The 71,076-nt window shown below is 43.2% G+C and overlaps 2 protein-coding genes across 14 annotated transcripts; one reads left to right on the top strand and one right to left on the bottom strand.

The window, feature by feature from the left end:
- The first annotated feature begins 1,538 nt into the window (after positions 1 to 1,538).
- HIKESHI (heat shock protein nuclear import factor hikeshi) lies at positions 1,539 to 15,616 on the top strand. 9 transcript variants are annotated; one of them, XM_087756285.1, is made up of 6 exons: positions 2,274 to 2,418; positions 2,870 to 2,978; positions 3,237 to 3,474; positions 9,501 to 9,652; positions 12,193 to 12,311; positions 15,379 to 15,616. In XM_087756285.1, exons 3-6 carry the CDS (start codon positions 3,324 to 3,326, stop codon positions 15,431 to 15,433), a joined length of 477 nt encoding a protein of 158 aa, XP_087612411.1. In that variant the 5' UTR covers positions 2,274 to 2,418; positions 2,870 to 2,978; positions 3,237 to 3,323; the 3' UTR covers positions 15,434 to 15,616. The 9 variants fall into 9 exon arrangements, with proteins under 9 accessions (XP_087612410.1, XP_087612407.1, XP_087612413.1 ...); XM_087756290.1 differs by having other exon boundaries at positions 2,298 to 2,422; positions 2,870 to 2,980; positions 3,294 to 3,474; XM_087756281.1 differs by lacking the exons at positions 2,274 to 2,418; positions 2,870 to 2,978 and adding an exon at positions 1,577 to 1,668.
- A 7,717-nt stretch (positions 15,617 to 23,333) lies between these two features.
- On the bottom strand, positions 23,334 to 43,529 carry EED (embryonic ectoderm development). 5 transcript variants are annotated; one of them, XM_087756278.1, is made up of 12 exons: positions 41,705 to 42,120; positions 40,397 to 40,549; positions 33,439 to 33,531; positions 32,471 to 32,536; positions 31,586 to 31,711; positions 31,387 to 31,468; positions 29,712 to 29,803; positions 28,645 to 28,778; positions 27,406 to 27,511; positions 26,459 to 26,617; positions 25,936 to 26,009; positions 23,334 to 23,512 (listed from the first exon to the last, which is right to left on the bottom strand). In XM_087756278.1, exons 1-12 carry the CDS (start codon positions 41,837 to 41,839, stop codon positions 23,470 to 23,472), a joined length of 1,263 nt encoding a protein of 420 aa, XP_087612404.1. In that variant the 5' UTR covers positions 41,840 to 42,120; the 3' UTR covers positions 23,334 to 23,469. The 5 variants fall into 5 exon arrangements, with proteins under 5 accessions (XP_087612404.1, XP_087612403.1, XP_009468693.2 ...); XM_087756277.1 differs by lacking the exons at positions 23,334 to 23,512; positions 41,705 to 42,120 and adding exons at positions 24,525 to 24,857; positions 43,399 to 43,529; XM_009470418.2 differs by lacking the exon at positions 23,334 to 23,512 and adding an exon at positions 24,525 to 24,857.
- Between the last annotated feature and the right edge of the window lie 27,547 nt (positions 43,530 to 71,076).

Genomic DNA, 71,076 nt, shown 5'->3' with positions numbered 1-71,076 from the left:
TTCAAAGCATTAAAGATGCTTTAGCCTCCTTCAGTTAAATCAAATTTGATTAGGTCTATCTTTAAAATTTGTGTGGTAAGTGGAATCAGCAGCAATGTGTGCTGAAACTGCCCCGTGCAAATCCCCTGTTTTCTGTTGCGTATTCCTTTAACCAGACATCAGCTCTTCGGTGGAAAAAGATGCATTCTGGTAATCTGTTGTATTGTAGTTGTTTGTGGCATGTCTTTAAAACATACCTAAAATTGGGGGAATGGGGAAATAAAGATTGGGATTTGGGATTTAGGGAATTGTGTGAGAAATGGTGCCAGGAAAATATACAGGTAGCAGGTAGTCAGTGGAAAAAATGAGATTCCCAGGATGGGAATTGAAACGGATGGCAGAAAGACAGAGGCTAAAAGGGATACAGAAAGGGATAGCCGTGAATAACTGAGACAGATGAGGAGCCCAGGAAGGGTCCTGGAAGCAGACTCTGGATGGGCAAGGAAACTGGAAATGGTTGTAGACAGAGGCTAAGCAGACACTGCGGGGTGACAGTCTTAGGAAAATAGGGGAGGACTGGACAGACAAACTGAAAGTGCGCTGAGACTTCTCAGGACTGCAGGTGGGTCTGGAAAGGAAACCTGGGGCAGAGACAGAAGAGGGGACTGAGCCCAAGGGGAGTGAGCAGATGTTTCCACCCTCTGTAAGAGTCTTCCTTGTAATCCGGCACAGAGCACAAGCTCTGACGCTTATCACCTCTTAGCTGCACAAATGTCTGTGAAACGCAAACGTACGTTTCCAGTCCCCTTCCACTGCCACATGGCACTGAAGTTTAAAGTCTCCCATTGCTGTCATGACCTTTCCCTTGTTTTGCAAAAGGTGGAATATGTTGAGAGGCATTAGCAGAAAGAAAGGGACGATGGCATAGCAAAGACTGTCTTTGGGTTTGCCCTTGGAAAACTAGACGTGTTTCTGTTTGTGCCTCTGCGTTCGTATGCAACGTTGTCCTGGTTTCGGCTGGGATAGAGTTAATTTTCTTCCTAGTAGCTGGTATAGTGCTGTGTTTTGGATTTAGGATGAGAACAATGTTGATAACACACTGATGTTTTAGTTGTTGCTGAGTAGTGCTTACACCAGTCAAGGACTTTCCAGCTTCCCATGCTCTGCCCGGTGCACAAGAAGCTGGGAGGGGGCACAGCCAGGGGGGCTGACCCAGACTGGCCAAAGGGCTATGCCATGCCATATGACGTCATCCCCAGTATATAAACTGGGGGAGTTGGCCAGGGTCAGCGATCGGTGCTTGGGGACAGGTTGGGCATCGGTTGGCAGGTGGTGAGCAATTGCATCGTGCATCACTTGTTTTGGATATTCTTTTATCATCATCATAATCATTATTATTGTTACTATTACTATTATTATTGTTATTATTATTATTTCCTCTTCCTCTGCTGTCCTATTTAACTGTCACAGGTTTTACTTTTTTTTTCCAATTCTCTCCCCTGTCCCCCTGGGAGCAGGGAAGGTGAGCGAGCGGCTGTGCGGTGCTTGGTTAAACCCCAAGAGATGTTAACCAGGCCATTCGAGTGTCTTGCAGGCATCTCTGGAAGGGTTGATGTGGGCTTGGAAATCTCACTGGTGGAAGCTGAAGTCAAGGAGGGTTGTGCTCTGAGCACCACGTGCAGTCTAATGGTAGGTATGCTGAAATGGCGCTGACGATCAGTTTACGCAGTAAATATACATGATGTGCGCACTTCTTCCGTGTAAACTTGCAGAATCTGAACTGTGCCTGTGAGGACAAATACGGTGTCTCGGTAATGCAGCATCATATGCTGTCACAGCAGCTGTCTCTCGGTATACTTGCGTGTATGTCAGCGTGTTTAATCGGGTAGTTTTTCTGATTAACTTGTCCATTTTTTCTCTTTTTTATTTTTGAATGCAGATTTTATTTGTTCCTAATTGCTTTGGCCAGTTTAATCCGGATTTAAACACTTCGGATCTAGCCTTTTACTTCCATAGCAAGATTGACTTGAATTTCTAGGTACAGAAGATACAAAATTCCCTCTGCTCCTCAGCACTCAGAGCAAATCAGTCACGTTTTAATCCAGAAAAAAGAACAAGGGGTGGCAGCGTCGGTGGGACCCAGGGCTGCGTGAAGAGAGGGCTCCCTTCCCTTCCCGCGCGAACTACATCTCCCGTCAGGCCCCGCTCCGCCCCGCACGGCGCCGCTTGCTGCGCGACGCGCCTTGCACCACGGGAGTTGTAGTCCTCTTGCGCCTCTCCGCCCCCGCTGGCCGCGCTCCGGAAGTGACTCGGCGGCTCGGAGGTGAATGGGGGCGCGTTGATTTCCGGGAGACGGCGCTCATGGAGGCTCCGGAGCCGCGAAGCGTCTGAGGGGGTTTCGGCGGCCGCCGCCATGTTCGGCTGCCTGGTGGCGGGCAGGCTGGTGAGCGCTGCCCGGGCGGCGGGCGGGGCCCTCAACCCGCTGGGGGCCGGGGTGGAGCTGCCGCAGGGCCGCCCCGCGGGGCTCGCCGTGCCCTTCGCTGGGCTGCGCCCGGGGCTGGCGCCAGGCAGGGGGGACCCTGCCGTCCCCGTCACGCCTGCCCGGCGCCTCGGCTGGCTCCTGCCCCGCGTCCCCCAGGCAGCTGCGTCGTAGAGGCAGTCCCCGTCCCCGGGGGCCCGCCGGGAGGCTGTCGCCATCCCCTCTGTTCGTGGGGAGGCTCGGGCTCCTCAGAGACGAGCTGGGAGCGTCAAAGAAGCTTTTTAAGGCTAGATCGTGCGTTGGCCGCAAGGATGTGGCGTCTCGGGTGAAGAGGAGGGTATCTTTTGCTCTGGCATTTAGCCGTCCTTCTACTGCCTGTCTCAAGGTCTATTGTATTTCCTATGTGAACAGGTTTCCATGATCCTGGGGTTGTGCCAGCCAGGTGGTCAACAGCCACTGCTTATAGACTTGGCAACCTCTTCTGCACTCTATTTTCCTCCTACGCACAAGGGGAGCGAAGGTATTCTGATCCTGTAGTCCCGGGTGGGATATGCGTTCAGTGCAGGTAGAACAAGAGTGTTGTGCCTTTTTAGTAATATTTTTTTGCAGTTGTTCTTCTGCTGTGTTTGACTTTTATCTGGCTATTTGCTGTTTAGGTTAGTACGTTCCTCGCGTTTTGTTATGTTCCACTTTAGGTGTATTTCTGTGAAAGGAAATTCACAGTTACAGTCAAAGATGAAAAACATAGTAATACTAATAAAGGTTTTGTTCTCTTTAGGTACAAGCAGCTCCCCAGCAAGTGGCTGAAGACAAATTTGTATTTGATTTACCGGACTATGAAAACATCAACCATGTAGTGGTCTTCATGCTGGGAACGATACCATTTCCAGAAGGAATGGGAGGATCTGTCTATTTTTGTTATCCGGACCAGAGTGGGATGGCAGTGTGGCAGCTGCTGGGGTTTGTCACTAATGAGAAGCCAAGTGCCATCTTCAAAATTTCTGGTCTGAAATCTGGTAAGACTGGTAAAACATAGCAGTCAGTGAAACGGATGTGTCCCTGCATGCGTAAGGGGATAGGTGTTTGAAGGAGTTTTTGAAGAAAAAGCTGCTTGAAAAGGCAGACCTCTGTGTGTTTTCAGGTAGTCCCTAGTAGATGTGGTGCTAGAAGCAGTCTGTCAGCTTTATGGAAGTCTGTCTGTACATTAATGTTCCTAGAGAAATTTCTCTCGTCTTCTCTTGTATGTGGTGTTGATCTAGTTGATCTGGCAATTCCTTTCAGCAGGCTTGGCGTGTGTTCCAGTGCTTCTGCATAGAGAACCTGAGGAGGAATAATCCAGTAACTTCCATAGCGTGGGTTTTAGGCACTTGTCTAGGCATGCCCACAGCATCTTCTTTCAGCTTCCACTGTTAAGCAGTTGTATTCTTTGCAGCTCAGAGGCAGGTTTTGTAGTGAGTAAAGTCTGACACAGTGATTTCGGACAGCTAGCTGCTTCCAGTTCAGTTGTGGTTGCACTATATAGTTGTCCGGTAGAGGGTATAGTCGTTGGAAAGCAGCTTTCCGCATGTTTTAGTGTTTTTGATATAGACCCGAGTCAGAGAAGTCTGACTCATATGGGAGCCAGAGAATTCTGGTGCTACCTGAAGTAGGTGTGGGTCTGTTTTCCTAAATATATGGGGATTTTGCCATGCATGTTATAAAAATGATGAAGCACCCCAATGGCACACTTTTGTCTTATTAAAGGGACAGATAGGTCAGTCAAGTAGCTTAAAGTGTTATGGTGATAAACTAATACACATCTTTTATAGGCTTCAGTGTAGTCTGCAGCCTTAACTTGAATCTGTACTTAGGTAAGTGTTGAGGTTGCTGTGATAAAATATATTAATTCATAACGTGGCATGCTTTCTTTTGAATCAGTCCTGGATAGCAGTATGACATGAGATAAGGGCTCTCAAGGTGCAGAGCAAAATGAATTCTGATCATATATGTTCCTCAAAAATTTGGGCTTTCCTCAGAAGAGAGAACAGCCACAGGAAGGCTGGGGGGGTGTGTTTTTGTCTGTTCCACAGCTGTGTTGTTAGTGAAACAGTAAAGTGTTTTGGCAGTTCTTTTGCGAGCTTTTGCGGTATGTTTCTTATGCTTGAAAGACTTACTGTGTTATGCATGCTTTCAGACAGCTTTGTAGGAAAACACGTTTTCAGATGCTTTTTGCGTGATTAGCCATAATTTCCAAGGGCTGCTCTCAAGGAAGAACTGTGACATGGTTGAATGCATTTGCAATGACGTAAGGCAAGAGAGCCCCGCCGTTCGTTCCCATTGTTGTCTACAGCTTATCTCTAACTGTGGAGTCAGTATGAGCTACGCAGCCTCAGTTTGCACAACCATAAACAATTGTATGATGGAGAAGACTATGAGGCTGTAGAAAGGGAGACCAGAGAGCGATTAGAGAGAGCTGTAATTCTAGCTGGAATCAGAGAGACATTGCTGACTGTTGAAATCTGTGTTTTGGGTTTAATCCTTTCTTGAGAGGAACAAAACTGTGTCCCTGTTTGCCAGCTCCCTGTGAAGCAGTGGTTGTAGCAGAGTTTCTTGCTGGGTGGTGAAGAGAGCCAGCATGTTTCTTATGTGGACGTGAGTGGCCAGCTGAAGTAGCATGGTGTTTTATTACACAGACTTTGGGAAAGGTTAAATGTATCATTTGTAGCTCTTACCTTACATTTGTGTTTAGTGTCTGAAATGCCCTGGAACTGTGCAGGTTTTGCAATGTGTGTAACTTGCCCACGTTGCACATTGTTGTAAAGACTGGTTTGGCTGTTAAATACAGTATCTGGGGATGTAGTATTAGACTTCTGGACTACAAGGGTCACGTAAAATGGCATTGCCCCAGGTTTTTTTGTTTGCTTCTCTCCTTCTTGTCCCGTTCTCGCTTAGGAAAGCCGATGCAGGTGAACATTGCAATGTTTCCAAGCGGGATACCCGAACGTTGTCGCAATACATCAACTGAAGGGTAAATTTCTTTTGTGCAATACAGTCTTCAACGTGACAGTGATTTGTGGAGTAGAGACTAAATTATGAACCTGGACACTTTTTTTCCTTGACTACAGGTGCTATTTAAACTCAGGTAACCTTCTTGGAATAAGACATTTCCAGATTGGGTCTTGAAGGTGTCTCACAGGAATGTCATAGTACCCTCTAAAAGATTCCTTTAGAGCTCCTCTATAATCAGGAAAAGTTTGTTGAATTGTATTTCTTAGTAGTCTTGCTACAAACTTTAGATATCTAAAAGCAGGCTTTTCTGTTGTTCTTCTTGCTAACTTTTAACCATTCTTAAAAGCTATGCTGTGAGGCTAGAAATGTAAGTGCTCGTGTGGTTTGTGGGTTTTTTTGTGTTTGTTTTTTTTTGTTGTTGTTGTTATTTTGACTCCTTGGTTTAGTGAATGAAGTCTTGCATCTACTGATACTGATTATAAGTCTAGGAGTCAAAGGCCCGAAGTGTCCAGCGTTATTACGTGGGATTTTTTGAGGATTAACTATCACGTAAGATGGTGACTGGCTTTGCAATAAGCATTAAATCTGAATTTTTTTTTTTTTCTCTTCAGGTACAGTTTTCATGTTTGCTGGAAATAAGCCTATTAAATCAACTCCCTCCCCCCAAAAAACTGGTGCAGCTTGAGGCCATTTCCTCTCATCCTGTCACTCGTTACTAGGGAGGAGAGACCAACCCCCACCTTGCTACAACCTCCTTTCAGGTAGTTGTAGAGAGCAATAAGGTCTCCCCTCAGCCTCATCTTCTCCAGACTAAACAAGCCCAGCTCCCTCAGCCACTCCTCATAAGACTTGTGCTCCAGACCCTTCGCCAGCTTTGTTGCCCTCCTCTGGACATGCTCCAGCACCTCGATGTCCTTCTTGTGACATTGTGAGGGGCCCAAAACTGAACACAGTACTCGAGGTGCGGCCTCACCAGTGCCGAGTACAGGGGCACTATCACCTCCCTGGTCCTGCTGGCCACACTATTCCTGATACAAGCCAGGATGCCATTGGCCCTCTTGGCCACCTGAGCACACTGCTGGCTCATGTTCAGGAGGCTGTCAACCAACGCCCCCAGGTCCTTTTCCTCCAGGCAGCTCTCCAGCCACTCCTCCCCCAGCCTGTAGCGTTGCATGGGGTTGTTGTGACCCAAGTGCAGGACCCGGCACTGAGCCTTGTTGAATCTCATGCAGTTGGCCCTGGCCCGTCCATCCAGCCTGTCCTCGTGACTGATGACAAGGAATTGTGGTCAGTTCTCGTGGTGTGACTGAAGAGTTCAAGTTTTTTGGTTGGGCTCCTGATGCCCTTCCAGAGCACGACTGCTCTTGGAAGGCAGGACATAGGTTCTGCTGGTTTTTGCCACGGGTGTTGTGTTTAGCTTGCTTTGGAAAACGTTGTGGATAAAATGTTTTGCTGGCCTTCCTTTTCAAAGCAGGAAGGTATGCTGCAGGGAAGCAGTTGGGGCCTAGAGAATCGAGCTTTAGAAGAATGCCGTTGCTGGCAGTGGTCACTGTTACTGCCTTGTCCGTACTTTCAGATCTGGAGAAGAAGAATCATAGAATTGTTTAGGTTGGAAAAGACCTTTAAGATCATCCGTGGCTGGTAACACTAGTGCATGCAATTCTATATTCTTCTCTGACTCTGTGTTGTTTTACTGATTGAGAGTAGATGAATTTAATGTGGTTCTGCATAAAGAAGGGGCTTAGAAATACTCCTTGCCTTGGAATTTTAAGGTTTTTATTTTTCAGTTGTGCCTGAAGGTGTGGTAGAAATAGAAAACAAACCTTGAGCTGGGATTTTGCACCCTTACTGGAAGGATGTTGACAAGTGGGATAAAAGTTACAGGATAGCCTTTCCCATTACAGACTTTTTCTGCTGTGCAGCATGAAACGATGGGTGTGATGCTGTTTTCCACTTACAAGTATACCCTCTGATACTGTGTCTGCATTTGAGGCCTACACATGGGTAAGGTTTTTGACATGGTTGGGCTGAAAGGTAATGAGGGCTCACTGTCTTGAATCAAACGTTCAATGAAGGGAAAGAAAGGGGTGGAAAAAATATTGCAGTTGCTCTGCTATGAGATATACGTTGGAGAGTGTAGGGTCTGAATGCAAAAAACTGAGCTTGTCTTTCAGTACCGATTAACATACTGTATTTGGTGTATTTGTAAGGTTTGGAAAGTTAATTGCAAGAGCCAAGCATTGAAAACGTGCAGTGTATTTCGGTTGGTGCAAGGATGGCAGGGGATGCTTTTCTCTCACCCTTTTAGGCAGACATCTTTCCAAGAGAGTGGTTCCATGGGAGTGCATGCAAAGTGACAGAATGGATGTATTTTATTATTTAGATCATGAGCATCTTTCTAAAGTAGTGATATATTCTGATGGATCTTGAGGATGTTATATTTTTATTGTAAATGTCAGCTTCTCAGGTGAAGGTGTTACAAGATGTAAAACTTCTACCAGCTCTGTTGCTATTGGGATTTTTAATAGTGAGCTTGTGTGATATTTGGTTTCTAATAGCCTTTCTCTTTCTTTCTTAACACTTTAATGAATTTTACCTTTATCAAGCAAGCATCTATCTACAGTAAAGGTTGAGATCATACAGCAATGGCATTTCTCAAAAACGCTTCTAAACACCACTTCAGGAGATGAACTTTCTTCTTATTGGCCTTGTGTTAGAGTAACATTTTAATAGCAAGTGCTTTACTCATAAATGTAGCACTATATTGCAGTTATAGGACCTGGAGTGAGGAGTGACACCTGGCTTCAGTTGAAAAGGGTACCGAGTTTTTGAATGTGCTTTCCATAGGGGTTGGATGTTGGCTTCCGTATGGTGATGCCTTGTGTCTCTGCAGAAGAATGGGCAAGTTTCTGAGATCTTCAGTCTTTGAGCTTCAGTCTGACTTCTCAAACTTGTGCTGGTTTTGCTGGCTGAGTTTTTAACCATGGAACTAAGTCAGATGGTGCTTTAGATTTCAGTTAGCCTTTCTTGCAGCTCAAGATAGTGTTGACTGGTCTGTAGGACAGCTCTTAATTAGCTTTGCTTTCTCCTGCTAGTAAGAGGCCAGAGAGTGCTACTGAAACATCACTTCTGTGTTAAGAGGGTACTCGTCTATTGTGTTCACCCAAACTTAGGTGGAGTATTAGTATTTGTTTACTAATAGCATTGTGGTCCCCCAGACCTTCTCCCTGTATTTTCCTTTGCAGATGCTGACAAAGAGGAGTGCACGATTTAAGTGACTCTAGGTGCCTGTCATGGTTTGCAGAGACCCTAGCTGAAGCTGGGACTGAAAGTACTGGTTAATACTCAGTTGAGAAAGGTCAGCAGTGATGGCAGGGGGCTGGGATGATGCCTGTATGAGTGGTATGCAAGTGGGGGGTGTTTTTCTGCCCAGTTGATTGTTTCCTTTTGTGCCTCTTGCAAAGTCAGAGGCCTTTCTGTTCCGTGGCTGTTCCTTTGACCTTTGCTGCTGTTGGTGGTTTTGAGCAGTTCAAATGAGACGTGGGGCTGCCCAGCCTCCACAGGGAGAGCTTCTTGTAGTAGTGTTCTCTGTTTTTCAGTGCACAAACAGGTTCACGAGCACCTGGTTTGAATGAGTGGATCAAACAACTGTGCAGCAGTGCTGCATGTTTCCTATCTATCTGCAGTGGTTCCAATGTGAATTAAAGGGTTGCTTCCCACAAAGGAAGGTTCTGCTCTCTTTCACGGACAGATTGTATTTCCTGTTGAATCCATTTACTCCATAGGGAGCTTTAAAATGATATTTTTCCTTTTTTCAACATTTCCTTAAGATCTGCTGTGTTTTCTAAATGTACCTATTACACTGTTCCATCTGTTGTGCTTGTGCGTACTTGTACCTGTGCTTGGACTGTGTGATTTTTCTGTATTTCTGAGGTAGGGAGATCTCTCTGGTGGGAGCTGAGGAATACCTTCTACAGAAGAAACACAGCAATTTAAGTAACACAGTCTTTACATGAGTGCCAAATCTAACGTGTGCTGTTTGTGGTGCTTTCAGGGAAGGGAAGTCAACATCCCTTTGGTGCCATGATCCTCCCTCAGACACCAGCGGTGGCCCAGATTGGCATCTCAGTGGAACTGCTGGAGAACCTGGCCCAGCAGACTCCTGTTGCAAGTGCTGCTGTGTCATCAGTAGATTCGTTCACGGAGGTAGCTTGGACATTCTGTTTTCAGAAATTCTGTGTATTGTAAAAGTCTTAAAAATTGAGCCTCTGAAGAACTAATTAAAAAAAAAAAAAAAGCTACTATGGGTGGCTCTAGGATTGTAACCAACCTAATCGTTGTCAAATCATTTGACTGGATGCTTGATATTTTGAAATGACTTTTTCTTACACTGGAAAACTCTGTCTCTTGTAAAGGATTGGATTTTGCGTGCTCAGTGGAATCAGGCCAATAGACTCACTTGTGTCAAAATACTTATGATAGCTCCTTATAGGAGCAGCTATGACTAAATGCATGTAAGAGACAGTGGATATTTAGTGACCTGTAGGTGCTGGAACTCCAGTGCATAGATTTGCAAGGATGGTCAAAAATTACTCAAAAGTCAAGGCAGACATGGGCATGGATGCAGATAGATATCCAGCTGTGCCACTGACCCTTGAGAAATCCTTCTGATGTAGTTCTGCAGAACTACAGAATCATGCCCTCTTCCACAGAAAGATGTGGGGTTTTAATTTTTTTTCCAATTCTTTCCCTGTGGACCAGGCCTTGGGCTGCAACATTTGCCATTTTTTACGCAGCCTGTTAGTTTGAACCTCTGGCAATCCTCCACCAGCACTGGCAGTTAGTTGACTGCAATTGCTGTTAGTTGACAGCAATTCAAGGCAAGCTAGATCTGCATGGCAGGTCTTGATTTCCCTAAGACTGATGGCTCTGGCATTGTCTTCTACCATTTCAGAAGTTGGTGAAGCTTTTCTTGAGGCTTTTTTTTTTCTTGCTCGCTTTCCTTACAGACACTTGCTGAAGTAGACTGGTAATTGAACAGTAATCCCGATAATGAAGCTGATGTCCTTTGGCAGCTTATACACATAATAGCTCCAAATAGGTACGGTCTCTTGGAGAAAGGTATCATGACTAGGAGCTGACTGACAGCTATTTTTGTGTAGTACGGTTAATTGAGCTTTTCTGGAGTTGTTAGGGGCAAATGACATCTAAATAATACTTCTGATGCCGCCAATTTTTATAATAGCAGTAGCTAAGTCATGAGGCAGTAATGTGCCACTTGAGGTCATTTGCAAGGTGGCTGGTAGATTTTTCTGGCAATAGAATTTAAAGAAAAAAAAAAAACCACCTCGTGATTGTGTAACTTTTTTACAAATGTTAGGTGGGTTTTTCTATTAAAAAAGAGTAGCATCTTAACGGAAATTGTATATTGCTTTCCAGGAATGCAGTTGAGCCAAAGGCTGAAGTAATAGTTACTCCTATAGAGAAAATGTATAAAGTCATAGTTGAAGGAAACCTTTGAGGGAGTAGATAGCAGAGGAAGGGGATGTGACTGGGAGCATGTTTGTGAATGACTAAGAGATTTTACTTAATACTTGACATCATCTCTTTGGAACTGCCACATTATAGCAATAAAAGTATTTTTTTTAAAGGCAAAATCATCTGTTGCTACTCTAAGTTAAGGGGTTGCTCTCCCACTACATTTTTAGTAAATTTTATGAAGCTTTATGATTGTAGAAATACTTTTTCTATATATATAGTTATATTATTAAAAAGTTATACGGAAAAAAAGTGGGACAAAACCGGAGAGTTCTGCATGTGAATGGGGTGAGACTGAGGGTAGGCTCCTGGGTTCTAGGACATCAGGTCTTCCACTCCTTTTGTCAGAGCAGGTTAGCAGGTTGGAGGGAAGCACAAGAGTGTGCATTTATTGCCCCAGGCTCTGTTTTCTTCCATTATTTCACTGTCTATGAAAATAGTTTGTTCTCCCACCAAAACAACACGTACTTTTTTTTTTTTTTAACAATAAAAAGAACAGGGGAGAGAAGGAGGTACCGCAGGCTTATGTAGTGTAGACTGGCTGGGAATGTCCTACAGCTTCATCCTCTGCACACAGGGCTCCCTACTTCTTGGCCTCTTTTTCACTCTTTTACTTACTTGTTCCTACAGTTTAGGAGTTTCCTATGCATCTTTTTCATGTTTTCCCCAGCAAGATCCTGTGGCAGAGGATGCCAGGATAGCAGCCCTTCTGTGCTGAAAGCTGAGGGAAGTTTCCCAGTCGCTGGAGTCTGACGACGAGTTGTAACATAACGAGGCAGACTGCCAACTTTTCAGCTGGTTTAACAACTAGGGTTTTGCTGTGAGCTGGAATGGCAGCTTTGACCTGGTCTACGGTTCTTCTGATGGTTTAATTTGGGGGAGAGGGACAGCTCTTGTCACTGCGGCACTTCTTTGTCACAAGAAGAAAATGTTCTTCCCAAAGCTGTTTATCCGGTTGGATGAAATTGGGCAGGGAGAGGGCAAGTGAAGATTCTGAAAATGATTTGTGGATGCTGGATGGATCCGAGGGCAAAACTGAGTTAGGATCTTTTGATCAATTTAAAATGGACATCGCTGGACCTACTATATCCACTTTCCCATTGTGTTTTAATGCTAATTTTACTTCACATAGGACTTGTACATCTGTTAAACTTTTGCACAAAAATTCACATTATAAAAACCGTACTTACGTCTCTTTTTTATTCCAGTTCACTCAGAAGATGTTGGATAACTTCTATAACTTTGCTTCCTCGTTTGCTGTTACTCAGGCGCAGATGACCCCAAATCCTTCTGAAGCTTTCATTCCTGCAAACGTAGTTCTGAAATGGTAATGGCAATGATCTCTAGTAACAACTGTTCTTTTTTCTAGGCATTAAACCAGTTGATTTCTAAGTACTGAACCACTGTCATGCTACTTGGTGAGATGATGCAAAAATGTTTAAAAGTGTTTGTTATTTATCTCAAGTATAGAGAGGTTCTATCCACTGCTTTTATATTTATTTGTCAGCATCTTCATATCAGTTTTTTGTTAGAAAAGTGCCATAGAGCCTACGAAATTTTTTTGCTTCTAGAAATGTCGCCCTTGACATATGTGGATTTGCACTGTGTTGCTGATGATGCGAATGCTCTGGAGTCACGGGAAGAGAGAACACACTGATACTTGTCAGTTTGTGCTTATTTGCTATGCTTGGTCTCTTCCTAGGTGTAGTTGCAGCATAGTTACATTGCTTAAGAATATGGGAGAGGTGGGGAAATAGTGTTCTTAGTTGACCTGGTTCAGTCACCCAGACCGTTGAGCACAAATGCAGAAGTCTCTCCGAGAGTTGCTTTCCAGAGACTGCTTTAAGAAATAACTGTCTCTGGGGATAGCCCATGTAGTCTGGAGATAAATTGTGAACTGCGGGCAGTCATTTAATCGTAGAATCGTAGAACAGTTTGGGTTGGAAGGGACCTTTAAAGGTCATCTAGTCCAACCCCCTTCAATGAGCAGGGACATCTTCAGTTAGATCAGGTTGTTCAGACCCCTGTCCAATGCAGGTTGAGTTGTTGTTTCCAGGGATGGGACATCTACCACCTCTCTGGGCACCCTGTTTGTGTTTCACCACCCTCACTGTAAAAAATTTCTTCCTTCTATCTAGTCTAAATCTACCCTCCTTTAGTTTAAAACCATGACCCCTTGTCCTATCACTACAGGCCCTACTAAAAAGTCTGTCCTCATCTTTCTTATAAGCCCCCTTTAAGTATTCAAAGGCCGCAATAAGGTGTCCCCGCAGCCTTCTCTTCTCCAGGCTGAACAGCCCCAGCTCTTTCAGCCTTTCCTCATAGCAGAGGTGCTCCATCCCTCTGATCATTTTTGTGGCCTCCTCTGGACCCCCTCCAACAGGTCCATGTCCTTCCTGTGCTGAGGACCCCAGAGCCGGACGCAGGGCTCCAGGGGGGGCCTCACCAGAGCGGAGCAGAGGGGCAGAATCCCCTCCCTCGCCCTGCCGGCCACGCTGTGGGTGATGCTGCCCAGGATGCAGTTGGCCTTCTGAGCTGCAAGCGCACGTTGTTGGCTTGTGCCCAGGTTTTCATCCACCAGTGCCCCCAAGTCCTTCTCCTCAGGGCTGCTCTCAATCCCTTCATCCCCCAGCCTGTATTGATACTGGGGATTGCCCCAAACCCGGTGAAGGACCTTGCACTTGGCCTCATTGAACCTCATGAGGTTCACATGGGCCCACTTCTTGAGCTTGTCCAGGTCCCTCTGGATGGCATCCCGTCCCTCAGGCGTGTCAACCGCACCACTCAGCTTGGTGTCATCTGCAAACTTGCTGAGGGTGCAGATTAGATGAGATGAGATTAGATTTTAGGATGTCTGAATAGTTGTATCCTACAGTTGATCCATTTAGCCCTGATTAGCCTCTACAGTATTAACCTAAACCCTTTTTAAAACAGTATTTTGGGCTCTCTGAATACAGTTTTATCAGTACAGATCTCATGAATATGCAAGCAGTTAATGTAAGCAATATATTTTCTTTTGGGAGTGTAATTTGATGCAGATCTATTTAGAAGGTAACAGTATGCACTCCATGAACGTATGTGGGTAAGGTCTGTGAGAGAGATCGAAGGGAAGACAGGCTGAGGCAGCAGGGTGACGGCTGGTCATTGCCTGGACGATGCTGAATTTGCTTTTGGCTGTTGCTCAAAACAGTATAGCGAAGTGAGGCCTGACTCTAATAAACTGACCGTGTACAGAAATCTGTTAATGTGATTACAGCCACTGGAAACCCAACATTTTTTGGCTCTGTTCATGTGTTTGTGAATTGCTATCATGTGTTTAATTATAGCTTGTAATATGTAGAGTATCTTAGGTCTCTGGGCCGCAATGGAAATTCAATAGTTTGGCTTAGAAATTCATTCATAAATAAGCCTTTCTCTAGTTCGAGTGCGTTTAAAACCCTTTAGCGTCTTTTCTCACTTGAGTTGGGTTAGGAGCTACGAGATGTAGGCAAACCTTTTTTTTTTTGTTTTCTTTGTGTCATTGGCAGTACCTTTTGATACCTTTACAGCTTGCGTTTGTGAGGATTGAAAGGGGTTTTTAGGCTTTTGTAGCTCAAAGCCTGTATTTTTTATTTTATTTTTTTAGAAAGTCATGGAAATTGTATACATTCCTTATTTCTTCACTGTAGGTCAATAATGAATTCTGATGCTTGCTTTGTTTGTGGTTTGCTTGTTTCTGTGAGTATGGAAAGTGAAATTAGGCCAGCATGTGTGCGTACTTGATTCCATTATGTGTTAAGAGAGTTACTTTTCCTCATTAGATTTTTACTAAAACATGACTGTATATAATACATGTGGAAGTTAGCATTATTTGGGGAGGGTGGAAGAATAATGGGGCCTACTCTGTCTCAGGGTTTTTGTTGAACTGGATTCAGAAGCAGTGGTGTTCCCGTGTTTTTCCCAGTATTACGGCGTATCCCTAAATGGCACGAGGTTTTCTTGGTTTGTTTTTGCTGGGGTTTCTCCTGTGAGACACCTGGCCTGATTACTGGGATGATGGGCAGCCTCAGACTCGCACTTCTACCTGCCCCAACTCTGATTTCCTAGCCCAAAAAATGTTCTGGACGAAATAGCCACTTTTAATTCACTTACAATTTTACCAGGCTTGAATGAGCAGCCTCTGGGATACCACTTGAATGACAAACATATTGTTGAAATACACACCTCACTGTGAATATTCTTCATACGGAATCAGAAAGGAGAATTTTGGATTTACTCACTTCTGGCGTGGAGCAGATGTAATTTATCATGCTCTCTGCATAGACTAAATTATTTACATCATTTGTTTTAAGCCATTTTATTTGTTTTTGGTTTTTGATTTTTGGTTTTGTTTTTGTTGTTTTTTTTTTTCCTAGGTATGAGAACTTCCAGAGACGTCTGACACAGAACCCTCTCTTCTGGAAAACATAAGCTTAAATTGTGTCATTCGAAGTGCTTCTAACCAGTGTTACCTGAAAGGTGCAGCAAGTAACTCCACTGAAGAATTTGGGGGAGGAAAAAAAAAAACACAAAAACGATTAGTCTGAATAGACAAACTTGTAACTTTTGTATTACTCTTGAAAAATTATTTAAAATTAAAATCTGTGAAAACTACTTGCCTATGCATTTTTTTTAATTGAAGTACTTGGCTGCAACAAGAACTCAGTGTTGCATGTGTGGAAATATTCTTTTGAAACTGCATTGAAAGTGGAAGAAATTACCAGATGAAAAATGGCAGCACTGTTTCATACTTGTGTGATGCTTTGGGGTGTTTAGTTGTAAACAAAATACATGTCGTTTTTCCTTCTTTTCCTCATTCTGAAGCGTGAAGCGGGAACTGAGAATATGCTGGTGGTTTCCCTGCTGGTACTTATACACTGTCAGCTCTTTCACTTTGAGGACAACTGTGTTCCCCTGCAGGATTTCACGCTGAATCCTACATTCTACAGAACTATACATGATAGAGGATGGGATCCATACAGGTCGTGTGTGTGAAATTCCCATGCCTTTTGTGAGAATGAAGTGAAGAAATTGTATATCTAAAATGCCCTCTTGGGGAGTATGGGAGAAGTTCTTGGCAAACAGGAGGCCTGTTTGTAGGATGCGTCCCGAGCCTAACGCTGCACGGCAGCTCCGTTCCTGACCCCGGTGATGGAGCTCCCTCTTTACAGATGCTGTGATGTCAGGCAGGGAGGCTACGTACCCCAGTGAAGGGGAGCGTAAGATTAAAATTCAAAATGCTCTCAGCATATTGGAGAGCAAAAGGTCTCCAGGTATGCTTGGGGTAAGGGATTGCTTCTATTGCTTCAATTGCTTCTATTGGATCTTTCTGTAACGGGTATGAGTTTTACTCTCTTTTTATATTGTGTTCGTCAGGTCCATGTGCTTGTGAAATACTTAAGGCTGCTGTACCTGGATAACTGTTAAGCCGGTACGGGACAGAAATGCGCAGGGCTGGGAGATCATTTGGATCATTGCCTGTAGTAGGAGGGCTCTTCCTTTCTGCCGGTGGAGCTAAGCAGTGCTGATAGGAAGGCTGAAGACAAAGAAAGGTGGGCGAGAAATAAAACCCTTTGCCCCCTCCAAAGAAGAGACTGATCCTCTGGGCTGCTGTATTTCTGTGCTCTCCCAGGAGATGGAGAAGCTCGCTGTGGAGGGGCATTTAGGAACAGTCCTGGCAGCTGCTGCCCGGTGGAAGAAGAAAGCGATAGCAGATTGGGCAGAATACGAGGCTCAGAGGGCAAAGAGTGCACACGGGACCCAGGTACTGCAAACATTGGAAAACATTCTGAAAAAATAGCCTTTTTTCTCCCCCCAGGGGGAAGCCGAGTTTTGAAGCTATCGAAGCCACCGTGTAAGTCGTGGTTTAGTGCTTAGGAGGTGACTTCTGTCTGTCAGGCGTGGCAGCTCGTGATCAGGAGGGAAAAGCTCTCAATCCAAGCGGGAGGCCAGGGAGAGCAGCTCGCTGTGCTAACATGCACCGACGTTCTCTTCCGACTCGGTCCTCCTTGGCCCGAGGGGTTGGCTCTTGACGAGGAGTGCGATTTCTGCTAGTGAGGTGGCTTCTGCCAGTTGTGTCCAGACATCTTGTAGGGGGACCACTCCAGTTGACCTTCCTGCTCGCTAGAGCTAGATTAGCTTGATCAGAAATACTATTTTGAAGAATATACCCTGGTTTTGTAAATTACTTTCCATAACTAAGAATTAGGACTCACTCCCAAGACAACTGGCATGAAAACAAAAATTTTTATCAGCTTCAGGAGCCAAGGAACAAAGCCTTTACGGATTCCTTTATCAAGTAAAGTCAGCCTTAGGAACACATCCCTTTGGTGCCTTTGAGACTGCTCAATGACATTTTCTGCGGTCACACCTCAGCCTAAAATGGACTCTCTCTCTCCTTGCGTAATAGCTGAGGACCCCACCAGGGAGACCCACAAGAAAAGGCACGAGCTCAACCACAAGAGGAGAAAAACAGGAGAAGACAGATGAGACCCAGGAAAGCTGTGCAAGAACTGCTTCTGAGAAGTAAAATTAATTACATGCCAGGTAACTTATGGTCCGAGTTGTTTCCCAGAAGCCATGTAACAGGCCCAAACCCTCAGATACTTGGTCTCCTGCTCAACCAAGGAATTAATTTCCTTAAAGACACATTTGTAGGCTGTTTGTGGAGAAGCAACACTGAGGGCAGTTAGCAGAGGCCCAGGCTGAACTCCCTCGTCGGCAGGGGTCACGAGGATCATTCTATGTCACCTGTCAAATCCTGCTGTAGGATATGGTAGCTTTGTTACGCAGATGGCAGATGCCTCACATAGCTGCCGATGTCAGAAGTGGTATCAGAAGAAGACAGAGGGACCAAATGGAAGCCAGAGTAAAAGCATTGTTAAGGTGTGGCACAGCACTGAAGGCTGCTGGCGGTTATGGCTCAGGTTCTCACGCTTCTAAGGAAGCGTCTGCCTGGTGTGGAAGTAAAATAATTAACACTTCATAGGCCTTTGCGAGGCCTCGGCAGTTAAGAAATACGTGTCAGCATGACCTAACGTGTCAGCATGACCTAACAGCCTCCCTGGGTCAGCACGATTTAATTAACAAAGGAGTGAATTATTTGTAAAAAAAGAGGTGCTGTCTAGAGCTTCCTTGTCTCACTGTCTGGAGCAGCCCTGTATGAAGTAATCCACACGTTACTGCTTTTTGTTGCAATTTTCTGTAGTCCTGCTTCTCTGACTTGGTTGGTGAAGAATGAGCCGTATAACCTAAAGGTATATCAACGCTGTAAGGAGCCCCGTTGGGCAGAGTTCGTACCAGCAGAGGCTGTCACTGCTGCTCTGTCATCTCTCCTGTAGCTGTAGTACAAACTGCTTCTGTTCTGACCTGGTCAAAACTGCGTTCTGGTTATTCCATGATGCTGGTGGGATTGTTGTTGGTTGGGCTTCAGGAAGACAGACCAGACCGTGTGGGTGGGATGGCCAAGTCTCTCCAGCACGAGCTTTGTGACTGCTCTTGCCTTGGCTCCAGTCTTCAAGGCTGTAAATGAATATACGTCATCACATGCATTTGGAATAATTCAGCAGTGCGCGTTAAGAACTTCTCCCAGTGCCGTAGCCGCTGTGGGTTCAGCAGGCGTTGTCTCTGAGCTTAGTGAATGTGGTAGATGCTTGAAACCATCACTGTAAATTACTTTCCTCTTCTTTCCAACCTGCTGTGACTGAGCTCACAGAACAAAAACTTGCAGAAGGAAGGCTCCATCCCTCTTCAAATTGTATCATCAGAGAGGTGTCTTTCAAAACCACGACGACGGTAAGAATTCATTTATTTCTGTGGGTTATTTGAACTGCCAAGCTGTGCTTCTCAAGCATAAGTGGTTTTTCTTTTTTCCTTTCTGCCTCACTGAACTTCTGTTCCACATGGTTTTGTCCTGAGAGATACCAAAACAGTCATAGAACCACAGAATGCTCTGGGATGGAAGGGACCTTTAAAGGCCATCCAGTCCATCCCCCCTGCAATGGGCAGGGACATCTACAACCAGATCAGGTTGCTCAGAGCCCCATCCAGCCTTGAATGTTTCCAGGGATGGGGCATCTACAACCTCTCTGGGCAACCTGTGCCAGTGTTTCACCACCCTCATTGTAAAAAATGTCTTCCTTATATCTAGTCTGAATCTCCCCTCTTTGTTTAAAACCATTACCCCTTGTCCCATCACTATTGGCCCTGCTAAAAAGTCTGTCCCCATCTTTCTTGTGAGCCCCCTTTAAGTACTGGACGGCCGCAATAAAGTCTCCCAATACAGTCCGTACTATTTCTTTGTGATGAGAAGGAAAACAAAAGCCTGATCACTATTGTTCAAAGTAGAAGCCTAAAACTGAGCTATTCAATCCACCTTTTACACCATCTGGACTTCAGAAGTGAGGTTTGCAAATTTGTGGTTAGCTCTTACATTTGTCTGTTTTGTCCCAAGAGTCAGGAACTCTTGTGGGTGGCTCTGAAACAAAGTGGGAGTCCAGTCCCACTGCAGGAGAAAAGCCGTCAGCACAGTAACATACCACAACTTTCAGCACTGACACTGCTCTTCGAAGAACTCAGAGCTCCCATCAACCGGGTTACTGGGCTGCGGGTGACCCACATGCCCAGTCTAAACTGGGTTTCTGAGGAGAAGGTGTTTGTCCGCTCATCTGCAGAGTTCATGCCAAACTTAGGACATCCACATGTACGTGCTTTCAGAAGTAAGGAGAATGAACAGGAGAACAGAAACTATTCCAAAAGATTGATTTTTTTTTTTTTTTTTTTTGGTGAAGGATAACAAAGATGTATTGGCCTGCTTGCTAGAACAGAGAAGTATTTCCTTGTTGAGGAACGGAATAAACCACTTAAATATAAATAACAAATGCTGATGTTTCAGGATGAATAGTGGTTTAGTGTCTTTTCTCTGCATGTTTCCGATGAAAGGCAGTTCCCAGGGAAGGGATTAGACTTTGTACTATGTCTTCATCATCGAACAGCCAAACGCTTGTTCAGCATACCTGTCTGTGTAGATCTGTATCTCCTAACACGACTTTTTCCCCTCAACACAGTGGTTTAAAATGAGAGAACAGGATTATATAGAAGTAGTTCAGGAATAAGCCTGAGGACAAACAGAAAGACACCATGCACACATCAATCTATCCTGCCTTTTACATATAGATTGTTTAGGGTTTTTTTTACCCATACAATAAAAAAAATCCTTCCCCCAGGTACTTCCAGAGATGCAATGCCTGCAATAATAATAACCTATATGTAATACAAATTATTTTGTAAAGGTCCTTCTACATTTAGAGTATTCTTCCTTCGTGCTGTTGCCAGTTTCTTGCTACTAAGAGGTTAGGTCCCTTGAATGGAAAACCCCTTAAAACTAAAAAAAGGCTGTCTACTGAGCACTAGGCTTTGAAGCTGAACATGCCCTGCCATGGCAGAGTCGTAACCATGACAGCAATAGACTTATTTCCCTCCATTCTGGGCCATTTTCCCAATCATTTTTTCTTCCCAAGTCAACATGAACTTGTAGCCAGAGTTGGGAAAGTTTCTTTTCAGGAGGGTCTGCCCTCACCTCAGCACTACACCCAGAGGCAAATTCAAAAAATACAAGGAGCAGCAAGTGCATATACTGCTGCTGGTTTATGCTGAAACAGATGCAAAATCCATGAAAAGCAGGCAAAATTCTAATTATGCAGGGGGGCTTTTTGTAGTTTTGTTTGTTTGTTTGTTTTTGAAAAGAGTTAGGCTAATGAAATGAAACAAGTATTTTTCTGGCACACAGATCCTCTCCTGTGCTGACAGCTAAGCATTCTCAGCTGAGCCTGAAGCCTTCCCTGCAGCACTTGTAGAGGAAGTGCATTTCTTGACTTTCAGCCAAGGAACCAGAGCTCCCCGACATAATCAGCGGTGAAGAAAACCCAGAGAGAGCATGAAACACCAAAGAAAAGAGGCACTCCTACATGTACTAGGAAGGGCAAATTTAATCCACATTTGCATGAAATTCTTTGGCTTAAAATTAGAAGCCTCAAGAAGAACCTGATCTTAAAGCACATTGTGGTAACTTTTTTTTTTTTTTAATTCAGTCACCACCAGATGGAGTAAAACCTCAGCAAACAGGACCTTGATCTCTGGGGAGGAGAGACCCTTCTAACTGAACCACTGATTTAACAATCGGGAACCTGTTTTCCACTTCCAGCTGTGCTACAGACTTTCCTGCTGACTCTGGGGAAAGCCTCTGCCTAAAAATGAGGATTGTAGTCCAAGCCAATCATTTAGCCAATTTCTACGTCTCTGAAAGTCGGTGGAGAAAGACAAGGACTTCCAAGTACCTCTGCTCCCCAGCTTATTTTTTTAAGAAGGGATGAAAGATGAATTTCTTCAGGGACATACTCTGTGCAATAGCTGAAGCGAACGGCGGCTTTCAAACTTTACTGTACTCTTCGTGCAGAGTTCATACAGAGCAGAGAGCTGCAACGCTTGCCGCCTCCTGGAACAGTTTCCTGGCTGTCCTACAACATTCAATCAGGAGAACTGGAGCCAGGCAGAGCCGGACTTTGCCTCTCCCTCATCTGCCTTTTGCTGAGATGGGAAACAGAAGGAACCGATTACAGAATTTGTCAAAGAACAGAACTACAGGTGGCTTGCAGACAATGGGGAAGAACACAGACAGGTTAATGTCTTTCAGGATATTTTTGGTAGGTTTCTCCGATACTGGGGTCAAACCACACTTCTTTTGCTGAAGAACTTAGGCACTGGAGCTCTCAAGATATGTTACACAAAAGTATATATTAAAAAGGTAAATGGTTTTGGAGAATATTAAACTCTTCTTTAAATCCTTTTCCAATGATTGTAACTCTACTAGCTCTGTATCTTCCAGAAGATGCACAACAGAAATAACTCAATTTTTTTTTCCCCTTCTTTAGTCTAGAACTAGGCAACTCTAGGAAGAAAACACCCCAATCAAATAAATACACAACTTTTAGGTTCACTTGAGCTTTATGGGTCTGAATGTGGAAAAGGAGTTTGTTCCCCTGTGGTCTATATTCAACATATTATTTACTCCAAGACTGACTTGATTTTATATCCTAAAAGCAGATGGAGTTGAGCGCATAAAGGAGAATTTCTTCTTTTCCATGGCTTGCTCCAGCTCTACTTTTGCAAGTTCACATTCTCTAGTCCTTCCCTTCATTAACACATTCAAATAATTTCAGCTCCACCTAGGTTTCTCAGGGCAAACCTCCTGGAACATTTGTCTTCAGCATATTCATAAGTTAATACAGAAGTTAAAGCTGACCCTAATTGTGTTAAGCCTTTCTCTCGTCAAGCACCACCCTTCCTTTCCTTCCTCTCAGAAACAGAGCAGCTCATTCGTCAGAACATACCACTTACACACCAAAAAACCCCAACCAATCATGGCTGAAGAATCCCTACTGCTTTTGTATCCCATTTCACTCTCAACCCTGGACGTGGGAAAACACAGAAGACCTAGTCCAATGGCATGCTACTGTAAAGCACTTGCAAAGCCTGAATGGTACCAGCCTCCAACCCGAGTGTTCTCGATACAGTTTAGCTCATCTGATCAAAGCAGTTTCCTTGAAGGCTGTAGGAAGCCTGAGCACTCCCACTGCCTGCCTGGACTTCTCTCCCAACCACATCCCCACCCCCACCATTTTTCAGACTGCCAGCCCCACATACTTTCCACAGAATGAACGACGAGGGATACAGGCCATTGCTGGTTCATACCGTGCCAGCAGTTCTGTAGATGCAGAACTAGAGGTTAAAAACTGCCTCCAAGCTCCATTCTCATCTTCCTCTCCCTCTTCAGCTAATTTGCTTTCAACTCTGCAGGTACTTCAGCCTCCTCCCTCCAGCACTCAGGCTCCTAGCACCTGGTTCTGATGACTCTGTGGTTTTACACTTGGCTTCCTGATGATGTCCCCACAACCAGTCAGCCAAGGGCACCCCACCAGAGAATGAGCATACTGGCCACTTGGCTTGACCAAGAAAGAGAAAGTTCAGAATCCAGCTGAATTCAACACTAGTTTTGGGCAGACCTGTGCTACAATGGTATAGAATCATAGAATCATAGAATCGTTAAGGTTGGAAAAGACCCTTAAGATCATCGAGTCCAACCGTTAACCTATCACTGCCAAGCCCACCACTAAACCATGTCCTCGAGCACCACGTCTACCCGTCTTTTAAATACCTCCAGGGATGGGGACTCAACCACTTCCCTGAGCAGCCTGGTACTACCACACCTCCCCAGTAGTAAGGACAAGGATTTAAAAAACAAAAAAAAGGGGGGGGGGGGGGAGGGAGAACAAAATCATATATTATAGAGTAACACTTGTAAACTACTTGCCAGCTCTGGATTTCATTTTTTGCAGGCTCCCAAGGACACAAATCAAAACTGGCTTAGTCACATTACTTCAAACTGAACAGGTAGTTTATCTAAACAGCATTTACAAGCATCCCAAACTGCACCAAACAGGAAAAAGCAATATCCTGAAAGATAAAAGTCAGATATGCACTTAAGAAGTCAGTAGCAGACAGGACTACTTAACTTAATCTACTGATCAAAAAAGCATTATTATGTTGCCAATAATAGTGCACTTGTATTTATACAATATCCTGATATGTTCTTTTCAAGTAACATGGTGAAGGATCAGAAGAGCACAGTAGGAAAAAAGGTATGTAAATGGTTCAGCTTCAGTAAATGTTATTAACCTTCTTCCTTATTCAGGTACACACAGCTATTGTGCAATGTCTTGGACCACTTCCAGAATACAAACCCTAACATTTCAACTATACACTGACGAGAGATACACAAGTGTTTTGAACACAGATTATCACTGTTAATGATGTCTGCCATCTTATCCATTTTCCCCCCTTTCATTTTTATTAATCGTACGTATTTTAAACCTACCTGAAATAGTATTGATTTTAGAATTCATTATTCCTAGGGCAACTAAAACACTCATGAGGCTATTTGGGGATACTGACAATAGAGACAATTAAAATATATTTCCAGTAACTAACTTTGATTTAAGATAATCGCAGTAACTAAACAGCCAGAATCCAAACAGTAGAGCAATGTGATCCACAAAAAAAAAAAAAAGCCAGTAAAGTTTTCCCCCCCAGTCATTAACAGAAATGGTGAAATTTAAGATTATTAGATCCCAATTTAAGATTATTTAAATCCCAACTTAAGATTATTAAAACTTAATCAATTTCAATATGCAACTAACTCAAGGAACGAGTTCAAAATATTTCTAGCAGTGATTTAACATTTACTTATACTATATTCTTAAATGTAGTATTTCCTTTGTGGGGTCCCTGGATAATATCCAATAGTTTCATTAAGTTTCCAGTCAAAAAGGCACAAATACAGCTGCAAGCATACACATATCAAATATCTCGCAAGTTACCGTATATTTACGTGATAGCTGTACGCAAAGCAATTTCATAGGCTATAAGTGAAAACTCATTGTGGGAAATAATTAAAATGGACAATTCAGAAAACTTTACAAAAATACTTCTTTTTATTAAAAGCAGCAATTTCAAGCAGAACAATACACAGAATGTAAACATCACTAAGTTCAGCTCCAGCCTGCTGAACCTTCGAGAAAGTCTACACTAAATGCATCTACTGTACTAGCGAGTTAACAGACTATATTATAATTTGAAAATATATTTTCTACTTTGAATTAAGAAAAAGTAAATTTATCGTAGTCTGTCCCAGCGCCAGATACTGGCATCATCACACACAGCTATAAGGATACTACTATCCCTGCTAAAACTGGTTTGTCGAATGGCAGCAACACATTTAGGATGAGTAAGAGTCGTACACCTATAAATAAAAGAAAATTATTCAGCTGCAATGTTAAATCTGAACTTCCTACTACATTATGGAGTGCTCTTTCACCAACCTCTTACTTATGTGACCTAGGAGGAACTGAAGGGCAACAGGATTATGCCCTTCATGGTGTATTTTGTATTCCAAATGTGGACTTGGGAAAGCAGTAATTTCCTGTTCACCCACTGCCATTTCTTATCCACCCAATTTTCGTTGAAGCACTGACTGAAAGCTTATTGAATGACATTATTTAGGACTTCACCATCAATGTTCTTTCCCAGTGGTTAGGAATAAAATATCATAATTGGGTGATTAAAGACTGCAGCATTTTCAGGAACTTCATATGTTTATGTATATATTTATACACACACACGTATTTATATAGATTATATTTTATATATATTTAATTTATTATATAGTGTATATACAAATATAATGCATGTTATTTATATACCTAGTGTATACACGTTTTAGACACATAATGTATATATTATGTATATATTTTTATATTTTTTATTTATTTATATGTATTTGTATGGTGTTATATATATGTGTGTGTGTGTGTGTGTGTGTGTGTGTATATATATATATATATGAAAAGATATGATGTAAAATTTTTCTGGCCACACAGGTGAGAACTGGAAAGCCATACTGGTTTCTCCACATTATGCTCACAGTTAACCTTTATACTCTCATTACTCTAGTCCTTTCACCTATTTCTCCTTTGCCATGTGCTACACCCACCTAGCACATCTTCTCTTCATTGCTTTGTAAATTTCCACCTAATTAGCTTGTAAGCTCTTTGAGGAACAAATTGTCTTTTACTGTATCTATGTATGGTGCCCAGCACAATCTGATTGGGGCCTCTTGGCAGCACTGTAATATAAATAATAAATCAGTATAATATAATAAATGTTAACCTTCAGGGGCTCAGAATATTTATTTACCTAGTAGTTAAAGTGGAAAGTGACTACTACTGTTAAAGAATTTCTATAGTTATCAGTAAAGGAAAACGGAAAGTACCCCAACTCCCTGTCTTAACAAAAAGAAATTCAAAATAATAAGTACTTACTTGGCTTTATGAGGATCCTCTATTTCTAAATCCCAAACATAAAGTTTGCCAACCTGATTGCCCAGAGCAAGCATCTTTAAAGTAAAGCAGAGGATAGAAAAGTTTTAAAATACTGCCTTGAAGTATGGAAGTCAGAATTTTATAAAGGCTCTATAGCTGATAAATTGTGTGTGAATGTTTGAACATGAATGACTTAATGAGTTTGTTGGAAGGGCTAGAAATGCTATAAAATTTGCCTCCTTTCTCCAACTTTATTATCCACCTCTGCAGATGGGGGAGGAAGATATCAGTAAACATATCTTCAGTGAAGAATAAATACATCTTTGGTTGCACTTTTTCCATCAGGCAGGACCCAGAATGAAAAATCTGGAGCTCCTCCAGTTTCATATAAAGCCCCTTGCTGTAAATCATTCTGCTTCTCAAACATCACATCACATGAACCAAGACTTCCCACGTCCATAAATATGGAATCAATGAAAAGCTATGCACCTTCAAATACAGCAAAGTCAAAGCTCACACATACCTTTTGCCAGAAATCCATTGAAAACCTCATGTACCATATATCACACTGGCTGTAATCAAATCTCCCAAGTATGGTCACGTTTGACTCACTGGGCTTGATTTTATCTATGTCATCTTCCATTTTGCCAGGTTTCCAGCACACAATGGCATTTTCACAAGACTGGGGGCAAACAGTGAAAAAAGAATCACTTGTATTTACAATTTATACTGCACATTTGGTCTAACAGTAATCATAACCAAGCATTTCATCTCACAGCTTCCCCAACTACATTAAAAATAACCATAAAACTGAAAATCTCACCTCTGTCCTTAGATCACAGCCACATCACCAACAATACGTCAGCGCCCATCGCTGGGAGCCTGCTGCCCTCACAGCTTTGCCAGGTAACAGGACGGCAGGAGCCCTCCCTCACCCACTTCAGAGGGAGTCAACCCAATGCGCTCCAACACACTTTCATGAGCGGTTTAAATTAACCTAGACTTGAGGATTCTTCACCCAACCCCTTCAACCACAGGACCATGCATGCAACAACTTCTGGCAAAGAGCCAGTAAGACCGCCTAGTTTAATATCTGCAAGTAAATGTTACCGGTGGACACAACAAACACAAATCAAAGTTAGTCCGTTATGGGAACCCTCACTTCTTCCTTTAACGGCAAGACCCCTCAGCAGTATCTATGTATTCTCTTTCTGTATTCTCTACCTATCTGGTTAATTGTATCCCTGTACTTTTAGCAGAGGTACAGCTGTAGTAATAATTTTACTTTTTAAGTACAAGCTGCTTATCCACACATCCTGGCAGCTGACAAAATTCCCAATACACTGCATAAAATCATTTGACCTAGCATATTACGTTAACCTAAACCCAAATTCTAGTAAAACTTCTACTGTTTAAGATCCTCAAAACAAGCAAATATGAGTAATATAGCAGAAAAAGCTTCCACTTTACCTTGGAAAGAATTAGATCTCCCAACCATCGTACACAGTCAACATAGTTTCTATGTATGTCTCTTGTAGAAAAGTCGGGAAAGTGAATTTTCTGGGAAATAAAAGGCCTATGGAGAAAATTGCCAAGAGAAACACAGAAGCACAAGTCAAATTTTTAATGGCCAGTTTTAAGATCTCAATGTTAAAAGGACAAGCCTGTCTTTTTTGTTGTTTTAACAGTTTTGTGACAAAGTCGATTTTGTGTGTTGTTTTGTTGTTTGGTTGGTTGTTTTTGCTTTTTAAATAATGGGAACAGTCCCTGTTTTCATCCTCATTCCTAATGAAAGAACATTTCCCACTGTACAAGCCTGTGCAGACAGTGCTAAACAAAACCACTCCTTCAGATGCTGAATACAGCTTCCATTGCCAAATACTTCAAGAACTAATTAAAGCTCAGTTTTCCTGATGCGGCTTTTGCAACGTCTACATTGTTAAATAGAAAAGCACACTAGAACAAAAAAAAAAAAAATGTAATTTTTAAAAAAGCACGCTAAAAAAGCATCATTTAATACTTGGTAACATTACCAAAAAAAGCGAGAGTATTTTCACAGCTAGTCTCATTGCTGAACATGTTCACTGTGTTTTAGACTCTTAATTCTCTCAATGGTTTAACTGGAAGCTAAGATTAAACAGTTGATGAACTTCATAAAGGAGGATTTATCTATCATGTATCTAATTGCTATGTTTACTTGACAATTTACTCATATCTGAGGTCAGATCACAGAAAGATTAAAGTTCAGGTTATTACTACATAAAGAGTTTTGTCCTTGCTCCAAAGTCAGATAACAGATACAATAATGAGTAATAACTACCCAATCTAAACCTATTTGCTATATTTAATTACACGGATTTGATTCCTGCCTAGAAATTTTGAGGTGAGAGAAAGCCACTGACATCTTGAAACACAGTGAAATACAAGCTTTAATTAAGAATGATAAAGATGATAATTCCAGACATTTTCTACTCAAGCAGATAAGAAATAATTAAGATATTTAAAAATAAAACTGTCAGGACTTTAAATCTGAATTCAATAAAATTTTACTGAAGCAAACATCAATAAGACACATCTTCTGGAGCAATTTAGTATCCAGCACAATCCCCAGGTCACTCACTAGCCCCAAGAGCTCCCAGTCTGGGTAGGAATTAACCTGGACCATATTCATGGTTTGCAAAGACAGCCAAGAAGATGAAGACTACATACCTGTTGGTTTTGTTTGGGTTGTACTCATAAGACTCTTTGATGGCGTTTATCATTCTCTTGGAATTAATTCTCCAGAGCTTGAGAGAGTGATCCATCCCACAGGACATGATTTTTTCACCAAGAAGATCATAATCCTATGTATATGAAATAATTTTGAGGACCCCCAGCCTAAGCTGCCTTATATCAGCTCAGATTTTATTCCATCATTTCCATCAAAACAGCATTTTTGACATAGTGAATGCAATAGAACTGTGTATTTCAAATTGAAAAATAGTAATAACTTAATCCTGCTCACTGCAAAGAAGCACAGTATCTTAATAATTATATTTACTTTCTCTCAAGACAGAGAGGCATATTCAACAGCACTGACAGACCATGAATCTACTGGTAGTGCTCCCCCCTCAGTAAATTCCCTAGGTTTCATTTTATGGACCAACTCTGGCAGAAGTCCAGGGCTACGACATGGGTGATGACTATTTAGAACCACAAGAGAATAATACAGTGTCGGGTTTCATATAGACCCTCACCTTTCAGGTCACACAACAGGAATGAAAACAGTTCTTAAGAGCAGCGTATTAAAAGTCAACTATTCTAGTTGATTTTTGCTGGCTACCAGTGTCTGTTCACAGCCACTGAAAAGCAGCATAACTCACCTGAAAGAACTTCTTTCCTTCACTACCATGTTTCTCAAGGCTTATTTGTTCCTGCTGCTTCGGATTGGTAAGTCCTCAAGAACTTCAAAAGTGGGACCATCATGAAAACTTGTTACTCTTTCTAGCCCCACTGAGCTCTATTTTGTTTACCTCTAGGCTGCACTGTGAGAAAACTAGCTACTGAAAGACACGGGAAGTGAACACCTGCCCTGTATATTGAAAGGTGGCCAGATCGGTCAAACCACCTTAGATTTAAACTTGTCTATCCCCTCAAAACAGTATTTATGCACTTCAGTTTTTTTTTTTTTAAGTAGGTATAATATCAAAACAGTGCACAAGAGGATAAAGAGTTGCATATTGTAAGCTTACTACCCTTTGTAAATCTAAATCACTGCCCCACAGTCTTCCACTTACTGCACTTAACACCTCATCCCTGTGCCCTTCTACTCCTCCAAATATTGCAACCAGCGTGTCTGTCTGGATGTTCCACAGTCTCAATGCATGATCTATAAAGAACAAATAAAATTACATGCTGCTTTTTATATGTACATATGAATAATATATTTCAGCTTAACTACTTTCAATAACAGGTGTTCATGTAAACATCAAAAAGGCACTTAATTCTTCACTTGCAAGAAACAACGGAACTGCATTAACTACAATTGCCATTACAACTAAACTATCGTTAGAGTAATTCTGTAATTGAGAAAGTGTACCCACCCCCCTCCCCTCGGGACAGCTTCTAACGAGAATATACTTGGATCTTTAGATCATCCGAAAAGCAAAGGGGCTGATCTTGGACAAGTACGGTTTTATTCAATCTTATCTCAAAAATAATTGTATGTATCAAAAAACACTAGAATTCCTTTCAGCCATTCTTACATCAGCATTCAGAGAAGGTTTGATTTTCCATTTTTTTAATCTTTAAAATATTATTCTTTACGAACCACAGACTGTAGCGATGGCAGAAACTGTTTCTACAAACAATACGTACTCCAAAGTCAATCGGACTAATCCACTTGTTTAAAGAAAGTTTTAACAATTTCTTATTAAGAACCTCTACTGTACCTCCCATTTGGAAATGGGAACCTCTACTGTACCTCCCATTTGGATTCCACAAGTACACTGCACTGAATTACAGCAACATCAACTGGAAGGCTACACAGTCCCGAATAAATTTCCTCTTTTTCTACTCATCTCTCAGCCAAGCAGTTCTGAGACTCCAATATTCTCCTGCCTCATGCCCTCTCGGAGATAGTACCCAGTCCAGAGATCACACATAAAAACTTGTAGTACTATGGCTGGTGTCAAAGTGTTATTTAAAAGAGAACCTAAAAAATATACAGAAATCTAAGAAATTCAACATTACAGATCCACAGCACAAACTTGACAGTTGCAAGAATTGAGAGAGGTTCCCAATTCCTATTCTTGTGTAGCTTCATCAGTAATATCAAATATGCTAAAGTCAAAAGTCCCCTTATGTGAACGTTTCCAACTCTAGCATTCCTGAAGCCTTGCTCTTGCAGCAGATCAAGTATTCCCTTACTTAACAAAACAGTCAAGATTAGGAAGTTGTGACTGTTTAGACGTTCTGGACAAGGCCGTAAGACACCATACAAAAAACCTGCTTCTCCCTTCACTAATATGCTTTTTACACAAAGTCCAATTAAAAGTCAGAGCTGCTCCTGAGCGACAGAAAATCGAAGTTTTCCCCATGAACACGGTGGTGGATACTGTCTGCGACTTTAAGACATCCCCACTAGATGGCAACATGATTCAACAACTGAAAAAAAATTAACTCAACTGGTAGAAAGGAAAGAGCAACCCCAGTGCTCACGTTTCTTCTTTCCTAAAAGCAGTACTGCTCACAATCCCTTTGCACCACAGGTAGAGTTATGTTTATTGTAGGCCATGGATTTAATATGTACAAGATATATAGCCATAAAAGAGCAAGATTTGCTCTCAACTTTCAAGGTAAACTTGTTCCGTGCCATTCATAAAGTCATGGAGGTTTTGGCCATTTTCAAGACCAAAATCCAATCCAAAGTACTCTGATTTATACAAAAACAAAAGAGGTTTTTTTCCTCACCTTTGCTTACAGATAAAAGGAGATTTGGATCTCTTGGATGGAATTTCAGTTCATTGATTGCATTTCCATGGCCCACGTAGTGCTGGGATAGAATTCAGAGACCAAGTTATCATTTCCCTCATGTTTACATGTATTTAGAAGACATAAGTTTCATGCCTTACTGAAATGCAAGCTGTATCTCAAAGTTCTGAGCACTCACCTTTATGCACTGCATTGTAATAGGATTAATTATCCTAATAATACCCCTGGACCCTGCCACAGCCAGAAGAGGATGGCTTGTATTGCTATCGTATGTCCACGCACAGGTATAGAAATTTTCATCTGCCTACAACATCTTATGTTAAGGAACACAGAAGAAACAGGAGATTTTTTTTTTTTTTTTTAAAGCAAAAGAACTTTTTTTTTTTAAACTGTGATTTTTTTAAGTAAACTTGTTGCTATTTTATACAAGTACCCAGGAGCTTCCGCTGGACCCAATAAGAAGAAGATACATATTTGGTTATACATCTACAAATGCAATCAACATTTTGCATAGATGCCAGTTTCCTCACTTCTGTTCCATAACATACAAGGAACACCTTCTCTCTCTTGGCATCACTTTTCAACATCTTTCTCCAAAACATCCGAAGACTGGGAATAAAATGAGGATGAATCAAGATTTGAGTTCACAAATGATTGACTTGTGTACCGCAAATGATCAACACAAGTTATTACCACTTAGGAGCATGAAACATAATTCTTAGGCTTTAAACCCAGTTCCAATTCACAGGGAAGTGAGACCGCTATAAAGCAGCGAATGTGAAACATTACACAAATATTAGTGTTGGGAAGATTAAACTGATGGAGAATCAGTTTTCATATATTGTATACAGCATGTTCCACAAGTCTGCATTTTTAATATTTTTTCAACAGGAGGGACTCTAGCATGTGGGAAAGAGGTAAGACTCGGACCTAACATAAGGAATGTGCCACATGAGCAAAGTATTAAAACACAGACAAAACCTTCATACGCTTTTTCCTACAAAGCCTCTTCATTTTTGATAAAGAAGCAGCAAACAGGTGGCTTTTTAACTTAAAAGGATACATCAGCATCCACATACGACTGCAACAGACGGATTTCTCCTTGGGAATGACATTCATATAAAGTAACCTGGAGGAAAAAAAAAAGTGGGAGAGATTGCTGCTTACTTGTGGTATTTCAAAAGGAAATCACATGCACCTGTGTATTGACTTCCTGATGGGGAGAACTAGTGTGCCTTTATGGTTTAGATCTCATCCATCATCTGTTTCCAACAGGTAGAAACAGCTTGATAAAAGAATCCTCACAGCAGTCTCAGTAAAGCACCACTGCAGGACTTGTCAGCAGTCCTTCCCAGATATTAAAATCTACTATTTGAATTGTCTTAGTAAGATTAAACTCTATTTGGAATTAGTTACTGCAGCTCTCTCTAACACGACTTGGTCTTTTAATGAGCCATTGGTACCTTGTTTAATCTTAGTTTGGCACTTTTGGTAACTGCCAGGTGGAACAAACTTGGAAATAAAAGGCTTCTTGTTTATTCACAACACTTGCATAGAATGCACTTCAGGAGATATTTTCAAGACTGAAATGACACAGATCCTTGTTCAGAAGAAGCCTATAAATTCACTCCACACAGGCCATTAATTTAGCTACTGAGCTGCCTGGCATCATTGCAGACACTTCTCATCCCATTTTAGAGCATATGACCTTTTGGAAACAATATCCACAAAGAGTAATTTTAGTGCAAAGATATATTTATGCACCTCTCTTCCTTATCCCATGTTTATATTACTGAAGGATTTTTTTTCTTTACTAGACAGGCTAATTCCCAAATAGCTAACACATGACTTCATAAAACAATCCACAGGATGCAAGTCTCCCAGATAACAGATGCTACATACCTCAGAAATAAAGCTTTTTATATGAAGTATCCTGTGTCCATACTAAACACAGGTAAAGGGACTGGTTGAAAAAAAAGAACGCAAGCAGAACCACACAGACGGGCTTAGGATTAAAAACAAGTTACTCACTCTGTTGCTGCCTACAGTGGCAAAAACAAGAGGATCACCTTCTTTACTGTGCCAGTTAAACTGGACTCCAAACAAAGGCTGACCATGGTCCTCCTGTAAACGTAAAGTAAGATTAGAGACAAAAAAAATAAAACCCACAGACATATTATTTCTGTGAAATTCAGCTGTGGTGGTAAACAGTTTAATTGATATGTTTTCCTCCTCAAACTACTGGGTTCACATCCAGTATAATTTCAGAGAGTGAACAGTTAAAAAAAACCCAGTTTTGTAACATCACATTTTAACTTGGCTGTCTTAAGGGAAGTTAAAGGAATATTCCACCCCCTCCCCTCTTTCTCCTCCTGCCCCAAGCTTTTAATAAGTGAAGGGGAAGAAACGTTGTCTCACAGTTACGGCTAGAAGCTGGCAGAACTCCTGAGTTGTATTTGCAGCTCTACTACTTTGTTTCACAATTTTCAACAAGGCAACCTCTACATCTAAGGCCACATCTATACACATTTTATACTGTTATAATTACTTCCACAGAACAATTTACAACTTCACAGAGAAAAATCATTAGGACAGAGAAGAATTATACTGGTATAGGGGTGGAGAAGGGCCACATTCAACTATTACAGCACAGTTAGGTCTTGCAACTCTTATCACAGACACGACAAACACGACAAACTCACTCCAGCTTGTCACAATGCTGCTGCAAAGTTCACGTCTACAAAGTGTTTTCAGATCGCCTTCACACAGTTACCAAAGAAATGCCAAGTATTATTTTTATACAGCTTACATCAGTTTAATAGAGAAAAAAAAGCAGATATGTTTATGAATTGTGATGAATATGGTGGTGCTTGTTAATAATTGATAACAGTATTTTGGCCTGTCCCAACAGGATGTTTTCAGTAAGAATAATGTTCATTAAAGTGCCTCCCCACAGGGGACTGTCTGGGACAGTGCAGGCAGGAAGGAAGTGTCTCATGACGGCTGTTAAGCAGCCTTCAAATGGCAGTGCTTCAGAGACAACACGAGAAATATTAGCCCTGGCAGCTTGGGCCTGTCCAAGAACCAAAGAATAAATCTGAGGAGGGGGTGTAGGTGGGGAACCCAACACCACTCACAAAAAGAAAAGTAAGGAAGTCTGGAAGAATTTAAAATAGCATTATTTACTGAGAAAGGCAGTATCTGTTCTTAACAGACATAGCTGTAAGAGCTAGAAAGAGAAGGGAGAAAATCTTTCAGAGATTAAATCCATGATATCCATGATATTCAAAAAGTCATGGCAGTCAGGTGAAGTCCCTAAGGACTGGAAAAAGGGAAACATCGCACCCATTTTTACAGAGGGTAAAAAGGAGGACCCCAGGAACTACCAACCTGTCAGCCTCACCTCTGTGCCTGGGAAGGTCATGGAACAGATCATCCTGGAATCTGTGCTAAGGCACATGGAGGACAGGGAGGTGATTTGTGACAGCCAGCATGGCTTCCCTGAAGGCAAGTTTTGCCTGACCAACCTAGTGGCCTTCTGTGATGGAGTAACTACATCAGCGGACGAGGGAAGAGCTATAGATGTCATCTGTCTGGACTTCTGTAAGGCCTTTGACACAGTCCCCCACAACATCCTTCTCTTTAAATTGGAAAGATACAGATTTGATGGGTGGGCTGTTTGGTGGATAGCTAACCGGCTGGATGGTGGCATCCAGAGGGTAGTGGTCAACGGCTCAATGTCCAGATGGAGATCGGTGACAAGTGGTGTCGCTCAGGGGTCCGTACTGGAGCCAGGGCTGTTCAATATCTTCATCAATGACATAGACAGCGGGATCAAGTGCACCCTCAGCAAGTTTGCAGATGACACCAAGCTCAGTGGTGTGGTTGACACGTCTGAGGGATGGGATGCCATTCAGAGGGACCTGGACAAGCTGGAGAAGTGGGCCCACGTGAATCTCATGAGATTCAACAAAGCCAAGTGCAAGGTCCTGCACCTGGGTCAGGGCAATCCCCGCTATCAGTACAGGCTGGGGGATGAAGGGATTGAGAGCAGCCCTGCCGAGAAGGACTTGGGGGCACTGATAGATGTAAAGCTGGACACGAGCTGGCAATGTGTGCTTGCAGTCCAGAAAGCCAACCGTATCCTGGGCTGCATTAAAAGCAGCGTGGCCAGCAGGGTGAGGGAGGGGATTCTGCCCCTCTGCTCCGCTCTGGTGAGGCCCCCCCTGGAGCCCTGCGTCCAGCTCTGGGGTCCTCAGCACAGGAAGGACATGGACCTGCTGGAGTGGGGCCAGAGGAGGGGCACAGAAATGATCAGAGGGATGGAACACCTCTGCTATGAGGAAAGGCTGAGAGAGCTGGGGTTGTTCAGCCTGGAGAAGAGAAGGCTGTGGGGAGACCTTATTGTGGCCTTCCAGTACTTAAAGAGGGCTTACAAGAAAGATGGGGAGAGCGTTTTTAGCAAGGCCTGCTGCGACAGAACAAAGGGTAATGGTTTTAAACTAAAGGAGTGTAGATTTAGACTGGACATAAGAAAAAAATTTTTCACAATGAGGGTGGTGAAACACTGGCACAGGTTGCCCAGAGAGGTGGTAGATGCCCCATCCCTGGAAACATTCAAGGCCAGGCTGGATGGGGCTCTGAGCAACCTGATCTAGTTGTAGATGTCCCTGCCCATTGCAGGGGGGATGGACTGGATGACCTTTAAAGGTCCCTTCCATCCCAAACCATTCTATGATTCTATGAAGGCCCTCCTGCAATTCTTAGAGAGGTAACAACTTTCAAAGCTGAATACAGAGAAAAAAGAATTGTTCAAAGTTTAACTCCAAGTATTACCCATCATAACATGAAAGAACAGACTAGTGGCTTTATGTGATGAGGGAGATGGGATATTAGCAAAGGGAAAAGTAGCAAGGTTATTAGTGACCCCACGACAGAAGGAAAAAGCAGGTATTCGGCATCTGTAAAGCATTACAGTTTAATTAGAGAGGAAGAATGAGGAAAACTGTATGCCATAAAACCGTACACACAAGGCCATGATTTTTAGTGTCCAACAAAGTTATGAATTTTACTTTCAAGGCTTATTTTTTGAGTGTATTTAAGTCTTCCTTGAAGAGAATGGCTGAGAGGTCAAATAAACAATATTAAAAAAAAAAATCCACTAATAATTAGTTGGTTTTGAATTTGTGTGAAAGAGTCCATGCTGGTGAATACTGAGGGCTTTTGACATGCTGCATGAAGATAACACAAGTAAAATGCATGGATTCTCACTGCTTTATTACAGAGATATATTAGCAGGTTTTGCGCTTGTTTTTCTGGAATTACCTTGTTCTCTGTCATGTGCACTGTTTCTGATAAATTTAGTGAAATGGGAAAAGTGAAGAGGAAGATGTTTTTCCCCTTCAAGATAGGATTTTTTTTTTCCAGCATAAGTGATGATAAGTTCATGATTTTCTAGGTAGGACCCAGACCAGGGTGATATGAAATAAGTAGAGATAGAACAGAGGGCTATACTGTTTCTATATTTCTATATTTGAGTGCATACCTAAAGTATTTAGTAAGCTTTTTCAAAGACAACCTACTTCCCTGGAAAACTTACTCTGCGAGACAAATGTCTTTAGATTACTTATATCATCCGCGCTACATTCCTCACATCGAGTGCTACAACTTCCAAGAGCCTGACTGTACAGGTTGCAGTTTTTCTGGTGTTTAATGGATGCAGGAGTCGGGCAGAGGCTCTTGTGAGAAGTTACTAGGGTATCTGAAGAAGTTATGCTCACCTCATTTAAACTACCATCATCCCCACTGGTCAGGGACAGCACATAGCTATTTTGATAATACCTGCTGCTCCAATTTTTGTCCTAAGTGCTAAACAATGAAGCAGGTTTTTAAAAACATTACACTTTTAGGTGCTTCACATTATGGTTATCCTGAGATGCCAAGTATGTCACGCCAATCTGACCACTGGCTGTGCAGACAGTGACCCAGATGCTGGTCCAAAAGTAGAATTGTGAAATGCAGTCTTGACCCTAGTACGAATAAAGGGCACAAAACCCAAAGTACTCAGGTTCTTCAGGCACCAGAGGAGAAAATAGACCTACAATTGCTACAAAAGCAAATAAATAAATAATCAATGGTTAGTTCTGCCCTTACTCACTCAACACCAACTCAGGTTCAGTCAGACAATAAGACTAGACCTGGATTTAGATTGAAGGCAGTCAAGTAAATACTATGCCAACACAAAAAAAAAACATCACCTGGAACTATATGAACACATTTTAACACACTGTCACCCACACTGCGAGCGAGGAACCAACTGACCACATATGCATTTCCAGTTCCCTGAAGTGGAAGCAAGCCATCATTGGCAGTGGTTTTAGTTACCTCTCCTTTACTCATCAACAAGCTAGAATCTTGCATGTGGCTGGTTACTGATTCCCAGCTCAGGGGACAGCAAGTAGAAGCCGAGAGACAACACTGGATGGCTGGCAACCACTGAGCCACACCCTGACACCCTGAGCAAGAGCAAAGGGTAGGGCAAATAATAGCATTGTTTTAAAGGGAACACATCAAAGCAGAATACACACAGTTCTTTGCTGGAAGATCTATAAGCAAAACACGTATGGATGTATGTGAGGATGTGCATATGTTAGCTGTATATGCTCATTTATAAACTACATTTCCATTCAGCCCACAGAGAGCAAAGACTTCTCAGCACACCTTACAGTAACCTAGTACCACAAAAACAAAAAAAACAAAGGTAGTTTTTTATTTCCTGTCATTTTCCAAGTTATATTTTTGTTTTCCTGATGCTTAAATTTCACCCAAAATAACTTCCACAGTAGTGTTTAAAAAGCATACTTAGCAAGCACTGAGTTTTTCAGGCTGAATCATAACCATTTAGCATTCAAAGCAGACGGTAATGGCCACATTTCTTTGTTTCCCCAAGGAAAAGAAGCAAAAAGCAAAATAAGGGGGAAAAACAAGAATAGGAAAGTGGAAAATCACATAATTTATACATCCCTAAATAATATTAAAATTACTTTCCATGTCTTTAAATCATGTTGACTCTTCATTAATTTCAGTACATGTACCTTACAGCATAGTTCAAAGACATATAAACTATGGGACATACGATGTGATATCCAAAGAGTCACAAGTGTCTTCCAAACCCATATACAACATTCAATCGTTAAAGTTTATCTCCACAGTGTCTGCAAAATTAGTATAGAAGAACAGGAAAAAGAAGAGAGGCTTCCTCAAACATGAAGTAAAAAGGAATTACCAAATTTGGCTGCTACCCAGTCTTTGTATTAACATGCATGTTTATCATTATTACATTAATTTCAGCTCAAAGAGAAATGGGGGGAAAAAAAAAGATAATAAAAATACCCCACTTAGCTGAAATGCTACATTTACTCCCTCACAGCTTGATTCCACGTGCACAGGAATCTGTTCCCAGGCCCTGATACAAATCCACAGAAGTCAAGGATTGCTTAAATTCATAGGATCACCCTATAGTGGGGCCTAGGTTGAAGCTGGGGTGAGGGATTGTTCTGTTTTCCCAGAAGACACTTGAAAAGTACTACCTACTTTGGAATATTTGGTCTGCAGATAGAAAACAAATACGCTTAGCAAAGCTCAGAACTTGTTAAATGTTTGGGTGCCAAAAGGCCTGCGCCTGTGTTTGAAGCATGACTTGAAGCCACAAAAAGCACTACTTGCGGGGGTGATTCATGCGAATCACAGGAACAGCTGCCTACCTAGGTGAAAATGAAAGAGCTTCCCTTCCTCCTACACACTGAAAGGACCAGAGATAATTTTTATACTTCAAAAAACACGCTGAGACCAACTTGTTTCCCAGATACTTTTGTCAGTATAACTTCATATCACAATTTCTCCAGTGGTGAAGATCCTTTATGAGGTTCCCGTGCTCCAAACCTCTCATCCCCTCCTGTTTAACTACCCCAGCATTTCAGTGAGGCAGTCTGAAGCCAAAGTTCAGAAACAGCTACATCAGCACAGCTCAACACTTAAGTGCGGGGGAATGACAAAAACCTCTTAAAGCAATTCTGTAGAAAATATGGAGCTGCACACATCCTCTTGTTAGCTACGTATAAAAGTTTAACAAAACTCCCATCTCGTTCCAGACGCAATCTTTTCTTTATTTAGAAATCTTATAAAAAACAAATCAGATGGCTTATTTACAGCTTTTGCCACACAAATATCCCACACAAGGCCAGGGAATGAAAGAACAACATCCTGATAGTGTAAAAGAATCAAAAAGAAAATTCATTCAGTTCACCATAGTCTGCCACCAATGCAGAAGAAAACAATAATACCCTAAAACACAAGAACAGGGAGTAAAGACCATGAACCCACATCCCTTAATACCATCAGGTGTTATGCGTGAAGATAAATATGAACTAGATCAGGTGTGAACACATAATCGCAACACTCACGATAAATTAACCAAATTGCACTATATAGCATTTATGACAATTGCCAGAGGACAGAAAATATCTGATCTGATAAGTGTGAGGAAAAAGCTACTCCAAGATTGCTGGGTTGTTTTGGTTTTCTTCTTTTACATACATTTCAACAGGTAGAAAAATCTGTACAGGTTCTGTACTTTGCATCAAGTTGCCACACGTTTTGTTTTATTTGCATTTGTTTATCCAGTTTCTTTATCTCAAGCAACTACAGCTTCAATGAAATACATAATTATAACATATCACACATAACTTGGCAAACCTGTACAATTGGGTTAATTGCAGCACTACCTACTGTTTCCTATTTCTCAGTAGCCTTTTTCTTCAAAACTTCAGCTATTCCAAATAAGAAAGGAACTTCCTTCAAATGAGCACAGAACATAATTATACATGGATATTTAAAAACATCTATCTTGACACTGCCTCACAGTCAACATTAACATTACTGCCAGCAAGTGGTACCCAGCATTCCCATGTTGAAGCTTACACATACCTACCTTTAGGCTATTTACACATTTGAAGGAATATTTGCACTTCTTTGACTTCCATTTTCCTTTCCCCCAGCTTTTCCTTCCCGGTGCATTAGGAGTGTTTGTTGGTGTATCAGGGCGTTCGGTGTTAGTACCGCTTTCAATACTAACAGCATCATCCTGAAAACATTCAAATTATATAGAATGTAATAAAGATATCATTAACTGCTGCATAAATTCAACTAGTTTTGCAGCACTTGGCCTTTTCACTTTTTCTTCTCCTCCGTAAGAACAGAAGATCTCCTAGGACTTGGCGTTATTTAGATTCACGTATTTAAATCTATTACTAACATAATAGCATTCCTCCCTAGAAACAGAACATGAGTCACATGAGGACTAATCCAAGAGGGAGAGACGTGAACTGTGATCTAGTGAAGTTTCTTCAGAATCCTGGTAGCGGCTTTTAAGAAAATGTCTAAAGATAAAGTGGTTGCTTTCCCTGGAAAACATCCTTGATGTAGATGAAATGAGTACTTCTGAAGTACTGAAGGAAGAGGTTGTTTGTGTAAAAACATTATGCTTAGTCACACCAAGAATCTAACCATTCTGAGAGACTTCTCTACGCCCTCAGCAGCATCAGGCACCACACAGTTCTGCGATAAGTAAGCGCTGCCACTAGAAGAGGAAGTCCCACCTCTCCCTCCTGCTCTTGCCTGCAGATACTTGCTTCAACTAAAAGCCAAGTTAAAAAAAAACAAAACCAAAAACAAAACTAGCTTGCTGTCTGATCAGCTAACTAATCCAACTGGCCCTCCAACCGTCAGCAGCCAGAGCTAAAGTAAGGATGGGGAGAACTGAAAAAAGAGGTGCACAAAACAACCCACCCAGTCATTGAGCAGATTTAGATCAGCTTTGGAGAATTAACAGAAACTACAATCTCATATGCAGCCTGACTGCAGGACACTACTTTTCTGTTCTCTGTTCTCTGCATCACTCATCACAGCGCACTTCACCTTCACCTGCATCGTAACTGGCAACCCTTTGCTTCCATAGGAGTAAGTTCAGCTTGCTAAAAATCAACAATTGTATTTTTTTTCTGGCAAGGTCTGTTCACTTTTCATCAGAGCAGTGGGGGAAAACAACTCACCTCAAGGCCATGTGATTTCTAGATCTGAACTAAGGGAGACAGAGGCAGACGACAGCCTGTCACTGGAGGAGATTAAGTGTAACATGAGGCTGCATCAGCAACTCCACCAGGAATACAGAATAAGGTCAACTATAAACATTAATGCACCAATTCCCACCAAACATTTATTCTTTGTCCCGGTTTCATACCTGTATCGCCAGAAGCCGGTAGAGATGTACTGATTTTGGTTGCCCAACAACTCTGAAAATCAGGACATCAAGAGGAGAAAAAGGAGGAAAGACAACACACAAGCCTGCAAGTGAACTGCCCAAACCTGCAGTCATTCCCTTCACGTTGAACCCCTAAAAGGGCCAACCCTCCCCAAATAAGCATAAGTGAGTTGAGTAATTTTTATGTTTTCCCGTTTCTTCTCCTTTACTCTAAGAAATTTCAGAGAGCTCGCCAAATTCTCGTCTCTCAAGCACACTTGCTAGCCAGAGTCGTACTACTTCACAAGACTGAAGTTTTCTCTTGGGCTACTCAGGTATTGTCAATATAAGAACACCAGGTACCTGGTATGATGCAACTACAACGAGTACCTGCAACTACAACGAGTACCTGCAACTACAACGAGTACCTGCAACTACGACATAACCAACAAACTTGCACCCAGCATACCTGTGGAACAAAATACACCCTTTCGCCAAATCAACACTATTATGGTAACTTTTAAAGAGAATCCCCGTCTTTCAGGAGTTGTGGAGTCCAGTAACAAACTCTTGAAAAGAAAGTCCTTTCACCATTGAGACAGGTCACATTTTCAATAACCAGACAGCCCACATCCGTGGGCACCGATAGCCTACAGAGGACACAAAAGGAAAACTGAACGCCTTTGTCACCGAATTACACTTGGATTCACAAACGCAATAAAAAAATTGAGTAGCTGTGGTGTGGAGCACCTCAAACCTGCCTGTCGCCTCACAAGCAGCACTTCAGAGGTTGTGGGGGATGTGGTCCAGACCCCTCACTTTCTGGGTAAGTGCTCTAACCAGAGAAAAACCCGCGCTGCATAAAGCTAACACCCACATAACACCCTCCGCTCCAGTAACTACACAAAATGACTACTAGATACCTTAAATTAAGTTTGTCTTTCAAATATAAAGCTATTCTGTATCAAGCACATTACCTTTGTTCTGAACACCACATTTTAGCCTAATTTAGAGAGTACAGCCCTCACCCCCTGCTGCAGCCTTCTGCTGACAGAAGCTTATGAGCACTGTCCCCCGTTCCTCATTCACCAAAGGGCTGCACACAGAAATTTACACTGCGTGTTACTCTGCAACGTGACGGTGAAGACACACGACACAAAACTGCAAAAAAGATGGAAAATTTTGCTGTTTTGCAGAAAAAAAAAAAAAAAAAAAAAGGAAGTCTGACATTTTGAAGCGGACTTCGAGTCAGAGACCGCTCAGAGTTTGGGCCTCAAATTCTCCCTCACCCACGTGGAGGAAAACCGAGCGTCTCCCCCTCAGACCCACGCCGGCCTCTCCCACCGGGGCCTCCCGCTAACGGCCCGTCCGCCTTGCGGGGCGGCCAGCGGGCCGAGGCGGGCGGGCTGACACCCCCCTCTCCCCCTTCGCCCCCGTCCCCTCTCCCGCCCGGGATGCGCCGCGTCCCGGCGGGGTCCGAGAGCGACCTCGGGACACCGGAGGGGGCCGGCCCGGGAGCTCCCCTCACGGCGGGGCCCGGCGGGTGGCGGCCCCCCCCCGCCTCGCCTCAGCGCTCCCGCCCGTCCCCGGCGCGAGGCCCCGCGGCCGCCGCGCGCGCTCCCGCCTCACCGCCCCTCCCCTCTCCCCTGCCCTCCCCCCCCCCCCCAGCCGCCTCTTCCCCCGCCCGGCCTCACGTTCTCGTCGCCGGACAGGTCCCCGGGGTTACTGTTCTCGTCGCTGCTCAGCTTCTGCTTCTTCGCCGGCATCTCACCCCCCGCTCCCGCCGCTGCCGCCGCTGCCGGGGCTTCTCCCCGCTCAGACATCTTCCCCGCCCCCCACCCCGCCACGCAGCCGCAAAGCGCGGACGGGGAGGTCGAAACGCCTGCCGTAAAGCAGCCCTGCGTCCCGTTGCCCGGCCGGGGAGCGGCGAGCTGCCACACTGCTGAAAAAGCGCTCTTCCCGCGCCCGGCGGCGCGCGGCGCCTGAGGGGGCCGCTGGCTGAGGGGACGGCGCGGTCCCCGCTCGCCTCGGCGGGGCTGGGGGTTACATTAACCCGTCTTTTAATAGCACGGAAGCGTAGTGGCACTTTATATCGCTGCCTGCAGCGCGGCCGTGCCAGGCAGGGCCGGCCGAGGACGCGTGTGGGGTAGAAACAAGCAGTCCCTGTCGCCACGGGTGTTAACGGTCCCTCTGTCCATCTTCCCGCGGTTCTCGAGTGCTGTGTCTTGTGCCCAAAGGGTTTCTTTTCGTTCTCTTGCTCTACAAAAGTCCTTTAATTTGAAAACGGTGTTGCACGGAGAAGGAAGATAGGCTCTGCTCTGCTGCCTGCTCCTGTTCTCCCTGGCAAGTTCCTACTTAGCGCTATAAATGAAGTAACTGCAGTTGCCAGATTTTTATTTATTTATTTGAAAAACCACAAGTCCCAGAGTCATAGTAATTATGAACAGTAAAAAAAAAAAACCCTACCAAAGGGGAAAAGTAACCTGCCCACAAGCACAGCATCTTACCTGCTTTTCTTGCAGGGGCAGAAACAAGCTTTTCCTCCCTCAGGGAGACATTCCAGCCTCGCAAAGTGATTGCTTTGAGGGCAGTGACAGAGGTGAGCCGTGCCCCGTATGTAAAATTTAATCTTGCATAACCTTCGGAGATAAAAAGGAAGAGGTATGCTTAAAATGGTGCACAGACTGTAGTGGTTTTAGCAACAGACAGCCTCTTTTTTTTTTTTTCTTCTGCAGAACTGTAGGCTCCAATGAAGCATTGCATAATATATAGCAAAAGGTTGTAGTTTACAATTAATAAAAGCTCTGCCCAGGTCTGCGCTGTAAGATCAAGGTTGTGATAAAAGTGTTTGTGGGAAAACATACAAAGAAAGAACAGGCTTGTTTTTAAAATACGACAGGATGTTTTTAGATTGGCATCCTAATTAAGACTAAATCACGACTGTGCTGCAGATCTATTGAAAGAAGGGCAGCACCAAGTTTTCAGTGGTGAAGGTTTTTAACTTCTCCCCATGGGTGCCCTTGAGCTACTGGAGAGAGAACAGCTCCCCTTCATTTTGCAGCTGTCAACTGACGTCCTCCAGATGGCCAGCTATGCATTCAGCTCCCACTGGCTCATCCAAAACGTAAGGAAAGTGGAAGCCTCAGCTAGCCTGTGCTGCTTCGCCCACACGCAGGAAGGTTCCCCACCCACACCCAGAATTAACGAGTTCAGTCTCCATCACCAACTTCTGGGTCCCAGGCTGGTCTCTGCCTTCTCCTGTCTTCTGGGTGCTAGAGGGCTTCCTTCACCAGGTGACAATCCTGCTGACCTCTCTAGACGGTTCTTAGTCTAAACCACTTGCCTTTTTTTGCTTTCTCAGAAGACATGAAAGGCCGGTACACCAGGGGACCCGAGTTTCCAAAAATCATGGTACACTTCATCGAGCTTCTATTTAAAGAATTAGTTGTGTGGTTACACACAAGCTTCAAAGTTCAGAGAATTTGCTTCAATTTGTGCTCTGCCAAGATTCTCTTTGGAAAGCCCCTGTGCTTTGCTGTACCTCAGTTTCTCCACTGTATTATGGGAGAAGAATTTCTTACATCCCCGAGGGGTATTATGAAAGAATATATATCTTATAGTTCATGATTTGTTTAATTAGTATGATACTGCTATATAAATACCATACATATATTAACTAAGAAGTAACAGGGCCCTTGACATAGTGTATAGAGGAAAATGGGAGAACAATAAAATATTTTTTAAAAAATCTGCAGTCAATTTCAAGTAACGATGATTTAGTGGTATTTTAAAAGCACACGGTGGGTACTTGGGAGGGCTGCATTTGATATATATGGGAGGATTTTGCCAAATGTGAGTTCTCATAAGATTGCAAAAATAAATGTAAAAAAAAAAAAAAAAAAGAATTTCTGGAATGCCTTGAAGTCATGGGGTCTTAAGAGATGAGCTGGTTTTTGGTTTTTTTACATACTGGAATATTTCTGGATCATTCAGGGACATTGATATACTTTTTATATCAGCGGGTTGAGGGTAAATCAGTCTCACTGCTTTCATTCATTCTCTTCAAGGCATGCTTCTTCACAGAATCATGGGATCACGTAGGTTGGAAGGGACCTCCAAAGCTCATCATCTCCAACCCCTGCTGAAAGTAGGGCCAGTTAAAGCTGGTTCCTCAAGGCCTCATTGAGTCCAGTTTTGAATACCTTCAACGCAAGAGATTTTGCAGCCACTGTGGTCCCATTTTCAGTGTTTGACTACCCTCCCTCCTGGTAATCTTTTTTTTTCCTTGTAATGAATTAGAAATTCCCATGCTTCAGTTTGTGTCCCTTGCCCCTCATCCTTTCCCTGTGCATCTCTTTTCTCTACGTCCTTCCACTGGGCATCTGTAGACAGCAATAAGCTCCCTCCTTTGCTTTCTCTTAAGGCTGAACAGACCCAGTTCTTTCAGGTTCTCTTCATACATCATGAGCTCCAGTCCCCTGACCAGCCTGGCGGCCCTCCACTGGCTCAATCCAGTGGATGAATGTATTTCTTGTACTGGGGAGCTCAAAACTGGACACTTGCAAGATGTGGTCTCACAAGTGCCAGATGGAGGGGAAGAACCACTTCGCTTAACTTGCTGGCTACACTCTTGCTGATAACATCCTTGTGTGTGGTTAACCTTCTCTGCCGCAAGGGCACTTCACTGACTCATGTTCCGCTCGCTGTGCACCGGGACCTCCGAGTCTTTTTCCACTGGACGCCTTTGTTGACCCCTAACCTTCACTGTTGCATAAAGCTGTTTCTCCCCCAGTGCAAGACTTTGCCTTTGCCTTTGTTGAACTCCATGAAGTTCCTGTGAATCCATTCCTCCAACCCGTCTAGGACACTGCACAGAAGCCCTGACCTCCAGCTTATCAATCATTCACCCCCAGTTTAGTATTTCCTGCAAATTGGCTGTGATTGCCCCCATCACGTCATCCAGGTCATCAGTAAAAGACATTAAATGGTCCTGGCCCCAGTATCCATCCCTGAGGGATGGCACTAGTAACCTGCAGCCAGCTGGACTTTGTACCACTGACTATTCTTTGAGCCAATGGCCAAGCCAACTTTCGAGCCACCTTGTAATCCACTTACCCAGCCATGTTTCACCAATTTGACTATAAGGGAAACATGTCAAAAGCTTTGCAAAACATTTACAACATCCACATCTCCTCTTTTGTCCACATAGCCAGTCATCTCATTGTAGAAAGCAATCAATTTCCCCTGGTAAACACATGCTGGCTATTCGCAATTGCCTTCTTGTCCTTCATGTGCTTGGACGTGGCTTCCAGGAGGATTTGCTCCATCACCTTCCCAGGGACTAAGGCTAGGCAGACTGGCCTTTCATTCCCTGGATCTTTCTTCTTGCCCTTCTTGAAGGTAGGTGTGGTATCTACCCATCTCCAGTCATCAAGAACCTCCCAGGTCACCATAACTGTTCAAAGATGATAGAGAGTGGCCTCACAATGACATTGGCCAGCTCCTCCAGCAGCCTTCGTCGCATCCCATCTGGTCTTGTGGACTTGAGTACATCCAGTTGGCTTCAGCGCTCCCTGACTTCTGTGCTGGGTGCTGCTTCACTCCCATAGACTCTGCTACTAGGCTTGGGGAACTGGGAAGCCTACGGGCAGATCATAACAGTGAAAAACATGGGAAAACAGCAATGAGTACCTCAGCCTTTTCCATGTCCCTTGTCACCGTGTCCCCTGCTCCATAGAGCAGTGGACCCCTATTTTCCTCAGCCTTCCTTTTGCTGCCAGCATACCTACAGAAGCCTTTCCTGCTAACCTTCACCTCCCTGTCTGATTTCATCTCCAGCTGAGCTTTGGCTTTCCTAACACCAGCCTGCGTGCTCAAGCGATGTCTCTGTATTCCTCCTGAGCAGCCCATCTGTGCTTCCACTTTCTGTACGCTTCCTTTTTGTGTTGGAGCTCAGCTGGGAGTCCCTTGTACATCCATGCTGCCCTCCTGCCACACTTGCTGGATTTTCAGGTTGTTCTTGAAGATCAACCAGCTGCCCTGGGCCCCGTGCCCTCCAGGGCAAGAAGATTCCAGAGTAAACCGAAATCTGCTTTCCTGAAGTCCAGGATTGTGATTCTACTAGTTGCCTTGCTCATTTCTCTCCAGATTTTCAACTCTACAGTCTTGCGTTTGCTGCAGCCAAGACTGCACCTTCACATCTTTGACCAATTCTTCCAGCAAGACATCTCCCCTGGCATCTTTCTTCCTTGATATGCTTCAGGCAGTCTGTATAAAACACAAGGACTGCCACCCTCCTGCATTCTTCTGGCGGTGATTCTGGCAATCAGCTGGTCCAGGTAGCCCAGTGCTTTTTTTCTCCCAGAGTAGGCAGTAGAGGATACTTAAGAAAGAATGTAAGAAATAGTGGTGTTTTAAAGAGACTAAGAGTAAGCTCAGGGTTTCTCAGCTGTGTAGGTAACACTGAATTTTGCCATCCTAAAGATGAAGGGGCTGTGCTGTGCTGGGAAAGGAGGATACTTGAAATGGAGAGCTAGTGGGCAGGCAGATCAAGGAGCAGAGCCCTGGAAAACTAAGCTGCTTGTTCCCACTGCCACAGGGAGCATGGAAAAGGCTGGAGGGGTATTCTCCCCAGGCAGCACCTGCTGCCCTCACACCCCTCCCATTACTCGGTGGAGCAGCTACGGGTCTGACTTTTTAGAGCTCCGGCATTTACACTGGGGCCCTGGCCTTTGTGCTGCCCCTGCTACTGTGCTGCCTTAGGTGATGGTTATTCTGCCTATGTACAGAGATAGCCCTGCACCTCAGTCCCGATACCAGTGTCTGCTGTGTAAAAAGTCTTCCTTCTCATTGATATTAACTGTTTTCTGTGTGTGTGTAGGTCAGAATTGCTGAATTACCTGGAAAAACTATTTTTTTTTAATTCTGTTAACTCAATGGGAAAACATAGCCATGGCAACTGAGGAGGATTCTGTTCTGCTCCATGTATTGTCAAGAGCCCTGCCAGTTAATCTCCAATGACAGAGGCTGTTTTACTGGAATTTTTGTTAAGAATCTGAAAACACAGCTGGATTTTCAGAACACCAGTTGAGTTTGTAAGTCTGACAGCTAACGTTGTAGATTTTGCCTTATGAAAACGGCAAATTTAGAAGCCAATGAAAAAGCATTAACACAGAAACCCGTAGCGTCCCTTTTGCGTAATGGGAATGCAACAGCCAGAAAAGGCTGCAGTCTTTTTTCCCCCTCTCACTTTTGAAAGATTAATGGGTCAAGCCTTTAGCTGACTCATGCTCTGAAAGCAAGGAACAGCTCACACATTTAAATCTTGCTGCAGAAGTTCAGGATGATGTGCATAGAAGTCATATATTTTCTCCATCTGCTAGAGCTAACGACCTGCATAAAAATGGAAGGTGTATCTGAATCAGAAGATGAGACAGCTACTGAAGGAAGGATATCTCACCCACCCTCCTTTCCAAACCTTCTCCGTGTTCCTAGTTCTGGTTTTCTACCGCTTACCTTCCGTGGCCTCTGCTTTTCAACAGGCTATCAATGAGCCAGGTCAGCTCGCTAACCCAGAAGAAAACCGATCAAGCACAAAGTAACTTGGTCATTCCTCTTCAGCTAATGAACAAGACCAGACTTCTGCAAATTCTCCGATGGCCACCAGAACTGGTGCAAAGGAAGGCTGGAAGCTGCAGCCAGGGGCAAAACATGGCTGAGAAACAAGATCTCATCCTGATGGTAGTGGTGGGCTACAGCTCAGCCATCTCCTGAAATCTCTGTGTGTCGCTTTAGTTCGTGCTTTGTCTTTAGGGGTGAAAGAGTTTGACCCGAGGTGTAGGACTGTCCATGCGACTGTAACAACTCTGCTGTGACGATGACAGAGGGGCAACAACGTGCCGTTAGCATCCGTAAAGCCTCAACTCAGTCTGTGGTTTCATGGTTTCAGCAACAGTGCTGCTCAGGCAGTCCCACCCCACCCCATCCATCTGATTTCTTCTGCTTCCACCTGCCCTCCTGTTCTCTGCCAGGGAGTGATTTCTATAGCTGTGTAATGAATCACCCAGGTCAAAGGATCCGGCAGAAGAAAACAAACAACATTTCTCCATTTTGCCTAGTTGTGTTAGATCAGTTCCCTTGTTTGTTCACGATGTAGCTACACAAACAGTTCTGCTGGCGCAGTGCAGGGAGTGGCACACGAACAATTGGTGGGAAGAGAGGGAGGTGGGAGGAAAAAGGCCAGAATTACTTCAGCCAGTATCGTCACCAGATAAATCCTCATGGACCCACAGCTCATGTGAGCAGAGCCTTTAGTCTAGTTTAAAGTGACCTTTCTTCCAGGATAGTTTGTTCTGCGTGTGAAGGAGCTCTCCCTGAATCAGCCAGGCACATTTACAGTGTATGAAGCGTGTTTACAAAGGGACTTCAGACCCCAGTTTGTGGAAGAGATGTGGGGGATCCGCAGCCCCACACTGGCTCTGCGACAAAGTCCGATAACAACGCAACCTCCATCATCAACAGGAACTCAGCTGCTGGTGTGGCAGCTGTGCCTGCATCAGCAGCAATTGAAAATGTCCTAAATGCTAGGGGCTAACGTCCATCCTTTTGGCCATCCCAGAACTTGTTCCTAGAAGCGTGAATGGTAAAGTACTGAATCTATCACCACAGCATCAACGAATCTGAAAGAAACTGATGTTCAGCTAAACTGAATTTCACTTGCCCTGTCTGTATAGCGACCAGAAGTATGTGCAGCTACCTCCCTAGAATTTTCTCCACATCTTCCCCAAAAGCACTACAAGGGTGATCCCCACCGAGATTTCCATTCAACCTGGGAAAGACACAACAGGTCAGGACCGTCCAGGGAAGCCCCGTGCTCCCATTACCTCTCGGCACCTCCGGAGCAGGCTGCTCTTGGCCTGGCTCTCTCCTTAACACCGGGGAATCCTCTTAGGTAAACAACCCTGTTCCACAGCCAGTCCCTGGGGAAGTTAGTACCGACTCAGGCCTTGCGCCGCGTTGTCTGGTCTGTGTAAGCATCGCTCACCAAAGGAGCAGCTAAGGCAAAAAATATATGGGTAATTGAATAAAATTTTGCAAAACGTGGCTGTTTCCTATTTGTACGTAACTTTTGCCTTTTTTTCCCATGCCCCGCCCTAGTTTTTCTATGTAGTTTACCATGACAATACACTTTCCCTTAAATATTTTTCTATTGAAATAGTCACGCACAATGCTTAGCCCAAAATATTTTCCACTGAAACACACACAGCCACGATGACTGTGTTGGCATCATCTTCAGAAGCAACTCAGAGTGCTAAAATATCGGTGAAATGATTAGCTGTAACAAAGTCTGATGATTTAGAAATGCCTTAGAGACATACTTATTCTTTCTAATTCAGGCTTTGCTTAGCTGTGCGGTGGGGGAATTATTTGCTGGGAAAAATGGTCTGACACCTAAGGTTAATCTATATTTAAATAAATGGGTTATTCTCTCAGCTCATATTTCAGTTTAATTTTTCAGTAGTTGTACTGGAAAAACTCCAAAGTAACTGTGAAACCTCGTGACAGGGTGCAGGCACAGATTTGCCGCCAGTGCTAAGGGGGCAACGGTCCGCGGCGGCAGCTGCGGGAGCAGCTCCTGTGTCCCGTCGCCTCATGGCTTTGCTTCCGCTCGCTCTTCCCCCAGGAGCCCCGCTCCCCAGGATCTGCCTGTCCCTGTTGTGACTGGCAGCTTTCTGTTCCTGACCCATTCCTCTGCTCACACCACTTCATGTAAACTTGTTCACTCTCTCCAGAGAGGAAGCTCTTGGGTATTAATGGCTTTTCTTCCCACTTAGAGTATGGTTTTCCCCTATTCCAGTCCAGTGCAGCTGCAGGCTGCCACCAAAAAGCACGTTCTCATTCCACCGTCACTCTCCCTCCTGCCTCAGCCGTGCGCTCCCTCCATTACACGTGATGGCAAACCCAATTTAGTTTAATTTAAGCTGCGTGTAAGTGCACTCTTACCTGTAAGAAGCTGCAAAGCTAGTCTGCCACTGTGTGGTTGCTAAAGCAAGGGGGCTGTCGGGGGGATTCCCGCCTTCGATGCCGTTCCCCTGTCGCCCATGCGGTGTGGGGACAAGTTCGCAGTGGGGTTCATAGCTGAGGGCATGCAGTGAATCTAATAGTGAAAACAGAGAGATTGAGAAAGCGAAGGGAAAGGGAGAACTCTCCTAAGTAGGCAGCTGAGAAAAAAGTGAGGGGAGGGACCCCAGAAAGCATCCTCTCCTGGACTCCTCTCCCGTAGTGCTTATCCCATAGTAACGATAAAAAGTTTACTGGGCCCCCCCAAATGCTATGGGTTGTAACCGCTACTGCTGCAGGTCCTGCACGCTGGATAGTTGTTAAGCATTGTGCCCCCTGTGATGCAAACCAAAAGCTACAACCAAAGGGTAGGAAAAGGGGGGAAGAAGGGGTGATTCTCACGCTGGTGGCCATCGCTTCCCATGAGAACCTGCCGAGAACACTATCAGGGGTTTGCAGGTGCAAGGTCATGCGAATAACAGCATGAGAGCAACAGCATGAGAAAAACAAGATACTGCTCCAGCGGCTCTGGGAAACATCGCCGAGGCAGCTGGGGCGAGAGGACACGGAGCTGGGGGTGGAAAGCGGGTATGGCGTTCTGATGGAAGGCCCTCAGCAACGCAGAAGGCGAAGGCACCTAAGGCACAAGAGCCCCAGGACGCGCTGCTGGTACGTGCTGCGTCCTTTCTGTCAGCCACACGGCCACACGCTGAGCTGGTGGAAGGCACAATAAAGGAGAATCTTTTCTGGGCCAAAACATCATTTTAGTTAGGTGAAAGCCATGCATGAAACTCTACTTTTTAGGGACCCCTCTCCTATGTCCAACGCCTGTCTTGAGCCAACATTGCTGACTGTTTAGATATGCGGTCAGCCAGATCAGGGGTCCGATCAGATTGAAAACTAACCAAGCCGAAAAGAGTCGAGTAGTTTTAAGCACTACACCCAGCGTCAGAGAGAAGACAAGTGCAGAGGGGTGCATGGGGCCATTTCTCTGAGCACCAGCTGCGTTTTTCTTAAACCCGTTGTGAGCATACACTTCCAGCCACACTTGCCTCTCCTCTTCCTTGTGTGGGCACAAGCTCCGTGGTGAACTGTTTCTGAGCATGCATCTAGCCGCGACCTACACTTCTCTTTGTGCTCTTTTAGTTTTCCCCCAACTTGATTTACCACTGGGCTGCACAAATAGTTGCACTGGCTTGACAGAAGAGGCTGTGCAGGGGTACGACCAAGTGCCAAAGGGAAGGTAGGGAACAGAATACATAACCTGATGCTGCTTTTAAAAACAACAGGTTAAACCATGGCCCGACGTGGCTTTGCGCCACTTTTCCACTTGAAGACCTTAAGAGGTCTGGAGATTACCAACTTGGTCTCTCTCTGTGTTGGGTACTACCAGACTAGCACAGCGCTCTCACAGCTGCGTTGTGCCGGTCCTTGCTGCCATCCTTTATTCGGGTAGCACCATTACCAAGTGGGACTCTCCCTTGCTAAGTCTTTTTCAATCTATTCAGTAATAATTTAGCTGCTGGGATGGAAAATGGGCACATTCCACATGGAAATGACAAAGAGGTGGGAGGGGACCGAAAATACACTGGGGTATAGGACTGGAATTCCGAAAGCTCTTCACATATTTCTAAAAGGGCCTGAAAATAGCTTTTTAATGGCGATAAATTTGAGATACTACACTTAGGCAGAAATGTTCAACTCGAAAAGCATGGGACAGAGAACACAAAAATGGAACAAACTGGAACTTCTTACCCTAAACAACAGAAATCTGAGAAGAGAGATGATAATAGACATAAAAGAAAGGCAAGGCCATTGGAAAAAAGAAATAATTTATTTTCTGTAGGACAATAAGCAATGGGCTTTAATTACAGTAAAGAAGATTCAGTTTACGTATAGGGAACTGTAGGAATAGATAATGAATAGGAATAGATCACGGTGGAGGATGGTATATGGAGACTTTAAGGTTAGAGAAATGTCAGTCAGGAATATTTTAGGCGTAACAGATCCTATATAAGGCCAATGAGGCCAACGGCCTCTTGAGTTCCCTTCTAGACAGGCATGTTCCAGGTGCAGGGCAGGCAAGAAGGAAGCACAGAATTAACAGGGATTAGTAGAGAATAAAATAGTCTAACAGATTACATAGCAGCAGAATCAGGAGAAAGTCTCATTGGCCTATTGCCCTTACCTTTAGTGCCAAGGTAATATTTGAGCTCAGGGTAGCTACATATTTCCGATAATCCTTGAGAAACTTAGGAGTTAATGTTTCCACAGTGAGTATGCTGGCTTGTTGCTGGGATGTGGTTTATAAAGTTGACTGGTAGAAGAAACTTGACTGTGAAAACTGTGGAGCCTTGAGATCCTTTCTGTGTATCATGGCCTCTGCTTGGCTCTGTGCTGTGGCTCTTTTGTGGATGAAAACTGTGTTGTGATATTGTAAAACAATGATAGGAGTAGGAATTCTTATTTTTTCAGTTCAGCCTCAAACTGAAGGCCTGCTTTTAAATTGTGTAGCCAACCGCACAGACAGTCTGAGCGCGTACATGCTCACCGTTCCTAATCACGGCCTCGTGTAAATACTCGGATGGCAGGCGGGCGTCCAGCTTTGTGGGTGCAAAGCGGCTGCACAGCCGCAGGCTGAATGTCAGGCTGAGCATCAGGTACTTCGTGTCTGCTCCTCTCCCACCTGATGTCATTCATTTGCCATTGGGCTGCACAGTACCCACACTGCTGGCTTAACTTAACGTCTTTTAACTACATCTAAAGGGGCTGTTAAGTGGATGGAAATGACACTACATAGGGTGCCAGAAATGTTTGCAGCTTTTAACTATATATTGGCTGTTGTGCGACTGTATTTGGCGGAAATCATCAGGGCCAGACCCAACTATGAGCAAGAGAATTCCTTAGTCCGCTTCTTTCAGGATTATTGTCAAAAGACAGCCACAGAATACCCTTTTAAGAAAATAAATTGGGTTTCTTGTAATAAAATAAAGATACTTGTATACTTGTACTCTTGTCAGATACTTATCTGAGATACAGCCAGCAGGATCACAGTCAGCAGTTTCTGACTAGCTATGGACAGCTCGCTTTTTTCACTTCCATGTATAAAACTGAAGGAAATAATAATGCTGATTCCCTCGCTAATAGACTTTGGACCCTATTGAGGGAAAGTGCTCTTTTAAGACCTGCTTTGTTATTTTCAGGAGAAAAAAAAAATCAGATTTTTAAGGACTCTGAGAGCTTTTGAGATGACTTGCTGAGAAAATTGCAGATTTAAAACTTCATGAAAAGCTTGTTACTCAGCCTTCCTTCACATGTAGCCTCTGTTATATCTAACTAAATTTACTTCTTTCTACTTACCTTTTACTTGGTACTAAAGCGTACTTCTTTTTCCCCTAATTTGTAGTTCTCCTTTTACATAACACAATCCGAATTGGACACAAAGAATGTTGAACTGGAGGGAATCATAGCTAAGGGGCTTCAGACAGAGACAGACTGAGCTCAGCGGAGGGTTCGGCAGGAGTAGGATGCTGTCCTGGACACCGGGTCATCAGGAGCTGCAATTTTCCAGCCGAAACATTGCCACTGGCAAGGAAAGCGTATGAATGTGTACCCTAACCGGTGGAGCTCAATAGCTGTTTCATTTATACTTCATGGATTTTTAAGAGTAGAAGGGGTATTATATCATCCAGCTTGACCTCCTGTTTAATAAGCACAACAGCATTTTACTCAGTTAGTGTTGAGCTCAAAATCTCATGTTTATTAAAAGTATTTTCCACAAAGGCATCCAGTCCTGAGCTGAAGACTTGAAGAAATGGAAAATCTACTGCTTCCCGTGGTAGTCTGTTCCGCTGGTTAATCACTCTCAGAGTTGAACAATTGTGCCTTATTTCTCATGTGAAATTTGCCTGGCTCCAGCTCTTACCATCTCTTCTTGCTATGTCTCTCTTCGCTAAAATCAAGAGACCTGGTATATCTCCCCTGTAAGAATAAATTTTGTTATCAAGCCACCTAGTAATCTGTCTCTGTTTTTTTTTTTTTTAATTTTTTATTTTTTGAAGATAAAACATACAGGCTCTTTAAGGGTAGAAACCAGCATGCATATTGTAAACAGCTATAACCACAGGAGTACCCTGTGTACCCAGCCCATCAAACCTCTTGCCATGTTCCTCCCCTGGAGGTTACTGTCCCCTGCCTGCTGGCAGACCTGTTTCCCAGCCCACTTCAGTCCCAAATAGTTTGGTTTGCTTAATTCCTTTAATGGCTCACCGTGGCTGAACGGGGCAGCTCTCCTGGCAGATCCCGGGCAAGAGCACCGTTTGGTGGGAGGAGGAGGCGGGGGACCAGCAGCTGGCACCGCTGAGAGCAAGAAAGGATCTCCATCCACAGCCACGGGGCTCTGACCCACAGTGATTGTCCAACTCTGGTCACAATTCTGTGACAGTTTAAGCCAGTCTAATTGCCACAGCCCCGATCAGTCCCTGGCTATATGATCCCATCTTGTTCCTAGTGCCAGCTCTCATGCTCACATGACCCTCGATGACCCACTCCAAGGCAATAAATCAGCAGAAAGCTTTCACTTTTTTTCCTCCTGAAGTAGTTTCCTACCACTTTGGTGCCCAGAACCAGCTCATCAAGGGGCTGGACAAGTTCCAGTGTCAACACAATGGAGGACATTGAAATCTGTGTTCATATTATAAAAGTGTCAGCCCCTACAGCCTTTTTTAATCTGCCTGTGACCGTGAGTCACAACCCTAAGTTTCTCTGACAAAAAGCCACAGTTCAACACCATTCTCACAATTCATCCGTAGAGCTGACACCACCTCAAAGCTGACCATTTTATTTATAAAGTCAAGTTTCAATACAATACAGATGCATGGAAGAGGTAATATTAGGACTGCAATTTTCAAATTGTTGTTGGAGGAGCCCTGCCTACATCTTGGACTACAGGCTACAAAGAAAACGAGATCAGCATATTTCCGAGGTCCCTGAAGATACCCACTGGAATGCAGCCGCTTTGTTAAAGACCTGAACTGGAGGCCAGAGGTTTAGGGAGAAGGTCTCAGTTAGCAATCTTGACTAAATCCTCAGCTGCTGCACATCGGGATAATGTGTAGGCTTCTGCAGAACAGCATTATTTTACTCTTGGCTCAACAATGAAATGTTTAAATACTGGAAAAGAAAAGAAAGACTGCATTGTTTTGATTTAAGATTTGTAACAATGGTGATCACCTAATCTAGCCTTTGTTTTGTTTCACCCAGGGAATGGCACTTCGCAGTTAAAGAAGATGTAATATCTTAATGACACTCACGCTCATACACAGATTCCCACAGCAGCTAAACAGGCACCGGCCGTCAGGCTGCTGGTTACGGTCGTCTGTCTTCCCTTTGTGCACGATCATTTCATATGCGCTATAGTTCTGATTCATAGCAATTTGTAAAGTAATAAATTCCTTACCAAAAGCTGGTGACACATGCTCCAGAAGGAGAAGTCTCAAAAGCTTTTGAATAAAGAAAGTAATTCACATATATGTGTTTTCTAAATATTTCTAAATATTATGGCTCATATTGGCATGGCTTTATTTTTTAAATAGATATTGGAATATAGCCAGCTGCCGCAAACAATCACAACAGAGTTATCTGCCTTGTTTCTAGGCTGAAGAAGTGTGTCCAGTACTAAAACCAGATTGTACTTGGCTTTACAAGTTCACAGCAATTAAAGATATGCCTAACTTTAAATGCATATACGCACGCCGTTATTATATACACAGCATTTCCACACCTTCTCAGCTGTAATTACGTGCCGTAGTTCTATCAGAGAGTTTAATATTATGCTGAATTGGGACTTCAGTGTATTCAAGTTTGCAAAGACAAAAGGCTAGAAGGAGGAAATCGGAAAACCCCAGCAAATTCTGCCTTCAGTGAGAGCCTTTTTTCATATCGAGAGTGTATCATTTTGGAGACATCTGGGGACAAAGGTTTTATTACACCCATTTTCCCATGTAAGTCCTACGGCGTGAAACACTCCAAGCTGGGGTTGTTTAGTCTGGAGAAGAGGAGGCTGAGGGGAGACCTTATTGCTCTCTACAACTGCCTGAGAGGAGGTTGTAGCAAGGTGGGGGTCTGTCTCTTCTCCCTAGTAACAAGCGATGGGACAAGAGGAAACGGCCTCAAGCTGCGCCAGGGGAGATTTAGGTTGGATATTAGGAAAAACTTCTTCACCAAAAGGGTGGTCAAGCATTGGACCAGGCTGCCCAGGGAAGTGGTTGAGTCTCCATCCCTGGAGGTATTTAAAAGAAGGGTAGACGTGGTGCTCGAGGACATGGTTTAGTGGTGGACTTGGCAGTGTTAGGTTAACGGTTGGACTTGATGATCTTAAGGGTCTTTTCCAACCTTAACAATTCTATGATTCTAAGTGACACTGTAGTGAGAGGGAGGATCTGAAGATCTTTTACAAAAAAATTACAAACTCCGTATCAAGATTAAGCAGGGCCCACTATCTCATACTGTTGGCACTCGAAGCCAAACAACGTAAATCAATATAGATGCTTAAATTTTTGTGGCAGCGATGCATCATCTTTAATCAGGATGCCCACCGAAGTGTCGGTGCTTGCACAGGAATTATACTGGATCTGCGCTGTGATCTATTTAGTTAAGTATCCTATCTTTGGTAACGGCCAGATCATATAAAACCAGGTGCATGAATACTTGCGGTTAGTGGTTTCTCCCTAACAGTATCACTTACATTTGGCTACATTCATGCTGTGGAATTTTAGGGTTTATATCTCTTCCATACCACAGTTTGATCTCTATTCCTTTAAGTGGGGATATTCACATTTTTCATTAAAATATTCAGAAAATACTCATGAAGAATTCAGAAAATACTTTCTTCAGCCCAGATAATCTCTCACCCTAATACCTGGTAAGTCAATGGAGGTTGTATAGTGTTTGAAATAATATTTCCCTCCTTCCTTTCATGCTATTCTGTTTCAGTGAATGGCTTCTTGTGAAAAGCACATGAATGCAAGGATCCCAATGTGCCTCTTTTAAGTGTTCATTCCATGCACTGCATCATAGTCTCCCCTCGTTGTCCCATTTCTAAAATTAAGTTTCAGCATTTTTCCTTTAATACCCATGGTTTTCCATTCTTACATGATTTTTACTGCCCATCTCTCAACCTTTTACTTTCAGCTATATTCTTTATTAGACACAGTGGCCAAGCTGAGCACATTATTCCAGAATATCCCTTCAGAAACTCTTTGCTCTGTCTCCAGGTCTCTCCTTCCTTAAATAATACTGACTAGTCTGCAGGTTTTGCCTCCCTACTTCTCACCTCTTTTCCAGCTCAGTAATGAACATTCATAAATAAATCCACGGACACGACTCCAAACGAGGAATATAATATGAGCAGCCCCTAGATGGCAATTTTACAGATAATAATACAAGTTGTTTTTCTTGTTACGTAAGCAAGAGTTTAATTTGGGTAGAAAATGCTTTATTGATGTCTGGTTTATGATGCTCTTCCTTTGGAAGAATCATGGCAAGTAGAGAGAGCATTTGTTCTCTCCTTTAATCCTCCTCACCAGAACTGATCTGGGGGCAGCATTGCTTCTGGCATTTATGACAGAGTAGGTGACACCGTCACCACCGTCACTCCCAGGTCTGCATAACATGTTATTCCAGCAAAAGTGCAAGTCCTGCAGTAAGGCACCAAGCTGTGAGGCCCAGGATGTCCTCTGCCGTTCAGTAGTGTGGCAAGGCCATGCCAAGTACTGCGCCTTCTGCTCCGAGCTTTTGGCTGCTCAGTGTTAACTCTTGACCATGATGAACATGGGTGGAGTAAGTACTGTTTCCTCCCATCTCTGGCCTGTGATGGTATTTTACTTCTCTTGGACAGCTTAGTTATTCCTTGTAAAGAACTTATTCAAAGGCTCATTCAAGTCCATCTCTGTGTCACCTGATTCATCTCCTCTTCCTATTTTATTGATGGATTCAGAGTACTGTAATATAAGGGTGAGACAGATGTTTCCTTTTTAGAAGATGTGTGAGGATCTGTCATATTTCTAGTTTATCATTCCATTTTGAATTGTAGCTCAACCGGTATCCCAGGCACCAAAGCATGGCTTCGCTACTGGCTGTGCAGAGCAGCTGCCCACAGTGTTTCTGAATAGTAGGCAGTTTTAGGCTGTGACCCCATACCTTCCTCTAGATTCAGCTGTGACACTGGAAGAAGTTATCAATCCCAAATGTTCTTTGCTGCCTCTCTTCCAGGGATTCCTGGTCCCTCATATCTGTCGGGTGAGCTGTTTATGTAAACACTTCTAAATCCATCTCTGGCAAAGCGACCTAGACTGTGAAAATGAATTATTTAAACTCTCTAAGCTAAGTTGGCTGGTTTTCTCTCAAATGGGTTAGGAAGCATTCCCGCTGCTTCACCAGAAAAGAGCTATGGGGTTGGTACTTTAAAAGGGTAGAAAAAATAGCGGCCTTGGTGGGGAGACACAATGGCATGTGCAGAAGTGGTCACTTCTTCCACCAACAGCTGGCTCTGGAAGACAACACCTGTCTATAGACTCTGTCTGGCGGATGGGCTGTTGGCCTATGGAGCCTAAGACAGTAAGGTATGTGGCTGTCACTGAGAGAAGAAACCCCAGGAGACCCAGGGTGGAGAGTTAAAAGTAGACTTACAGAACTCAAGGACAGTGGCCTATAGGTACCTGCCAGATACTTATCCTGGAACATATACAAGGAGAGGGAAGGTAGCTGCAAGGTAAAGGAGGCAATGTGATATGTTTAGCATTTGGAAGGCTCTGCGGCAGAAAAGTTTCAGAGGAGACTTTTAGCCCTTTGAAGAGCTTTTCCTTTCGTTCTTACACAGGAATGGTCTAGAAGGGAGACTGAATTTGTATTCCCTTACTGATCAGCACAGGGACTCTCAGTTCTCAGCTGGGAGGATGCAGCCCTGGGGAACATTCACAGCTAGGCAAAATAAGTGCTTTCTAACTTTGCACATGCTGGGTAGAACATTTATAGCCACAATATATCACTTTGACCAATACTTAAAGATGATTCTGTGAAAAATTAGACGTGTACATGCACTCCAAGGCTATCCAGACTTACCACTGGCAAGGCCAAAATAGATTTTTGGAAAGAACATAAAACATCACACTTCCGATTTAAACCTAGTAGCTGGTCTACCACTATAAGTTTCATATGGGATGTGTTTTTCTACTGCTGCTTTCTGCAGGGCATCTTCTCCAGAAAAATGAGAGTGGATAAGATCAGGAACATCTCTACTATATGGATTTGCAGGTATGGATCAGCACTTAGTAGAGGATGCTCTGCACCGTGCTTGTCTGCACGATACAGACACACATTCAGGAGGGCAGCATGAGCTAGAGGAGCATGATCTAAGTCCAGCCAGGACGTGCTACTAGAGCAACCATGGGTCTGACAGTGCCTCTGTTTTACACCTAAGAAAGCAGTGAAAGGTTAAATGAAGCACATATTGCTGATGCTCCTTTTCAGAGACCAGTATTGGAGTTTCCAGACACAAAATAAACATGAATTCTCCTGTCCTCTCAACACTAAAACACTGGATGAGCATTCACAAGCATGCTGTATAGTTTTATTGGCATCTCATTGACTCCTAAACTCCTTCAAAGCTCTACAATGAGTATCCACAGTTTTTGAGTCATGCTACCATTTATTCTACACTCCCATAACTTCTTTCCTTAGTCTTTGCTAATAACCTCATTTTTTCTCCCATTCTCTGCCATTTCCCAGCGTGCTTTGTGGAGAAAACCGATGCTAAAAAATAGCCTCATTTCTCTGCACTGGCTTCTCATCCTTTGCCATTCCCTTCACTCCCTGACTGCACCATGAGCAGGATTCACAGGCAACTTACCATTACATTTCCTATATATCCTATGCAAAACATCAGGCATATAGGTTGGAAAGCTAAGCAGATGCCAGATGGAAGGTTGTCCTAATTCCTTCCTCCTGTGAAATCATTCTGTACCCTGTTCTGTGGGACAAAACAGCATGTGATGGTGTAAATAAAGATGTAATCCTAACATATATGCTATAGTTGAACAACCAGTACCCTTATTCCTTAGGTTTTCAGGGATGAAGGAAGAAACAAATATTGCACATGTAGAGCCGTTGTGAATCTTGACCCATCTGCTTGACTGCTAAGGCTGCTTGAGCTATTAGAGACACACTATATTCGTTGGCTGTACAAAGAGGTAATTGTCCCATAGCAACTGCCAGCACACATACTCTGTGCTGGAATGCAGTTACTCAAGAATTTTCAGGTGTTTTCAGGCAATTTAGATGGAATTCATTGCCCCCAGTGCCCCGTGTCCACGGCAGAGGGGACTCTCTATCACCTTGGGGTCCACGTGCAGTCAGTGGAGGAGGCAGCACCATTCATCTACTCTGGTTTAGACATTTACTTTAGGATGGGGCGATTCCTGTCCTCTGTGTCTTGCTAAAGGTGTAGTAAAGGGATGCGATACAATCCAAGACTACTAATTTTCCTTACAACTGAAAAAGAAAAAAAGAATAGGTTAACTCAGGGCTTAATATTACAGTCTTTAGTTCCTCTCAGACCACGTTAATACCTGATGTTGAATAGGCCCCTGTTGAGTGGATCCTGTTAAATAAAATCTGAAATTTTCAAGTATTAATTGAAAAAGATTTGCTTTTTGGAACAGGGCTGTGTTACATAAAGGTGACTAATTTCACAGTGCTGCACAGACACTGCATCAGATCGAGACATTGGTGAAGAAAAGAAAAATGACAGTGCCTGGAACTGTAATAGCGAAAGCTGTGTGCAGATGTTACCTGAATGTCAGGATCAACAGATCTGAAGCAGCAGCAATCACTGCAATCAAATGACTAACATCAGATAAACTCACTGCCTCTCCTAAAAGTTACTTGTGTGGATGATAAAACACCAAGCTGAAGATTAGGTCCTCCTCCACAGACAAAATAATGGGTAGAGCACAAGTTGCTGCTGCCGAGCACAAAAGAGAGTTAGAAAAACTATTAAGCACATCTCTTGTCCTTGAGAAAAGGAGGGTTATTTCCATTCCACCAGGTATTCTCCTCCCTTTTTCTTGAGAATTGATATTCTTGCATCTGGAGCCCTTTCTTTATCAGAATAAAACATTCCTACCCATCTGCAAAAGCTTTCAGGCATCACGCCAGATCAACAGCATTTCCCGACGCATAAGGCATGTTTAGCAGAGAGCAGAAAACAGTTATCCAGAGAAACAGGGCACACAGGACAAGGCAAAGCTGTTGAGCTGCCTACAAAAGGCTTGGCAGAGTTAAGAGGGAATGCTGACTGATGGCACTGAGATGGCATTTGCAAGGATTTCTATTCCTGATGAAACCCCTATAGCCATCTATATCCATTTCTGAGCAGCTCCGTTCAGCCACGGGCTGCATTGACAGATGCTTTAACCCTAGGGCAGGCACGGGTAGGTCTTTAATGGTGACAGGCACCCAAGCTAGTTCCCCCATCAACTGGTTTTGCCTCCTGAGAGTGCTCAGTTTTCATACATTTGGGAAAAACATGCTCAGTGAACACAGAGTTCTCACCTCGCAAAGATATTTGCATTATTAATTACTGCTGTGTAGTAGTTTAATTCTTCCACCTATTATCTCCTCACCTAGATTGCACTGGAGATAAAACAGAAATGAGACACCGCACAAAACAAAAAAGACCTGAAGAAACTGCAGCTCTGTAAATGACACCCTAGTTTCAAACATGAGGGTTGTTTGGGGGTAGGATAGGAGGTCTAGAAGGACTTTTTTGAAGTAGGGTATTTATCTCATATGACTGTAATCACAGCCATAACTGCTCTGTGGGGGTTCCAGGCTAGGATGGCACTTGTTAGCCACTCCATAAAATCAGTGGAGGTTTTCTTTCTGTTCTGAAGTAATTCCTTATAAGGTGTTTAAATAGCTACTTCAAAAACTCCATCTACTTAAGTAGAATAGCATCCTTCGGTAAAAATAATCCTTAGATTATTGATGTAGCATTGACTGTGTTCTTTCTAGACCAAATGTAGTGGTAGCTCAGGGCTTGGCTGTATATTACACCTTTCCTGGTGTGTTTTATCTGTTTCTTGTTTCTATGGCATGAGATATGTTAGACCATTTTATATACCTTATATTTTGGACATATTTGGGACATAGGAAGGGCTTATATTTTGGAAAGTTGTCTGATTTTTCAAGCTATACCAGCTGGTCTAATAAAAAAGATTACCAATAAACCTTGTCTCACCAATACCCAATTGAAGTGTAATCCTTTCTGTCCGAGCAACAGATGGTAGAAACCTGCTACAGGCTGGATGTTTTCTGCCTCCTTTGGACATATTCAAAAAGGTAGCGATCTTTTTTTTCCTAAAATGTGGCAATTTACAGACACAAACAAAATAAAAATAATTTTACCAAAAAAGCATGTGCTTGCAACAGTGTGTTGGCTTCAGGACCTAGCTGAAGTTTTTCAAGTAGAAGCATGAAAGAATCAAAACCAGAAGAATGAAGAATTTATAACAAAAGGAGCACAGTGCTAGTGTTTATGAAAGAGGACAGTGGAAATCTCCACAGGAAAGTTTTTGTGAAAAGTCATTTACCCCCAATTTTTCAAAATGTGTTGATCTGATTGTTATTATTTACTCGTTGTACTATGGTGGCCCAGGAGCAGTTGGGCTCAGCACTATATATGGATGGGCAAATATAGCTTTACAATCTAAATCCAAGACAAAAGACAACAGACCTATATGGAGAGTGAGGAAAAGATGCAACTGCATTAGTCAGCAAGACAGCACGTATTGCCAAGTATTTTCTAGGCGTCAGGGCCAAGGAGAGCTATGAGGAGGAATCTGAAGGAGAACAATGAACGGGGCTGACAGATATTTAATGGGAAGAGTTTTTTTCTGGAAACATGGCAAGTATGAGACAGAAGCAGGAGCCGCTCTCTCGATATGGGTGATAAGAAGAGATAGGAAGGAAAAGCTGTGGACCTCAGTGAAGGTGAAGAGTCACAGCTGAGGTTCGACGAACACAGAAGGGGAAGCCAGTAAAATAGTATAGATGTGGCTATGCATATAATATATGGATTGTACATAATAACTGCATAGTTAAAGTTATCCATATTCTGAGTAAAGTTATCAATGAATTTGATACTCTTAAGTAGTTTGATTATAGACAATTTCTACCTCGTGCACATGAAAGGGGTCTAGAGCACAAGTCTTATGAGGAGCAGCTGAGGGAGCTGGGGTTGTTTAGCCTGGAGAAGAGGAGGCTGAGGGGAGACCTTATCGCTCTCTACAACTGCCTGAAAGGAGGTTGTAGCAAGGTGGGGGTCAGTCTCTCCTCCCTAGTAACAAGTGACAGGACGAGAGGAAACGGCCTCAAGCTGCGCCAGGGCAGGTTTAGGTTGGATATTAGGAAAAACTTCTTCACCAAAAGGGTGGTCAAGCATTGGACCAGGCTGCCCAGGGAAGTGGTTGAGTCTCCATCCCTAGAGGTATTTAAAGAATGGATAGATGTGGTGCTCGAGGACATGGTATAGATGGACTTGGCAGTGCTAGGTTAACGGTTGGACTTGGTGATCTTAAGGGTCTTTTCCAACCTTAACAATTCTATGATTCTATGAAAGAGACGTAAAGCTTGCACAGGATTTTTGCCTGTGAGATGCATAGGAAAGGCTTTATCCTAGAGGAACCTAAGCAATTGACACAGTCTGTATTTAAATGAGTTCAAAAGAGGTCAAAGAAGTCAAACCTGATACCCAGCATGTGGGTCTGACTGACAAGGAAGATCATGGTACAGTACATGGTGACTGAGAAAGTGATAAACAGGTTTTGGTAGCAAAGGCTGAAATGACTCTCTTAGTTAGATGGAGAATAAACCCACTATGTATCCACAGAAGATGTCAATCCAGGATGAGATTTTACTTTGAACAGAAGGGATAGGGCTCAGACATCTCTATAACATATATGTATACATCCGCGCCAATCACCCAAGCTCCCTTTATAGGCAGTGAAGATCTATTAAGTGGATTTTAGGGCAAAATCCATTTCATCCAGGCTAAATATCTAACAGAGACCAGTTCTGAGTAAAAAAGTCCCTAACCTTGGTCCCTGAAATTGCCCATTTCTCTCCACTATCTGCAAAAAGGCAATTCAGGTGCCCAGTTTAGCTGTAGACATCTATGCTACAGTTGCCTAACATTAGGTGAGATGACTCTCAACCCTTGAGGCAGATCTGGAGCAGAATTGGAAGTCTCCAGAGTAGACCTGGTAGATTAATATACATGTGAGTGTGAGGCTTCCCAGAGATAAAGTGCAAAGAGAACAGAAGTCTGTATGTTTTTTGCATATATGTGCTGCTCGTCAGTCTATCATCTATGAAAGTGTTGCTTTCAGAAAGAGTGGAAAAGTTCCTGCTCTGGATGGAGGCTCGCACTGCATTACACATTGGCCATACTAGCGTAAGAAAAGCAAAAAAGTGATTTCCCTGATGATTACAGTTAAGCCCAGTTCCAAGAATACTGTCTGTGTATCCTGCGAACTCTCTTGGACATGTACATTTCCTTTGGCTCTCAAGTACTAGGGCTACAAAATACCATATAAGTGCATGAAATGTCCAGAGTTTTTTCGAGTTTTTTCCTTGAAAAGAAAGCTTTCGTCGTTGCGAAGCTGACTGCAGGCATTAATATACATCTCTTTTACTGCTGGCAAGGACAGGTGGCTGTTCTGTGAGCATGGCACATCTGTAAATAAAGCAGATCTGGTATGCAATTTTAAGTTGCCTCTCATTTCCCACCCAGCTATCTCGCAGCTGTGGATGTAGGGTATTTGGAGATAAGCATGTTTTTAAAATAGTAACTGTGATAAAGAAAGCCAAAGCTCAACATTTGAATTAGAATCTCACCACTGCAATAAACTGAATTGTGCCCGGATGAATCCTTTGAATGGATAAATAAGAATTGTGTGAATAAATAGAACAGTAAATGCTGTGAGGTAATAAATCCGAAGTCTTTGGTTGCATGGTAAATCACTGTATCGTGCCTATATGCAGGGAAAGGATGAAAACACTGTGTAACTAACTTTTGGCCTCTACAAATAAATAGAGATTCATGAGTTATAGGGGAAGGGGAGAAATAAAAAAAAAAAAAAGAGAGAATTTGTAGCTGCACTAATTCCTGTGGTTAGAAAGTATTTGGATAATGATAGGATATCAATAATAACCAGGAAGCAGAACAACAAACAACATAAAATAGCAAACTCAAAGGCAGTCAGCCCAGGGTTTTCCATCAAAGTCAGCTCAGAAAAAAAAAATAGGCAGATTTAAAATAACTATTGTGGACGAACTCACCACTGTGTTTCTACAGGCTGATGACATGATGAGTGCTTTGATTTCAATGTGATGTAAAGCCAGACCAGCACGCTGTTGACATAGACCCATTGTTTCATACCAGCGGAAATGCTGTTGAGTTAATGGGACAGGTCCTGACTGATTCAGACCAGAATCTGAGATTGGAATAAGCCAACTGAAGCAGATTATTTGATCCTAGTGGAGACCTTTTAGTCCTCGAACTTCCCCAGGCTGTAGATAAATCAAGTGTCAGGTAGCTGATATGGTGAAGGACCAGAGCAATGAGTGGCATGTGGGGTCTGTAATGAAATTCCTGAAGTCCATTGAATTTCTCCTTATGCAGAGACAATACAGGACCGATATATACATATAAGTCCTGTGGGATCTATCCTGTAATGTCACAAGCCTAAATTTGCCCTAACGACAGTATAGGGCGAGGGTGAAGCAGTGTGCTATAGCAATCAAATGTGCAGGTCATGTAGCCGCACCAGGGATGGCAACATATGACAATGCAGAAGGAGCCAATGGATGGTATCTGGACAAGAGATCCTCTGTGCCAAGACTCATGTCGATGATGTCACACCCTTGGCAGAGCTATGTAAGTACTCTCAAATGTCTGCTTGGAGATGCAGACCACAGCTTTGGCCCGAGTTGCCTTCTGTTCCGCAGAGTCATGAAAATGCCCTCATAGGAAGGAGGTGTCCCCAGCAGAATCTCCTGTCGCAGCACCTTGGCTGCCCATCTCCACCCAAGAGGGTGCTGTACAGCAGTAGCCCTGCCTATGTCACATCCCTTCGTGAGCTTCGTGAAACAAAAACTCCAGGTACTTACAAATGATTTTATTTATTCTGTTAGGATAGCAGATTCCCTTGTTGCTTACGTTTTAATACCCATCTATGAATTTGGAAAAGTCGTAGCAATTTGCCCATTCATGAAAAACTGCCGAGCAGAGTTTTCTTTCCACATTATCACCAGTCATCTCTGCCCCTTGTCTGAAGCTTGAAGACATCAGATTCAATACAGCATTATTATTTAATGATGTATTCTCCTGTATCAAGGCAATTAGCGGACTATAGAAGTACCTAAATGAAGCTCATGAGCAGTTTTAACATCTTACTGAATTAACATTGGGTTAAATTTCTGCTATATTGTGTTAAACTGCAGAACCCTGGCATCAGCAGTAGGAACCCCTGATTCCCCCTGTGCATACTAGGAAAGCGCTAGGTCCCTTTCAGAAAGGAAATCTAAATTCATCCTGAGCATCATTTGGACGTCTGAGTCAAAGGTTTAGTAACATGTCTAGCCAAGCCGCAGAACGTTTTCACATCTGGATGTGTCCCATTTGCTAAACTGCTTCAGTCTGTGAACAATTCCAAAATACACTCGGCTTTATTATTGTAAAAGAATGTCATGTTATATAACCAAACGTGAAAGCACATATTGTGGAATATTTCAGAAAGAACAACATGTTAAAACTGCACTTTTAAAACAAGGTTTGAATTTAATGGAGAAAATGGCCTCAACTGGTCTGCATATGTCAATAGTTTACTTTACGTAATCGGCTGAGGGCAGAGCAGCCTGCCAGGAGAACTGCTTTTAAAATTAAAATCACACCGGTGGAATGGGAATAGCTTTCTAACCTTCAGAGCAGAGATGGGCCTAAGCCACGAATGTCAGACCTGGGTTGTTCAAAAGTTTGAAGCATTTAGATCCTGCGGTATTGCCCCGGTACATCTTTGAAGCAGATTTAGAAGTTATCCTCAAGGAATTATGGCTGTGTCTCTAGTATACAAAGAAATCCTGAAAGGTTATAAAAATAAGATCTTAGGATAAGGTGGATTTTCTATGAAACATTAGCAATATCAAGACTAACTTTGCCCTGGTTTTACTGAATGGCTTCTTAGGCTCTGAAAAGTATCTTGAGTGCCTCTTCGTCCTTTGCTTCTAAGTCGAGGGCTGCCAAAATAACAACCAAGCTCATTCCAGGCCCAAATCTGTAGCTGTGTTAGGAGAGAGGTTGTAATGCAGTGGAAAAATGCCAGCCCAGACCTTTCAGAGACCTTTTGGAAAGGCCTTTAACTTGCCCATGTCTCAGATTCCTGCCTATAAAAAAGAGAAGCAGTCTTCCACCTTAGAACAGTGCTGTGGGAATATGTGAGAAATATGTCTTTGCTTGCAAAAGGCACCACTGACTGACACGACATCGTGGTAGGGAAAAGGCGTTAAGAATTTTCATACTCAGGCATAAGCAGAAGGTTTCATGTAAAAGAGAGGAGCAGATACCAGAGTGGTCTCCTTTTTGATTCTTTGAGGTTTCTTTTATGTATCATAAAGATGGATTATCTATAAGTTGTCTGTTCCTCTGGAGTTTTCATGCTTTATTATGCTGCAGAATTGCCTTTTTTTTTTTTTTTAATTTGGAGTTTAGTAGCTCATCAGCTAATCGTGGTCCTCTCTGTCACTTTCCAGGCTGGACAAAAAGAACCCTTGTTTTCTGGATGAAGAACGGACAACTACCAAACCTCAGGATAACACCGCTCCCCATTTCTGCACTGCTGTTATCTAAGGAGGATACCAGCGTGCTTAATAAACTGTAGGCAAAGCCTGCCTCTTAGATACGCAGCTTCTCTTAAATGCATTGAAGAGTACGAATGTGGTTCTCTTTGTGCAGGTACCTCTCTCTAGCTGCATTTCAGTAGCAGGCAATCTCTGTGGTGGGAAACACGGCAGCCTTTCCCATTCTGTGCCACCAGGATTACACAAAGGAAGGGCAGTGAGGGATACGTCATCCAGCTGAAACTACAGGGAAAATTCAGGAAGAAAGAAAAACATCTGAGTTGGAATGTCGCCACGTCTCAGAGGTTAACACCCTACTTCTGTGAAAATGCCATAGTCATAATGATAAAAAAGTGGCTAAGGCCTCATGTTTCATTCAAAGGAAGGTTTTTCAATTCAATTTCCATTTTCAAAAAATCAAAATTCAGAGCAATGCAGTTCTTTCTAGGCACACTGAAGTTCTGGGTAAAATGTGCAACAAATAGGATACCTTTTTTGGTTAGGAAAACTTTAAAAATGTGGTATGTGTCAGAATCCAGTGAGTAAATCAATTAATAATTCTCAGCCTATGGCTTATTTGTGAGTCATTTGTTTGCATACTTGACTATCCATTACTCATGTCGTGTGGCCGATTACTTAAGGCTTTGTCTTTACTGCAAAAGGGATCTATTCTTCACTTGGAAGTACCTGGGCCAGATCAGCTTTGCTCCCCCCAGCCGCATTTTTCCTTGAATTTACAGAGACAGAAACCGCTGTGCCTTGCTTCCATTAGGATTTATGCTGGGATAGCCAGCTGGAGAAAGACAGCTATTTTAATGGAAAAAACCACTGGGCTTGTGTTTGTTTTTTGTTTGCTTTGCAGCGAACATGTCATTTTTGTCCAAGACATTGTTTCAGCTCCCTAATTGAATGACGGAAATTTTTAAAGCAGAACAATAAAATGGCATTCTTCTGAAAAAAAATCTGGTTGTCATCCAACTATTTGCAAATAATTCTGATTGCAGAAGCCAGAGTAAAACAAACTCATTAAAGTATTTGTGAATACATTTGGTATTTTGTATTTTTCAATAGATTCTGCTTACTACCACACTTGGGCATTGCTCTGAGCAGAGAAGGGAACCCTGTTTCCCGTCCAGCATCACCAGTTTCAAACCCATTTGATCCTACTGAGTAAATAAAGTCATGCACCGTAGCAGCTCAGCTTTCCTCCATCTTATGCTCCATGAAGCTTTAACTCATTCTGATAAGAAACAAGATATTTAGGGGCAAGCAGGAGGCCCAGCTAAAAATATAACCGAATTAAAAGCTCGCTTTTTGAATGCTTTTCTTGTTATTTAAGGTCTGCTTGTCAAGTGAGG

This window comes from Nipponia nippon, unplaced genomic scaffold (genome assembly GCF_047370975.1).
Source record: "Nipponia nippon isolate SJK-2023a ecotype South Korea unplaced genomic scaffold, ASM4737097v1 scaffold_2, whole genome shotgun sequence".
Lineage (NCBI taxonomy): Eukaryota > Metazoa > Chordata > Aves > Pelecaniformes > Threskiornithidae > Nipponia > Nipponia nippon.
The sequence above is the reverse complement of the archived record's forward strand: the minus strand, read 5'-3'. Positions and strand labels throughout refer to the sequence as shown.

Coding starts and splice junctions, on each gene's coding strand:
- HIKESHI (XM_087756290.1), top strand. CDS start 2,393: ATGTTCGGCTGCCTGGTGGCGGGCAGGCTG. Junction 3,475..9,500: donor AATTTCTGGTCTGAAATCTG/GTAAGACTGGTA, acceptor TGGTGCTTTCAG/GGAAGGGAAGTCAACATCCC. Junction 12,312..15,378: donor GCAAACGTAGTTCTGAAATG/GTAATGGCAATG, acceptor TTTTTTTCCTAG/GTATGAGAACTTCCAGAGAC.
- EED (XM_009470418.2), bottom strand. CDS start 41,839: ATGACTGCAGGTTTGGGCAGTTCACTTGCAGGCTTGTGTGTTGTCTTT. Junction 40,550..41,704: donor ACCGGCTTCTGGCGATACAG/GTATGAAACCGG, acceptor GAATGTTTTCAG/GATGATGCTGTTAGTATTGA. Junction 31,469..31,585: donor TTACAATGCAGTGCATAAAG/GTGAGTGCTCAG, acceptor ATTCTATCCCAG/CACTACGTGGGCCATGGAAA.